The sequence below is a fragment of the Oncorhynchus masou genome, chromosome 15, assembly GCF_036934945.1.
Source record: "Oncorhynchus masou masou isolate Uvic2021 chromosome 15, UVic_Omas_1.1, whole genome shotgun sequence".
Lineage (NCBI taxonomy): Eukaryota > Metazoa > Chordata > Actinopteri > Salmoniformes > Salmonidae > Oncorhynchus > Oncorhynchus masou.
Genome location: NC_088226.1, coordinates 68,219,627 through 68,281,931, shown reverse-complemented (window position 1 = coordinate 68,281,931; position 62,305 = coordinate 68,219,627). Strand labels below are relative to the sequence as shown.

At 43.5% G+C, this 62,305-nt stretch overlaps 3 protein-coding genes across 6 annotated transcripts; all 3 read left to right on the top strand.

Moving 5' to 3' along the window:
- The first annotated feature begins 5,758 nt into the window (after window positions 1-5,758).
- LOC135556721 (sulfide:quinone oxidoreductase, mitochondrial-like) lies at window positions 5,759-15,402 on the top strand. The gene is made up of 10 exons (XM_064990127.1): window positions 5,759-6,102; window positions 8,172-8,429; window positions 8,808-8,978; window positions 11,596-11,649; window positions 12,164-12,364; window positions 12,834-13,043; window positions 13,633-13,816; window positions 14,026-14,093; window positions 14,581-14,759; window positions 14,909-15,402. Exons 2-10 carry the CDS (start codon window positions 8,193-8,195, stop codon window positions 14,964-14,966), a joined length of 1,362 nt encoding a protein of 453 aa, XP_064846199.1. The 5' UTR covers window positions 5,759-6,102; window positions 8,172-8,192; the 3' UTR covers window positions 14,967-15,402.
- Window positions 15,403-18,187: 2,785 nt separating this feature from the next.
- On the top strand, window positions 18,188-39,092 carry LOC135556720 (CTD small phosphatase-like protein 2-A). 3 transcript variants are annotated; one of them, XM_064990124.1, is made up of 13 exons: window positions 18,188-18,701; window positions 19,851-20,088; window positions 30,891-31,023; window positions 31,603-31,749; window positions 32,216-32,431; window positions 32,642-32,735; window positions 33,305-33,416; window positions 33,743-33,829; window positions 35,650-35,712; window positions 36,427-36,506; window positions 36,716-36,842; window positions 36,980-37,075; window positions 37,333-39,092. In XM_064990124.1, exons 2-13 carry the CDS (start codon window positions 19,852-19,854, stop codon window positions 37,396-37,398), a joined length of 1,458 nt encoding a protein of 485 aa, XP_064846196.1. In that variant the 5' UTR covers window positions 18,188-18,701; window position 19,851; the 3' UTR covers window positions 37,399-39,092. The 3 variants fall into 3 exon arrangements, with proteins under 3 accessions (XP_064846196.1, XP_064846195.1, XP_064846198.1); XM_064990123.1 differs by having other exon boundaries at window positions 18,189-18,701; window positions 19,832-20,088; XM_064990126.1 differs by lacking the exon at window positions 19,851-20,088 and having other exon boundaries at window positions 18,190-18,701.
- Window positions 39,093-46,253: 7,161 nt separating this feature from the next.
- LOC135556719 (eukaryotic translation initiation factor 3 subunit J-A-like) lies at window positions 46,254-59,086 on the top strand. Of its 2 annotated transcripts, XM_064990121.1 has the most exons (8): window positions 46,254-46,341; window positions 46,466-46,563; window positions 55,463-55,517; window positions 55,609-55,703; window positions 56,441-56,639; window positions 57,804-57,965; window positions 58,107-58,180; window positions 58,445-59,086. In XM_064990121.1, exons 1-8 carry the CDS (start codon window positions 46,320-46,322, stop codon window positions 58,577-58,579), a joined length of 840 nt encoding a protein of 279 aa, XP_064846193.1. In that variant the 5' UTR covers window positions 46,254-46,319; the 3' UTR covers window positions 58,580-59,086. The 2 variants fall into 2 exon arrangements, with proteins under 2 accessions (XP_064846193.1, XP_064846194.1); XM_064990122.1 differs by lacking the exons at window positions 46,254-46,341; window positions 46,466-46,563 and adding an exon at window positions 55,086-55,225.
- The last annotated feature ends 3,219 nt before the right edge of the window (window positions 59,087-62,305 follow it).

Here is a 62,305-nt window from a genome sequence, read left to right as displayed (position 1 = left end):
GGTTATCAAAACGTCACACCAGGGTAAGCCTATCCGAAACACAGCCCTTATTTTAAGTATTTCTAAAATGCCCTATGGGGGAAATTAATGGTGGAAAAACTATTGGAACCACTTCCTTGTTTGACCGCTTGGTTTTATGGGTATTGTTACTCTTAATGTGGTACTCTATACATTGATCTCAAATATATTAGCATAACTAGGCTACACAGAACCATGGTGGACCCATTGTAAAATGAGGATTTTTTTTCACTGTATTAAAACGTGTCCCAGTGCAACATGCCTTGCTCTTCCCACATGGACGTGGTTTACAGAGCAGCGCATGTATCGTCATATACCAACTGATCGACTTATCTCACCACACCGGCAATTAAGGAAAATGAGAGCCTCAATTAAAAGATGTTACCAAACTGCTGTATTTGAAGCACAACTGCCCAGTTTTCCGGATGTTGCTATGGCATTCAAGCTGGGTTTTTGTTTTTTTTGTTTTACCATCCCTCATCATTAAAGTGAAGTCGACTCATTTGCAGTTCTGGAGAATCTGTGCGTTTCTCTCACTACTGCTAGCGGAACTAACGATAGCTTCACTTTCCTATGATAATGAGGAGCCCTTCAAAATAAAAGCCCACATTTCAAAACATTGCAAGGTGGATAACGCATTCAAAATACAGTATATTACATTTTAATCAATGTCAATTTGTATTGTGCTTATAAGCAAATGCAAGAAGTCTTTATTTTTATTTTTAAATCAGATATGGAAAAATACAATGTTCAGACTGGTATATGTTAACAATATTGGGCTTATAGTTTTTTTCACTATCATTTGTGTTGATGTAAAAGTGCAGTTGGGAGTTGAGTCTGTAGGGTCTGTAGAATCGAGATATGGTGTCATTTCATGGGGCACTGAATAATACAGAGTGTTGCTGGCTTTTCAATTAACTTTCCTATTCACTGTGTTGGTGGTGCTCATAAAATGTCTCAGAACTTCAAAATGAATAAGAGAGCCATCTCTGGAAATGTGTAGTGCTTGTAGAGTATATTGGTCCAGACGTATACGGCTGTAAGAAAATGAAGAAGAGCAAAAACTTCTTGATTTGAGGAATCTTTACTTTTAGTATCCATCCAGACAGCAGAGCTGAAGACAACAGCAGCAATGAAGCAGTGTGACCATGTTCTTAACTCTGGCTCCAGTGGAGAACACTGAACCGAGAGCTGAGTTTGCCCTCTGCTCTGGGTAATGTTTTAACTCTTTGATCTCTGCCCCAACCTGAATAACCAATCTAACCAATAGCATGTGCATGTCTTACTTGTATGTTAATTGCTTTGATAGTTCCTGTCACACCAAATGTGATTCCTCACCATCACTGGGTGTGGTGAGATGTTCTCCAAATGAATTACCTGATGAAGCAAACTGAATATTCCTTACACAGTAAAGGCTTCATGGGCTTAGTTCAACTGTCGATAGCCCATCAAAACCCAACATATAAGCTTGTTTTACTACAAATGTTTGTAAACAAAGTAAATGTAAACAAATACTGTAAAGCTAAAAAAATAAAAAAACATGGTTAAAACTATAATTTTGATATCATGGGATGGTCAGTCCTTGCATCCATAGCTCTGTCTATGAATTTGAAAGTGATACATTTCTCCAAGTCCCAAAACCCAGGTCCTAGAGGCAAATATTGTATTTGTCAGGTCAAGAGGTTGACCTGATTACAATTTTTTGGAATATGTCAAGGCTGGTCTAGGGACGATCTAAATGGGTAAAGACAAGGCACGGCCGGCACATCAGACATCAGGTTCATCTTGGTTGTTATGAGATATGCCAGTCTATCATTGTTTACATTGAAGCAATTTGCTTCTCAACTTAAACACCTACTTGTAGGCCCACTTGGCATCTCCATTAGGGCAAGAGTAATGCATTTACAGTGGAATGCACTGGTGCCAATGGAATGGACAGAGCAAAAGGTCAGCAGTACTTTAATCTAGACAAAGGCCTAAAACAGGTATGCTTGTCTGTTAGCACTTCATGTAATGACAAACCAGCTTTCCATTGTGTTTTTGCGTCTCATGTTGATATTGGTATTTGGGTCAAAACTACATTCTTAGTACTTTCAGATGCAATCAAATCAAATCAAATCAGGGCCCTGCTCAAGTAAACATGAACACATTTTTCACCTAGTCGGTTTAGGGATTCGAATACAGCAACCCTTCGGTTACTATCCCAAAGCTCTTCACCGCTAATCTACCTGCCACCCTGCACAAGAGCACGATGACTCCAGACCCCTCCGAGTGAACATTTCAAACCTTAATTCCCCTCACTTCTCAAGTTTTTATCCAAGATCTTACTGGAACAGTGTTGTGGACTAAAAGATGAAATCACATTTATATGCTTTTGGGCAACGTATTTGTAGATAGGCTGACAGCGTTCCATTCTAAAAATGGCAGCTGTCCATGGTTCTGATATGTGTGCCACTGTTCAAACGTCAACAACATGACCTAGCGTTTTCTCCTAACTCATCTGTTTTGTATTCTAGGGATTTTAGTGAGTAGACTGGCATCGGCACCTAGATGCGTTTTTTTCCCTTATATAAGCCATTATGCAGCTTCTATCTCAAGGCCATCAGACTGTTAAACAGCAACCACTAACATTGAGTGGCTGCTGCCAACACACTGACTCAACTCCAGCCACTTTAATAATGGGAAATTATGTAAAATATATGAGGTATTAAAATATATCACTAGCCACTTTAAACAATGCTACCTAATATAATGTTTACATACCCTACATTATTCATCTCATATGTATACGTATATACTGTACTCTATATCATCCACTGCATCTTTATGTAATACATGTATCACAAGCCACTTTAACTATGCCACTTTGTCTACATACTCATCTCATATGTATATACTGTACTCGATACCATCTACTGTATCTTGCCTATGCTGCTCTGTACCATCACTCATTCATATATCTTTATGTACATATTCTTTATCCCCTTACACTTGTGTATTAGACAGTAGTTTTGGAATTGTTAGTTAGATTACTTGTTGGTTATTACTGCATTGTCAGAACTAGAAGCACAAGCATTTCGCTACACTCGCATTAACATCTGCTAACCATGTGTATGTGACAAATAAAATTTGATTTGATTTATGCAATGCAATGCATATGCAGTATATTGCATTGCAGGAAACAGGGTGAGTGTAGTAAGGAGTCACAAGCACTCTGTATTAAACCCGTTGCCCAGCACAATAGACCAATGTACGTTTTGTAGACTATATATTTGCATTAAAGGTATATTTTCTAAAGAAATGCGGGTACAAATAATACAATAATAAAACATATAAGTATGTTCAATTATCCATACATTCTTTTAAAGGTGGTTGCAAACAGATATACTGCACAAGAGTACAAAAAAAAATCCACATCCCCAAGGTTTAGCATGTCTTTGTAAAGGGTCGTTGTTGTTCCTAGACGTTTCCACTTCACAATAACAGCACTTACAGTTGACCGGGGCAGCTCTAGCAGGGCAGAAATTTGACAAACTGACTTGTTGGAAAGGTGGCATCCTATGACGGTGCCACATTTAAAAGTCACTGAGCTCTTCAGTACGGGCCATTCTACTGCCAATGTTTGTCTATGGATATTGCATGGCTGTGTGCACGATTTTATACACCTGTTAGCGACAGGTGTAGCTGAAATAGCCAAATCAACTCATTTGAAATGGTGTCCACATACTTTTGGCCATGTAGTGTAACGGTAATATATAGTATTTTTGGAATGTATTCAGACCCCTTCACTTTTCCCACATTTTGTTACGTTACAGCCTTATTCTAAAATGTATAAAATAAAATACAATTCCTCAACAATCTACACCCCATAATGACAAAGCGAAAACAAGTTTAGACATTTTTGCTCATTTATTAAAAATGAAAACGGAAGTACCCTATCTACATAAATATTCAGACCCTTTGCTATGAGACTTAAAATAAAGCTCAGGTACATCCTGTTTCCATTTTTTCTTCAACAAGCAGGATACACAGGACATTCCCCGAACGCCCGACAAGGCCAACATCCAAGCTATTTGCAAGAGGAAGTGACACAGGTACTGAGGACACAGAGCGGGGTGCCTCGTAAGGATCCGCAGAAGGAGAGTGGGAAAGCTGCCGTTTATCAGCAACATTACTCGCCAACGTGCAATCATTGGACAATAAATTAGATGAGGTACGATCACGAATATCCTACCAATGGGACATCAAAAACGGTAATATCTTATGTTTCACGGAATCGTGGCTGAATGATGACATGGATATTCAGCTAGCGTGATATATGCTGCACCGGCACAACAAAGCCTATTCCACCTCAGGAAACTAAAAAGATTTGGCATGGGCCCCCAGATCCTCAAAAGCTGCAACATCGAGAGCATCCTGACTGGTTGCATCACTGCCTGGTACAGCAACTGCTCGGCATCTGACCACAAGACACTTCAGAGGGTAGTGCGAACTGCCCAGTACATCACTGGGGCTAAGCTGCCTGCCATCCAGGACCTCTACACCAGGCGGTGTCAGAGGAAGGCCCTAAAAATTGTCAAAGACCCCAGCCACCCTGGTCATAGACTGTTCTCTCTGCTACTGAACGGCAAGCAATACCGAAGTGCCTGGTCACGGTCCAAGAGGCTTCTAAACAGCTTCTTCCCCCCCAAGCCATAAGACTCCTGAACATCTAATCAAATGGCTCCCCAGACTATTTGCATTCCCCCCCACCCACCTCTTTTACATCGCTGCTACTCTCTGTTATTATCTATGGATAGTCACTTTAATTACTCTACCTACATGTACATATTACCTCAATTACCTCAACTAACCGATGCCCCCGCACATTGACTCGGTACCGGTACCCCCTGTTTATAGCCTCGCTATTGTTGTTTTACTGCTGCTCTGTAACTATTTGTAACGTTTATTTCTTATGGTTTCCACCTGTTGTATTCGGCGCACGTGACTAATAACATTTTACTTGATTACACACACACACACACGTACTAACTTCGGTCATCACTAGATGCCACAGCCAGAAAGTCAAAAACCCCGCCTATTTCTACAATTTCTCTTGTGAAATCATACTTTAAGCGGAACCCTAACCTTATCCACACTGCTAATCTTATGCCTAACCTTAAAGCAAATGTTTGTTTTCAGGAATTTTGATGATATAGCCAATTTTGACTTTGTGGCTGTGATAGCTAGGGACAACCTCCATCTTGGCACTTCCCCCCCGTTGTGAAAACTATTTATTAATGTAACTAATGATAACTAACTAATGTAAATGTCACCACTAAAATACAAATCATGCTTAAATACATGTAATTTTGTCCTTGAAACATTTAATTGAAATACTGTAGAATTCCATTCTTCCTGTGGAGGACTGCCAATATGGCCGACAGGTGGAATCACAGCCTTTCAAACCGTCTCTCAATGGCCAATAGATAGCAACTGCAATCCAGTGTTTTTAAAAATATTTTTTTATTAACAACAAATCAATACAGGAAGTACATGTGGGAAAACAAGTATATAAATAATATACAATGGACAATTGGGCTCGAGGGTACAATATCACATTACACAAGGACCTTAAGGGTTTATATACTGTTCATCATTGGCAGTGACCCATTGCCAGGCATTTCTTTTGACAATGGTGCCATCATGTGGACATTTCGAGTAATGCACCCAGCAGCTGATAGACGTTCAACAGGTCGATGAGCTTACGCAGTCGTTTATGTTTACAACTCATGTTTCTGCACAGCTTCCGTTTGAAGAGGTTTGATCTAGCAGTCGTGCATGTCTTTATTGTGGGCGGAATGTTTTTTTCAAGCGTCATGTCGTCTGGGTTTTGTGAAACGAGGCCAATTTGTACTTACTGTATGTAGTGGTTTACTACGAAAACTATACTACGCAATCGGTGACACGCTCTCGAGGTGTGTTTTAAGACTGAAGGTAGATCGACAGTAAGTTTGACCGGAGCAAGGAGTCTTGAGTAGCCAGTCATAGATCGCCAGCCTGCAAGGATCATATCCCGTTTTCTCAACTTTCTTCTTAAATAAGGTAGGTTTCTAACTTCGACGCAACTAATTCTGGGAGTTGTGACATTGGGCCTCGACTCAGTCCCAGCCCAATGTATTTCTAAGCAATTCAAAATATAAAATATACTATAAAAAAAAGTATACAAACATTACAAAGAACAGTCATGGAATACATACAATATATTTAAATAAACACCTTGTAAAAAGTACAAGCATTCAAAGTTTTAATAGCTTTTTATGTTCTGAGAAGAAAATGTTTGTTTTAATTTAATTCTCAAATAATAGAGGTTTTCAACTCTTACATTTACGAATTTGGAAATGAGCTAAAATAACAATGATTTTGATAAGAAGGCTTCGCATAGCCTTTGCTATACTTTGTAAAAAATAAAATAAAATACAAATATATATATATATATAACATTTTCAACTAGAAGGGAAAAATATGCATGTATATAATCTAAAAACATCTACATATCTTTCCACAACTTCCGGGTATAAAATACATGTAAAACAGTCCCGGTTGTTCATTACAGAAGGTACAACAAACATCAATGTCTTTAAAAAACGTTTTAAGTTCATGTTTAGTAGGGTAGCACTTTTGTATTCATTTTTATGAAACGAATGTAATGTTATTAGTTAAAAAAGAAACTTCTGAGAAAGAGAGTAACCATAGAGATGCATCCCTTGTAACCAATGATTCCCAGCTAGCACAGTGGAGGTGGGATGATTCCTCATTGCTAGCTGGGTTACATTTATTTTGAGTTCTCCCTATGATGGGGTTAAAGTTCAGAAAACATTGAGCTTTTGTTTCTTAGTTATTGCTATTCCCAGATAAGTCATTGTATCCTTAACTGGGATGTCAGATATTAAGGGCATTTCAATCAAATGACTTGCTTAGTAAAATAAAGAGAAAATAAAAAATGAACATACAGATGAAGTAATGAGGATCATTTAGTTGCTAATGGCGGCCTGCACCTGCAGTACCTCGGTCTGCCTTCAATTTGAGAAACTCCATAAGGACAGGACTGAGCGAACCTGCAACATCATTTCCGAGAGCAGCTCAAACTACACATGCAATGTTTCCCCCCAAAAAACTCCCATGTCGCAAGATTTCGACACATCCTGATCACACTTCCTGATCATCAAATACGCCACTGAGCATCCTCATATGAAACCCATGGGGTGACGTCATCGATGACATCGTCCATATGTTTCACAGTCTATGGGATCATCAGAGATCCTATCATTCACCATTTAACTGTTGACTAGTGTTTAGAGTGGTCCCAGCCCAATGTCCCGACAGACTCCCAGAATAAGTTGCATTGAAAGGGAAAGGGGGAATAGCTAGTCAGTTGTCCCACTGAATGTATTTAACTGAAATGTGTCTTCTGCATTTAACCCAAGCTAGTAGAGGTATTGGTAGAATGATGTGAATAGGAGTGAATTGGCTGCTCTGCATAGACTTCAAATCACTTTGCTCAATGTTGTTATTATTTTTTTACACTGGGGCTATGAAATATGCATATGTAGTATGGCATTTTAAAAATATATTTTTACCTTTATTTAACCAGGCAAGTCAGTTAAGAATAAATTCTTATTTTCAATGAGGGCCTAGGAACAGTGGGTTAACTGCCTTGTTCAGATGCAGAACGTCAGATTTTTACCTTGTCGGCTCGGGGATTCCATCTTGCAAACTCCCGGTTACTAGTCCAACGCCCTAACCACTAGGCTAACCTGAACTAGCTAGGTTACAGAAGTCCGATTGATAGAACGGTTACCCCTACACATAAGACAAATATAACCAGTAGCCTCAATAACCTGATAATTGTAAGTGCGCGTTTTATGCTTGCACACATGCACCTTCTGCTGTTTTTTTCCTTTGACTATACTGCCTGTCAATAATCTGTCAGTCACTTGACCTCGTTCCTATGGAATCACTTCCTGTCAATCTGTCAGTCACTAGGCCCTATGGAATCACTTCCTGTCAATCTGTCAGTCACTGGGCCCTATGGAATCACTTCCTGTCAATCTGTCAGTCACTGGGCCCTATGTCATCACTGGAACTGAATCCTGACTTTGAATCCATTCTAGAGATCATACAGAAAGGAAAACATGGCTACAGTCAGAGTGGTGCATCGGCAGCGAGCCCTGTGGAGGCAGTGCCATAGGACTGCTGCTATTGGCATCTGTCATCTCCACACCACCACCAGCAGCAGCAGCCATGCCTCCTCCTCCAAAGAGCATTACAAGGTCCTAGTGCTGGGAGGAGGAAGTGGTGGCATCACAATGAGTGCTCGGATGAAGAGGAAGCTAGGGGCGGAGAACGTGGCCATAGTGGAACCCAGTGAGGTATTAAAGACAGTGGGTGGGTCTCAAATGGCCCCCTATTCCTATACAGTCCACTACTTGACCAGGGGCCCGTAGTGCATTACATAAGGAATAGGGGGCCATTTTGGATGTGGAACATGTAGTCTCGTGCACAAGAGTATATATTTAAGCATTAGGCGGTGTGCCTAGATACAGCCCTTAGCCGTGGTATATTGGCCATATCACAAACCTCCAAGGTGCCTTAATGATATTATAAACTGGTTACCAACGTAATTAGAGCAGTAAAAATACATGTTTTGTCATACCTGTGGTATACGGTCTGATATACCACGACTGTCAGCCAATCAGCATTCAGGGCTCGAACCTCCCAGTTTATAATAAGCAACATTATTCCCGTAGATGCACTACTATCAGCCCATCTGGACATTGGTTGGCGCTGGGGCTAAAGGTGTGGCCTCTTCCGGTCGACCTACCGCCAGTGTTGTGCCTTCTGGTGTCAAGTGGGTTAGATCCAAGGTCCAGGAAATCAACCCAGACACAAACACTGTGCGCACAGGAAATGGCATGGAGGTAGGTAGGGCTGTTTACTTTCCATATCGTTTATTTGATTTAATACACATTGATTGAAGTTAAAAAAAATGTAATTATAGGGCTTGGTCTCCTTCTGAAGGCAAAGGTCAGTCAAGTGTTGTCATAATCTGTGTTGCTCATTTTCCCTGAGGATAATAGGCTGAATCTACCACACACAGCAAAACCGATTAGTGAAGGTGCTGGAGGAAAAATGCTAAACTGGAGAAGAAAAAAAAACAGAAAAAGCCATAATACTTAAGAGATAAAAGGCTATAGAGCAGGACTCTCCAATCCTGTTCTCAAACCCTGTTCTCGTAGGTTTACACCAGGGCTCTCCAACCCTGTTCCCAGGGGAGCTACCCTCCTGTAGGTTTACACCAGGGCTCTCCAACCCTGTTCCCAGGGGAGCTAGCCTCCTGTAGGTTTACACCAGGGCTCTCCAACCCTGTTCCCAGGGGAGCTACCCTCCTGTAGGTTTACACCAGAGCTCTCCAACCCTGTTTCCGGAGAGCTGCCCTCCTGTAGGTTTACACCAGGGCTCTCCAACCCTGTTTCTGGAGAGCTGCCCTCCTGTAGGTTTACACCAGGGCTCTCCAACCCTGTTTCCGGAGAGCTGCCCTCCTGTAGGTTTACACCAGGGCTCTCCAACCCTGTTCCCTCTCCAACCCTGTTCCCAGGGGAGCTGCCCTCCTGTAGGTTTACACCAGGGCTCTCCAACCCTGTTCCCAGGGGAGCTACCCTCCTGTAGGTTTACACCAGGGCTCTCCAACCCTGTTCCCAGGGGAGCTACCCTCCTGTAGGTTTACACCAGGGCTCTCCAACCCTGTTCCCAGGGGAGCTACCCTCCTGTAGGTTTACACCAGGGCTCCTCCAACTGACATGTTCAGTTTATCAACCAGGGCCCTCCAATTATTAGAACCCTCCTGTAGGTTTACACCAGGGCTCCAACCCTGTTAGATCCTCTTGGGCAACTGGACAAATGACAGGGTCCTTTACACTGTTCCCAAACATTCCTGTAGGTTTAACAGTGAGTTCTCCACCCCATGTTCCCTCTAAACTGCCCTCCTGGTAGGTTTACCCAGGAGAAACATTGGCCCACCCTGAGAAGCACGAGATTGAACTGACATGATTTATCAACCAGCTAATTATTAGAATCAGGTTCACTAAATTTGGAACAGGGCTGGAGAGGCCTGCAATATAGATCCTCTTGATATGCAACTGGACAAATGACAATGAAATCATTCAGCTTTACATGTCCTTTACACTGAGTATACCAAACATTAGGAATGCCTTCCTAACAGTGAGTTCCATCCCATCCACCCCCTATTGCATTGACACGCACAACACAGACCGGTGCAGCATAACCAATCAGAGCTGCAGTAGGCCTATATGCAAATAGACCATTGCCATATGGATCTATGGAATTTACTTTGAACTGGACCGTGTGTACAGCATGAGCGGTCGTGAGTAGATGCACTTGTTTTGAGATCAAAGGGAGAGCTGCATGTAGCCATGCGTGCACATTTTGTTCATACCCTTTGCCACTTAGTGAGTTATTAGCCCAGTTGTAGATCATTTGTAGTCCGCAATAGTGGAGTGATTGCTTCCTACAAGAGCACAAAACATGTACATTTCTAGATATCTTTGAAAAGCGAGTCAGGTAACAAGCTTTTTTTTGTTTTAAAGGGGCAGCGTTGTATTTTGAGACTAGATTGAGTAAGCTAAGTAGTGAATAGGCAGAGGGTAGCATAATTTGTCTGATTCTCTGTAATAATGGTATTGGAATAATAATGCATTTTAATTTGTAAAGTGGCTTCTTGCATCAAACAACATTTTCAGTCACCTGGTCTGAAGGACAAGTGGATAAACAGGTTGATGTTTTTTCAAAAGTCTCATTGAATGTAGGCCTACATTGAACACCACACGTTGACTTCTACTGTAGGCTGAATGATGGAACAACTTTTTCCATGTTAAAATGTTATGGGATGCATTTTCTACATTGTTTTTGAAGGTAGACCTCTCTGGTAGGTCTATATTATGATCAAATGGCCACAGTAGCCTACTTGGCCACTGTTAAAACTATAACCTAAAGTGGATACAGCCTCAGTGTTCACAGTAAAACTGTAACCTAAAGCGGCTACAGGCTCAGTGTTCACAGTAAACCTGTAACTTAAAGCAGGTACAGCCTCAGTGTTCACAGTAAACCCACCTGCTCTGGAAGTTGCACAGATTTTTCACAACGTTCAAGTTTGTGCTCAGCAGACCTGAAATGTGCTCCGTGTTGACAATGTTTTGAGGGAACATTGTTTTTTTTGTTTTTTTTCTATTCACCCTCTAAATGGCTCACATACACAATCCATGTCTCAATTGTCTCAAGGCTTAAAAAAATCCTTCTTTAACCTGTCTCCTTCCCTTCATCGACACTGATTTGAAATTGATTTAACGAGTAACATCAATAAGGGATCATAGCTTTCACCTGGTCAGTCTAAATCATGGAAAGAGCAAAGTTCTTCATTGTTTTGTATGCTCAGTGTATGTTTGTTAATAACAAGGAAGTAGGCCTACAATAATTTTACCTTACAACTGACTGTAACTTGTATTGTCTTCCCTGTAACAGATCTCCTACCAATATCTGATAGTGGCTTTAGGTTTACAGCTACACTATGAAAAGGTAATAAGCACCATATTGTTTATTTTATGCCTTTCACCACTCCCTCAATATTGTTTTAAAGGTCTAATGCAGATATGTTTATCTCAATATTGAATCATTTCTGGGGAACAATGAAATAACTTTGCTGTGATTTGTTTTCAATTAAAATGGTCAAAAAATAAGCAAAAATAGCTTCTTAGTAGACCGTCTGAGTGGGGAGGTTTGGAACTCTCTTATTGGTCGATTGATGAATTTATTGCCTGGTGATGTCACCAAGCAGGCCAAAACTCCATTCTACCAAAACAGGCAGAAATTTCAGGTGGCCTTTTCAAACAGTTCTGACACTAAAAAGGCATTATCATTTTTTTTCTCTTTTTTTTTCACAGTATTATTCCAAACTTAGTGTGGAAATATATATATATATATATATAAGTAAATCATGTTTTTACCTGCACTGTTAACATAAGTCATTTTATTGTATGAGTCAGTCCCTGCCAATGATTATCTATTTTTGTCTCTCACAATCACTCTATAGATCAAGGGTCTGCCTGAGATTGAAGATTGGGTCAAATTTAAGATTGGTTCAAACTATTCCGTACAAACCGTGGAGAAGACTTGGAGTGCACTGCAGAACTTCAAGGAGGGAAATGCTATATTCTCTTTCCCCAACACTCCGGTGAAGTGTGCAGGAGCACCACAGAAGATCATGTACCTGACCGATGCTTATCTCAGGAAGGTATTTTGATATAAAATACATCAGATAAACTGTTGTAAAAAGGTATTCCGAATCTACATTTTTGTATCTGGGTTGACTTCTGTTCATTAGTGCACATGTAACGGATGTGAAACAGCTGGCTAGTTAGCGGTGGTGAGCGCTAAATAGCATTTCAATCGGTGACGTCACTTGCTCTGAGACCTTGGAGTAGTGGTTCCCCTTGCTCTGCAAGGGCCGTGGCTTTTGTGGAGCGATGGGTAACGATGCTTCGAGGGTGACTGTTGTTGATGTGTGCAGAGGGTCCCTGATTCGCGCCCAGGTATGGGCGAGGGGATGGTCTAAAGTTATACAGTTACACACACACCGTAGCAAAACGTTTTGAAATGGTGTATTTCTTACTGGTACCTAATGAACACAACCCAGCTCTCATCTGTGTCATACCCTTCCTCAATATTATAACAGGTTTATTCTGATCTGATCCCTCTCAAAGACAGGAAAAAGGGCTAAGGCCAACGTTGTGTACAACACATCACTGCCAGTGCTGTTTGGGGTCAAGAAATATGCAGATGCATTGTGGGAGATTGTGAAGAGTCGCGACATCCAGGTGAATCTCAGACAAAATCTCATCGAGGTCCGGGCCGACAAGCAGGAAGCTGTGTTTGAAAACCTCGACAATCCTGGAGAAACCAAAGTGTTTGAGGTAATTTGCTAATCGAAAACACAGAATGTAACTGAGGGGTTTGTTCACAGATTTCTAACATATTATTTAAGTTGACATAGAAAACTGATGCTAAGTAACGTAGTATGCAGATGTAGTCATAGTTATTGTAGCATTCATAGTTATTGTAGCATTCACTATCTCAGTGGTCTTGTGGTTGGTGTTTCTCCCCTAAGATAAGAAGATTGGGAGTCCGATCCCTGGTTGAATCATATCTAAGACTCTAAAAAATGGTACCTGATGTCCCTCTGTTTGGCACTCAGCATTAAGGAGATATAATTGGGGGTAAGGCCCTGTGATAGACTAGCGTACCAGTATACCCCCTGGACAGGACATCAAGCTGACTCGCACTACAGAAACAGGAGATAGACTAGCATCATGTCCAGGGGGTGAACTGGTACATAATTCGGAGATAGGGCAGGAGCCTATGGGTCATTCTGGCTCAGATAAGGCTTACTTGTCTGAACTTACTAACTATCGGAGCATTTGCTGGGCAACAACAAGACAGTAATAGTCTGATTTGTTTGTGCTAATTTTCAGTCAGGGAATCGAGCTTTTCTTTCTTTTTCAGTATGAGATGCTTCATGTCACTCCTCCGATGGGACCCAACCCGGTGGTTAAAGGATCCTTATTGGCTGATGAGGCTGGCTGGCTGGACATCAACAAAGAGACCCTTCAACATAACAAGTATCCCAACGTATTTGGTATCGGAGACTGCACCAACCTGCCGACATCCAAAACAGCTGCTGCCGTGGGTAAAGTCGTTTTGTTTTTTTCTGTTTTGCCACTTGTAAAAAAAAAAAAAATTATAATACCACAACTAAACACTGGGGGAAACGGCTCTTGCAAAAATGTTGCTGTGGTATTTACCTGCCGAGGTTGAAAACCTGTACCTACATGTCCTGCGTTTGTTGTTGAGCATGGGGAAGGGCACCAGTAAGAATATGGTGCGTTTTATTTCCAGCTGCCCAGTCTAGTATTCTGGACAGAACCATTTCAAAAGTGTTGAAGAATGAAAAGCCGGATAGTAAGGTACGTTACCTTACACAACACTAATTACACTTAACCTTGTATTAAAAATTACAGATACTTTGTGTGTTAGTATTTTTAGAATCTTCAAGATAACACAGGATATGTCCCAAATGACACACTTTATAGTGCACTACTTATGACCAGGGCCCTGGTGAAAAGTAGTGCACTATGGTTTGAATAGGGTGCCTTTTGGGTCGTATCCACATGATTATAAACTGGGTGGTTTGAGCCCAGAATGCTGATTGGTTGACAGTCGTGGTATATCTGACCGCAAACCACGGGTATGACAAAACATTTATTTTTACTGCTCTAATTACGTTGGTAACCAGTTTATAATAGCAATAAGGCACCTCGGGGGGGGTTGTGGTATATGGCCAATATACCACGGCTAAGGGCTGTATCCAGGCACTCTGCCTAAGAACATCCCTTACCACACCCCCTCGTGTCTTATTTCTTAAATATAGCGCTAAAATACTTGTGTTTACAGTATGATGGCTACACATCCTGCCCTTTGGTGACGAACTACAACACCGTCATCCTGGCTGAGTTTGACTACAGTGGGCAGCCCTTGGAGACATTCCCTATTGACCAAAGCAAGGAGAGATGGACCATGTACCACATGAAAGCTGACGTGATGCCTCATCTGTACTGGCATGGACTTCTCAAGTAAGTAGCTGTCAAAGAGAATTACTGGGTCGTATTCGTAAGGCACCAAGTGTGTGTGTGTGTGTGTAGACTAAACAGTGAATACATGTTTTACAGAGCTTTTTGTTGCTAATATTAGTCCAAACATACATCTGATATTTTTCCCATAGGGGGTTTTGGGGTGGACCAGGACCATACAGGAAAATCATGCACCTTGGGATGAAATAGAAGCTTATACAACCAATTCAGCTGTTTCACTGTTACAATGTAATCCACTTTTTCTCTGATCTTTGATTCCCAGATAGGGTTGCAAAATTCCTGTGACGTTCCCAAAATTCCAAGGATTTCTGGAAAACCTGGTAATTTTTGGAAAGTTCCTAGAACTTTGCAACACTATTCCCAGACCACTATTTCAATAACCATAATTGCATAATACAATTAAGCAAGGTATTGAATATATATATATATATATTCTCAATACCTTGCTTAATAAAACCTCTAGTAATAAAAGGTCTCCATAAAACCTCTAGTAATACTGTCAGTGCTTAATTTGAGCCAGATCACCTATTTTCCCGGATCTGGTACCTGTTGCGGCATGATTTATTAATTGTTTCACTGTTCGCACTATAAACATTCTAATAAAAGCTATCACAGTCCAATCAAATTGTCTACTTGTTATTTCTCTCGACCCCCGGAAAAAACCATCAGGTAAAAGCGTGAGGATCCTGTGTAATCACCCTATCCTCCCACACTGATTCCAGACCTGCTTTCTTATTCGTACTTAAAGGTTATGGGTAGGGTCGGTGGGGGGTAAGTAACTGATCTTGACACAGGTCTTGGTAGTGGTGGTCAGCTAGGGAAGTGGTCCCTACTGTCTGTAGTCATGTAGCCTAGGCTAGTCATCTCCCTACTGAATTTGAAACGTGGGAAAGACACATTTTAAATGGATAAGAAGCAATGATGTTTAAGTAAAAAAATCCAGAGAAAATCAATCCCGAAATGAGCCAGAGAACTGTCAGTGCCGAAAGAGAGGAGTGGGGGGAAACTGACCCTGATGGTGATGCCTTAGCTAGCAGCGCTGCTAACCCTGCCACCTCCACTACCAAGTAGGCCTTCAAATCTCAGACAACTTTAGTATTTTAGCTACTTTTCAACTACTTAGCACGTTAGCTAACCCTTCCTCTTACCTTAAAACCTAACTCCTAAACTTAACCCTAGCTTACGTTAGCCACCAAGCTATAATTCGTAACATATTGTACGTTTTGCAACTTCGTACCATATAATACGAATTGTAAATCATAACATACGAAATGGGTGATGGACATTCAAATTAATACATACCATACAAAATATCATACTTAAAGGAACATCACAGATTTACGTACAGAATAATACGAAATGCTCTGAGACCAGGTTGATCCACTGAAGGGAGGCTCAGTTCAAGAACAAGCTACGGTATAACCCCTGGCTTGTCATGTGAAATTAAAAGCTGGGCTGTACAACATGCAGAAATGTAGTGAGTTTTGGTCGAGAGACAACTGGGTGGATAAAACTAGCAAAAAATTGGGTGGAATGTACAATAATGTCCTTTGCCTCCGATGGAAAAACAAAACAAAGCCCTCTGAAAGGTTTTTTTACCATGACTGAACCAAGGAGCATTTATTGGAAGCAAGCATTGTAGACGAGGCTAAAGAGGACACCCAAGTTACCGTTAACATTCAAAATGAGAAAAAAAATAGGCACTACTGCCAGATTCTTCTGAACAGCCTTTACAAGGAGGCTAAACATCAGATACAGGCCCGCTCATGGCTTTGAGCAAGACATTTACTGACATGGAAAGTCATTGTGGTAGGTTTTGAAAACTAAGGTAGGAAAGTGTTTTCCTTCATCTGAATATGTGCGTCATGTTATAGGCAGGGGGCCTATATATTCTCATGTGCTCTGCTGCAACCAACATAAGATTTCTTATTTTAAGTTATATTGTGATGTGCGTTCTATTGTTAGTCTTGATAATGATATGAAATATGGTTATTGTAAACTGAGTATGTGTGCGTGCATATGGCAGGAGATCTGCAGTGACTTAAAAAAAAAAAAAAAATCTGTACATTTGTCTTGAAAATTAGGCTACAAGAAATTGACTTGTGTAAATACCACAGCTACATTTGAGTAGGTGGGCATATAATCTATGCCACCTCTCGCACTGAGTGTTCCGGGACCTCCCGACTTAACAAATGCACAGCATACTGAGGTGGCAGAGTAGCCTAGTGGTTAGAGCGTTGGACTACTAACCGGAAGGTTGCAAGTTCAAACCCCCGAGCTGACAAGGTACATATCTGTCGTTCTGCCCCTGAACAGGCAGTTAACCCACTGTTCCTAGGCTGTCATTGTAAATAAGAATTTGTTCTTAACTGACTTGCCTGGTTAAATAAAGGTAAAAAAAACAACACATTGTTTAAAGTGCCATAAGGAAGGGTTTCTCACATATAGGCTATATTTTTTTATTTAACTAAGCAAGTCAGTTAAGAAAAAAATCTTATTTACAATGACGGCCTACCAAAAGGCCTCCTGCAGGACAGGTGCTGGGATTAAAAACAAATCAAATATAAATATAGGACAAAACACACATCACGATAAGAGACAACATAACATAAAGAAACCTAAGATGACAACACAGCATGGTAGCAACACATGACAACACAGCACAGTAGCAACACAACATAACAACAACATGGTAGCAACAGAACATGGTAGCAACACAAACATATTTATCTGTATATGATAATGGCTTGTATATAATTAACTGTCTTATAAATGGGAGTAACAGGGATTATTAGGAGAGAATTGACCAGCTTAATACTAACATGTATTTAAATATGAATTTCCAAAGCAAACATTAGATATGTTTTAAGGATTTTATTACATATGATTGTCCTGCTTTCGTTCCTATAGGAAATTATAAATATAAAAGTTGAGTAATTTTAATAAATAACACATGTATTTATTTTTGTTCTATTTTGCTGATAAGCTCCACTGAAGGGCTACTCCTAAACTTCTATAGTATGACGTCCTTCTCTGTTTACAATGACCACACCATACGAGGCATCCACACATACCGGTACTCACTATGCTTACTATGCTTAGTAGGCTTTGGAAGTATATGAGATCAGACTTTGCTTTCCAAACCTATTTTTGAAAATAAATTGTGAACCAGTAATGCTGAGGCATCTCAGTGGTAGAAGAGTCACTACAGACCTTGGTTCGATTCCAGGCTGTATCACAACTGGTCGTGATTGGTAGTCCCATAGGGTAGCGCACAATTGGCCCATCGTCCGGGTTAGGTATTGGCCGGGGTAGGCGTCATTGTAAATAAGAATTTGTTCTTAACTGATTTGCCTAGTTAAATACATTAAAGTGTGTGTGTATATATAATATATATGTGTGATATGTGTGTGTATATATAGTGTGTGTGTGAGTGAGAATCAATCATCCGGGATTTCTGACGAGTTCGCTCGGATTCGCATTACAGTGGGTACACTCGGTTTACTCCGGTGCAGCAGCCACATAAATGCTCCGTATTGAAACACGTGATCCGTCAAACCATGTCATGAAAATAATATCTCTCACAAACCGTTTTACCGCATACTTTTATGACGTTATTCAGTGGTTACTTTTAGCTGCTTTTGCGATGATGGTGGTACACTGTAAATTGCATGTAATATAATCCACATTCCTTGACATCAAAGTAGCGCTGGAGTCCCGAGTAAGCTTTATCGAGTGCACCCTCTCGGGAATTTGTGATGAGGCGGGAAATGGCGTCCGAAGAGCCCGTCGATGGTCTGTGGTTCTGAACACAGCTGGCAGCGATAACGACGGACAGACCTCTCTCTCGGTGGCCGCACCATTGCGGCTACCAGTGTGGACAGGCAAGCGGCAAGTTTGGTTACGAATTTATTTGCTCCATCGGTAAGTAACGTTAATTGTTTATGGCTGTGTCAACGTTTTTTTTTTTTGATTCAAACGATTGCCATATCACCAGTGAGCACCTAGCTAGCCAGCTTGATGTAGCTTTTAAAAATGCTACCAGCTAACGTGACTAGCTAGCTATATCTAGCGACGATACTAGTCATTTGATTTATTAAAACTAATATTAAAACTGCTGACCGATGTTGTGCATGTTGTTTGGTTGGCAAACGTGAAATCAAAATGGCTAGCTAGCCTGCTAATCTTCAGTGATGTATACCGTTAGCTAGTCGCCAGACAACTATTCCGTTACTTTAAAAAAAAATGTTAAACAGTTAGTCCCAATTTTGTTGGCTAGCTTTGCCATTTTGCTACCTGTAATACCTGTATCTCGTTTTAGAATGGCTGGAATAAAATAATTGGGGTCGCTAACTGTTTTGGTTAGCTAGCCAAACACTGGTTACATAACAGTTAACTAGCTAATGTAATGTTCATGCTTGTCACTCGCTGTTCACTGGCTTGCTAACAACTGCTAGCTATATACTAGCTAACACATTACTAATGTTTGGAGATATATATATATATATATATATGGTGGCATTTGGTCAAGTCTCACATTTATTTGGTCTAACGTCCTATGTGACTTGTCTTGTGAAAGGGAATTGTCGTCTTGACTAGTTACCTAGGTCTCATACTAGCACCTAGTTAAAAGTTTGCCAACAACTTCAGCTAGAAGGGGGAAAAAAAGCTTTGCAGAACGAACACCGCCCACTTTCCTGGTAGTGTAGCATAGATCCAACTGTGGATATGTTATTGTGAATTTAAATCTGTATTCTGAAATATTTATACATTATAATTGCAATGACATAATTATTAGCTTAATAATATAGTTAATTAGAATTCTCAATGCTCTTTATTGTTTTAGTTGTTTTTGGGGAATACAAATGTCAAGAATATGCCAAACATTCTAACAAAGTAAAAATAAACACATTGTTAGGGCTATAATAAATAAATGTGTTGTGGCTGTGTAAAAGCGTTGACTTGGCAACATGTCACCTCACTGGTTTCCTGTGTTCTCTTTGTTGTACTTGTAATATATATTGCCCTGTCTGCTTGCTGTGCTGCCACACCAGTCTTCCATGTAACGTGTAGGATGATGAGGTTGAGAGTGCGGAAAGCTTCTCAGCAGACCAGCGCCAAACCAAAACCTGGTCCCAAATCCAGCCCCGGCCGTCCAGCCCCAGCCTCGGCCCCCTGCCCAGCCCAGGCCAAGAGGAAACACTGTGACGTGGAGCCCACTGCTGCGACCAGGAGAGGCCTCAGAATGCAGAAGAATGAGACGGGCCTGTTTTCCACCATTAAGAAGTTCATCAGGGGAAATGCTGTCAAGGTGTGTTTGTGTGAACTGTTTGTAAATGCTCACATTTTGGGTGGCAGGTAGCCTAGAGTGGTTAGCGCGTTGGGCCAGTAACGGAAAAGTTGCTAGATCGAATCCCTGAGCTGACGAGGTAAATATCTGTCGTTCTGCCCCTGAACAAAGTAGTTAACCCACTGTTCCTAGGCCGTCATTGTACACTGCTCAAAAAAATAAAGGGAACACTTAAACAACACAATGGAACTCCAAGTCAATCACACTTCTGTGAAATCAAACTGTCCACTTCGGAAGCAACACTGATTGACAATAAATTTCACATGCTGTTGTGCAAATGGAATAGACAAAAGATGGAAATTATAGGCAATTAGCAAGACACCCCCAATAAAGGAGTGGTTCTGCAGGTGGGGACCACAGACCACTTCTCAGTTCCTATGCTTCCTGGCTAATGTTTTTGTCACTTGAATGCTGGCGGTGCTTTCACTCTAGTGTTAGCATGAGACGGAGTCTACAACCCACACAAGTGGCTCAGGTAGTGCAGCTCATCCAGGATGGCAGATCAATGCGAGGTGTGGCAAGAAGGTTTGCTGTGTCTGTCAGCGTAGTGTCCAGAGCATGGAGGCGCTACCAGGAGCCAGGCCAGTACATCAGGAGACGTGGAGGAGGGCAATAACCCAGAAGCAGGACAGCTACCTCCGCCTTTGTGCAAGGAGGAGCATTGCCAGAGCCCTGCAAAATGACCTCCAGCAGGCCACAAATGGGATACTTCCGGCGCCGACAGAGATGGCCGCCTCGCTTGGCGTTCCTAGGAAACTATGCAGTTTTTTGCTTCTTTTTTTTTACGTGTTATTTCTTACATTAGTACCCCAGGTCATCTTAGGTTTCATTACATACAGTCGAGAAGAACTACTGAATATAAGAGCAGCGTCAACTCACCATCAGTACGACCAAGAATATGACTTTCGCGAAGCGGATCCTGTGTTCTGCCTTTCACCCAGGACAACGGAATGGATCCCAGCCGGCGACCCAAACTAACGACTTCGTAAAAGAGGGAAACGAGGCGTTCTTCTGGTCAGACTCCGGAGACGGGCACATCGTGCACCACTCCCTAGCATTCTTCTCGCCAATGTCCAGTCTCTTGACAACAAGGTTGATGAAATCCGAGCAAGGGTAGCATTCCAGAGGGACATCAGAGTCTAATGTTCTTTGCCTCACGAAAACATGGCTCACTGGAGAGACTCTATCGGAGTCGGTGCAGCGAGCTGGTTTCTCCACGCTTCGCGCCGACAGAAACAAACATCTTTCTGGTAAGAAGAGGGGCGGGGGCGTATGCCTTATGGCTAACGAGATGTGGTGTGATCACAAAAACATACAGGTACTCAAGTCCTTCTGTTTACCTGATTTTAGAATTCCTCACAATCAAATGTCGACCGCATTATCGACCAAGAGAATTCTCTTCGATTATAATCACAGCCGCATATATTCCCCCTCAAGCAGACACATCGATGGCTCTGAACGAACTTTATTTGACTCTTTGCAAACTGGAATCTATACATCCTGAGGCTGCATTCATTGTAGCTGGGGATTTTAACAAGGCTAATCTGAAAACAAGACTCCCTAAATTGTATCAGCATTTCGATTGCACAACCAGGCTGGAAAAACCTTGGATCATTGCTATTCTAACATCTGCGACGCATATAAGGCTCTGCCCCGCCCTCCTTTCGGAAAAGCTGACCACGACTCCATTTTGTTGATCCCTGCCTACAGACAGACACTAAAACAAGAAGCTCCCACGCTGAGGTCTGTTCAACGCTGGTCCGACCAAGCTGATTCCACACTCCCAAGACTTCCATCACGTAGACTGGGATATGTTTCGTATTGTGTCAGACAACATTGACGATTACGCTGATTCGGTGTGCGAGTTCATTAGAATGTGCGTTGAAGATGTCGTTCCCATAGCAACGATTAAAACATTCCCAAACCAGAAACCGTGGATTGATGGCAGCATTCGCGTGAAACTGAAAGCGCGAACCACTGCTTTTAATCAGGGCAAGGTGACCGGAAACATGACCGAATACAAACAGTGTAGCTATTCCCTCCGCAAGGCAATCAAACTAGCTAAGCGTCAGTATAGAGACAAAGTAGAATCTCAATTCAACTGCTCAGACACAAAGTATGTGGCAGGGTCTACAGTCAATCACGGATTACAAAAATAAATCCAGCCCAGTCACGGACCAGGATGTCTTGCTCCTCCTATCCCAGTCTGCTGTTCCCACATGCTTCAAGAGGGCCACCATTGTTCCTGTTCCCAAGAAAGCTAAGATAACTGAGCTAAACGACTACCGCCCCGTAGCACTCACTTCCGTCATCATGAAGTGCTTTGAGAGACTAGTCAAGGACCATATCACCTCCACCCTGCCTGACACCCAAGACCCACTCCAAGTTGCTTACCGCCCAAATAGGTCCACAGACGATGCAATCTCAACCACACTGCACACTGCCCTAACCCATCTGGACAAGAGGAATACCTATGTGAGAATGCTGTTCATCGACTACAGCTCGGCATGTAACACCATAGTGCCCTCCAAGCTCGTCATCAAGCTCAAGACCCTGGGTAACTTGGTACTGGACTTCCTGACGGGCCGCCCCCAGGTGGTGAGGGTAGGCAACAACATCTCCACCCCGAAGATCCTCAACACTGGGGCCTCACAAGGGTGCGTTCTGAGCCCTCTCCTGTACTCCCTGTTCACCCACAACTGTGTGGCCACGCACGCCTCCAACTCAATCATCAAGTTTGTGGACGACACAACAGTGGTAGGCTTGATTACCAACAATAACGAGACGGCCTTACAGGGAGGAGGTGAGGGCCCTCGGAGTGTGGTGTCAGGAAAATATCCTTACACTCAAAGTCAACAACTAAGGAGATGATTGTGGACTTCAGGAAACAGCAGAGGGAACACCCCCCTATCCATATCGATGGAACAGTAGTGGAGAGGGTAGTAAGTTTTAAAGTTCCTCGGCGTACACATCACAGACAAACTGAATTGGTCCACCCACACAGACAGCATCGTGAAGAAGGCGCAGCAGCGCCTCTTCAACCTCAGGAGGCTGAAGAAATTCGGCTTGTCACCAAAAGCACTCACAAACCTCTACAGATGCACAATCGAGAGCATCCTGGCGGGCTGTATCACCCACCGCCTGGTATGGCAACTGCTCCGCCCACAACCATAAGGCTCTCCAGAGGGTAGTGAGGTCTGCACAACGCATCACCAGGGGCAAACTGCCTGCCCTTCAGGACACCTACACCACCCGATGTCACAGGAAGGCCATAAAGATCATCAAGGACAACAACCACCCGAGCCACTGCCTGTTCACCCCGCTATCATCCAGAAGGCGAGGTCAGTACAGGTGCATCAAAGCTGGGACCGAGAGACAGAAGCTGTTTTTCAATCTCAAGGCCATCAGACTGTTAAACAGCAACCACTAACATTGAGTGGCTGCTGCCAACACACTGACTCAACCCCAGCCACTTTAATAATGGGAATTGATGGGAAATGATGTAAAATATATCACTAGCCACTTTAAACAATGCTAGCTAATATAATGTTTACATACCCTACATTATTCATCTCATATGTATACGTATATACTGTACTCTATATCATCTACTGCATCTTTATGTAATACATGTACCACTAGCCACTTTAACTATGCCACTTTGTTTACATACTCATCTCGTCTGTATATACTGTACTCGATACCATCTACTGTATCTTGCCTATGCTGCTCTGTACCATCACTCATTCATATATCCTTATGTACATCTTTATCCCCTTACACTCGTGTATTAGACAGTAGTTTTGGAATTGTTAGTTAGATTACTTGTTGGTTATTACTGCATTGTCGGAACTAGAAGCACAAGCATTTCGCTACACTCGCATTAACATCTGCTAACCATGTGTATGTGATAAATAAAATTTGATTTGAAATGTGCGTGTCTGCTCAAACAGTCAGAAACAGACTCCATGAGGGTGGTATGAGGGCCCAACGTCCACAGGTGGGGGTTGTGCTTACAGCCCAACACCGTGCAGGACGTTTTTAATTTGCCAGAGAACACCAAGATTGGCAAATTCGCCACTGGCGCCCTGTGCTCTTCAGATGAAAGCAGGTTCACACTGAGCACATGTGACGGACGTGACAGTCTGGAGACGCCGTGGAGAACGTTCTGCTGCCTGCAACATCCTCCACCATGACCGGTTTGGCGGTGGATCAGTCATGGTGTTGGGTGGCATTTCTTTGGGGGGCACAGCCCTCCATGTGCTCGCCAGTGGTAGCCTGACTGCCATTAGGTACCGAGATGAGATCCTCAGACCCCTTGTGAGACCATATGCTGGTGCGGTTGGCCCTGGGTTCCTCCTAATGCAAGACAATGCTAGACCTCATGTGGCTGGAGTGTGTCAGCAGTTCCTGCAAGAGGAAGGCATTGATGCTATGGACTGGCCCGCCCGTTCCCCAGGCCTGAATCCAATTGAGCACATCTGGGACATCATGTCTCGCTCCATCCACCAACGCCACGTTGCACCACAGACTGGCCAGGAGTTGGTGGATGCTTTAGACCAGGTCTGGGAGGAGATCCCTCAGGAGACCATGCCCAGGCGTTGTAGGGAGGTCATACAGGCACGTGGAGGCCACACACACTACTGAACCTCATTTTGACTTGTTTGAAGGACATTACATCAAAGTTGGATCAGCCTGTATTGTGGTTTTCCACTTTTTAATTTTGAGTGTGACTCCAAAACCAGACCTCCATGGTTTGATACATTTGATTTCCATTGATAATTTTTCTGCAATTTTTTTTTTTTGTCAGCACATTCAACTATGTAAAGAAAAAAGTATTTAATAAGAATATTTCATTCATTCAGATCTAGGATGTTATTTTAGTGTTCCCTTTTATTTTTTTTGAGCAGTGTAAATAATTTGTTAATTGACTTGCCTAGTTAAAGGTTAAATAAAATAAATTGCGGCACATCCCATTCATGTCACGGGATGGATATTTAGCGGTTTTACACGCTTCGTGTTCAAATAATTCAAATGACTTTGTTGAGCTTCACAATCAATTTGAGATACTTTCAAAGGATTTGGACATGATGCGGGGAAAAATACTAATATCGGTCTCATGACTTGAATGGGATTTGTACCTCAAATGCTAAAACATTGGCATTTTGGAACAGTACCAGGGGAAACTTAAAGCAAAGCATGGATTCTTGTCATCAAATGTTATTTGTCTCATGCACCTAATACAACAGGACTTTACCGTGAAATGCTTACTTACAAGCCCTTAACCAACAATGCAGATCAAGGAATAGAGTTGGGAAAATATTTACCAAATAAACGAAAGTACTTTTTTTTTTTTTCAAATAAAAAGTAACAACATTAATGACAAGGCTATATACAGGGGGTACCGGTACTGAATTAATGTGTGGGGGTACAGGTTAGTTGAGGTAATTTGTACAGGTAGGTGGGTGTAAAGTGACTGCATTTTTTTAATTTTAATTTTACTAGGCAAGTCAGTTAAGAACAAATTCTTATTTTCAATGACGGCCAAGGAACAGTGGGTTAACTGCCTGTTCAGGGGCAGAACGACAGAGTTGTACCTTGTCAGCTCGGGGATTCGAACTTGCAACCTTTCGGTTACTAAACCAACGCTCTAACCACTAGGCTACCCTGCCGCCCCAGGGTGGGATCAATGTTAATAGTCTGGGTGGCCATTTGATGAATGGTTCAGCAATATTATAGCTTGGCTATAGAAGTAGTTGGGTGCCTTTTGGACCAAGACTTGACACTCCGGTACTGCTTGCCGTGCGGTAGCAGAGAGAACAGTATGTCACTAGAGTCTTGACAGTTTCTTTGGGCTTTCCTCTGACACTGCGTTGTGTATATACAGTACCAGTCAAAACACCTACTCATTCAAGGGTTTTTATTTTGTTTTTACTTTTTTCAACATAGTTAAGACATCAAAACTATGAAATGACACACATGGAATCATGTAGTAACCAAAAAAGGTGTTAAACAAATTAAAATATATTTTATATTCTTCAAAGCAGCCACCTTTTTCTTGATGACAGCTTTGTACACTTGCCATTTTCTCAACCAGCTTCACCTGGAATGCTTTTCCAACAGTCTTGAAGGAGTTCCCACATATACTTAGCACTCGTTGGCTGCTTTTCCTTCACTTTGCCAACCAACTTATCGCAAAACATCTCAATTGGGTTGAGGTCAGGTGATTGTGAGGCCAGGTCATCTGATGCAGCCCCATCACTCTCCTTGGTCATTGTCCTGTTGAAAAACAAATGATAGTCCCACTAAGTGCAAACCAGTTGGGGTGGCTTTTCGCTGCAGAATGGTGTGGTAGCCATGCTGGTTACATGTGCCTTGAATTCTAAATAAATCACTGACTGTGTCACCAGCAAAACACCATCACACCTACTCCATGCTTCACGGTGGGAACTACACACACGGAGATCATCCGTTCACCAACTCTGTGTCTCACAAAGACGTGGCCTTCACCTGCAACAGTTTTCAGTGGCTCATCATTTGTAAAAAAAACAAAAAAAACGTAATCCTAATAATATATATTCATTCATTCCCACCAGGCTAGGTTATAGCCTGGAGATTATATGTTGAACACAGTGATCTAGGTGTGTGTTATATCTAACACACACACACACACACACACACACACAGGTTACCCACTTCATTACTTTGATACACTTGATAACCCAATTGTAAAACAATTTATGTAAACTGTCATTATTTGTTGCTTATTTTCTACTTCTTAGATGCATATAATCTCCTGGCTATAAACTAGCCTGGTGGGAACCAGCCTGATCACTGTGTTCACCATGCTATTTCACTTCACATTTTCTGGTATCTGAAGAGAAATAGAAAGGCGAATCCATTGATCAGGTTGGTTCCAACAGGATAATCATAACCAGTATTGATTGTGTCTGATCAGTGCTCTGTGTGTGTGTGTGTGACCGTCCAGTATCTTTGAGGAAGGGCTAGGAGCTGATCTACGCTGCTGTGACCATTTAATGAAATGCTGGTGAAGACATCCTAACTGCCATTGATAATAGAACAGTGACTGTGTTCACAGAAACATGTATGGAGCCAGCACATGGAGACTTGCAAGATGATGTGATGAAGTCCAGACTGACAGACAGGCTTGATACTGATGTCTATGAATGGAGAGAGACCTGGCACTCTGTACTGATGTGTCTGAATGGAGAGTCAAATCAAATTTTAATTGTCACATACACATGGTTAGCAGATGTTAATGTCAGTGTAGCGAAATGTTTGTGCTTCTAGTTCCGACGATGCAGTAATAACCAACAAGTAATCTAGCTAACAATTCCAAAACTACTACCTTATAGACAAGTGTAAGGGGATAAAGAATATGTACGTAAAGATATATGAATGAGTGATGGTACAGAGCAGCATAGGCAATATACAGTAGATTGTATTGAGTACAGTATATACAGATGAGTATGTAAACAAAGTGACATAGTTAAAGTGGCTTGTGATACATGTATTACAAAGATGCTGTAGATGATATAGAGTACAGTATATACCCTACATTATTAATGTCATATGTATACGTATGTAAACATTATATTAGGTAGCATTGTTTAAAGTGGCTAGTGACATTTTACATAATTTCCCATCAATTCCCATTTATTAAAGTGGCTGGAGTTGAGTCAGCGTGTTGGCAGCAGCCACTCAATGTTAGTGGTTGCTGTTTAACAGTCTGATGGCCTTGAGATAGAAGCTGTTTTTCAGTCTCTCGGTCCCAGCTTTGATGCACCTGTACTGACCTCGCCTTCTGGATGATAGCGGGGTGAACAGGCAGTGGCTCGGGTGGTTGTTGTCCTTGATGATCTTTATGGCCTTTCTGTGACATCGGGTGGTGTAGTTGTCCTGGAGGGCAGGTAGTTTGCCCCCGGTGATGCATTGTGAAGACCTCACTACCCACTGGAGAGCGTTACGGTTGTGGGCGGAGCAGTTGCCATACCAGGCGGTGGGTGATACAGCCCGCCAGGATGCTCTCGATTGTGCATCTGTAGAAGTTTGTGAGTGCTTTTGGTGACAAGCCGAATTTCTTCAGCCTCCTGAGGTTGAAGAGGCGCTGCTGCGCCTTCTTCACGATGCTGTCTGTGTGGGTGGACCAATTCAGTTTGTCTGTGATGTGTACGCCGAGGAACTTAACTTACTACCCTCTCCACTACTGTTCCATCGATGTGGATAGGGGGGTGTTCCCTCTGCTGTTTCCTGAAGTCCACAATCATCTCCTTAATTTTGTTGACGTTGAGTGTGAGGTTATTTTCCTGACACCACACTCCGAGGGCCCTCACCTCCTCCCTGTAGACCGTCTCGTCGTTGTTGGTAATCAAGCCTACCACTGTTGTGTCGTCCGCAAACTTGATGATTGAGTTGGAGGCGTGCGTGGCCACACAGTCGTGGGTGAACAGGGAGTACAGGAGAGGGCTCAGAACGCACCCTTGTGGGGCCCCAGTGTTGAGGATCTTCGGGGTGGAGATGTTGTTGCCTACCCTCACCACCTGGGGGCGGCCCGTCAGGAAGTCCAGTACCCAGTTGCACAGGGCGGGGTCTCGACCCAGGGTCTTGAGCTTGATGACGAGCTTGGAGGGCACTATGGTGTTAAATGCCGAGCTGTAGTCGATGAACAGCATTCTCACATAGGTATTCCTCTTGTCCAGATGGGTTAGGGCAGTGTGCAGTGTGGTTGAGATTGCATCGTCTGTGGACCAATTTGGAGTGGGTCTTGGGTGTCAGGCAGGGTGGAGGTGATATGGTCCTTGACTAGTCTCTCAAAGCACTTCATGATGACGGAAGTGAGTGCTACGGGGCGATAGTCGTTTAGCTCAGTTACCTAGCTTTCTTGGGAACAGGAACAATGGTGGCCCTCTTGAAGCATGTGGGAACAACAGACTGGGATAGGGATTGATTGATTATGTCTGTAAACACACCAGCCAGCTGGTCTGCGCATGCTCTGAGGGTGCGGCTGGGGATGCCGTCTGGGCCTGCAGCCTTGCGAGGGTTAACTCGTTTAAATGTTTTCCTCACGTCGGCTGCAGTGAAGGAGAGTCCGCATGTTTTGGTTGCGGGCCGTGTCAGTGGCACTGTATTGTCCTCAAAGCGGGAAAAAAGTTATTTAGTCTGCCTGGGAGCAAGACTTCCTGGTCCGTGACTGGGCTGGTTTTCTTTTTGTAATCCGTTATTGACTGTAGACCCTGCCACATACCTCTTGTGTCTGAGCCGTTGAATTGAGATTCTACTTTGTCTCTATACTGACGCTTAGCTAGTTTGATTGCCTTGCGGAGGGAATAGCTACACTGTTTGTATTCGGTCATGTTTCCGGTCACCTTGCCCTGATTAAAAGCTGTGGTTCTCGCTTTCAGTTTCACGCGAATGCTGCCATCAATCCACGGTTTCTGGTTTGGGAATGTTTTAATCGTTGCTATGGGAACGACATCTTCAACGCACGTCCTGTGTGGCTCAGTCGGTAGAGCATGGCGCTTGCAACGCCAAGCGTCGTGGGTTCGATTCCCGGTAGGGCCACCCATATGTAAAAGTAGTGGCCCCAGCCGACTTGTAAGTCGCTTTGGACAAAAGCGTCTGCTAAATGGGATATATTATTATTATTATATATTATCTAATGAACTCGCTCACCGAATCAGCGTATTCGTCAATGTTGTTATCTGACGCAATACGAAACATATCCCAGTCCACGTGATGGAAGCAGTCTTGGAGTGTGGAATCAGATTGGTCGGACCAGTTGAACAGACCTCAGCATGGGAGCTTCTTGTTTTAGTTTCTGTCTGTACGCAGGGATCAACTAAATGGAGTCGTGGTCAGCTTTTCCGAAAGGAGAGCGGGGCAGGGCCTTATATGCGTCGCGGAAGTTAGAAAAGCAATGATCCAAGGTTTTTCCAGCCCTGGTTGCGCAATCGATATGCTGATACAATGTAGGGAGTCTTGTTTTCAGATTATCCTTGTTAAAAGCCCCAGCTACAATGAATGCAGCCTCAGGATATATGGAGTCTTGGCACTCTGTGCTGATGTCTCTGAATGGAGAGAGACCTGACACTCGGCATTAAACATTTTACTAGACAACTTTTACTTTCATTGTCTTTTATTATTATTGAATTCAATGGTATCAGTCAATATGGGGAGGGGGGAAAACCCTTTGTATTCTGCTCTAGGATCAGGGAACTCCTGGTGTGTGTGTGTGTGTGTGTGTGTGTGTGTGTGTATGGGACACCAAACATCTACATAAAATCAGAAATTGCATTCTTCTCATATGACTGGAGGCTATTGATCTATTCAAAGCTTCCTCCGGCATCTCACCATACATCTGCTTGTAGTTGTACAACACAACCTGCAGGAGGTTTGTTTGTTGTGATTTCTTTTTTTTTTGTGGGGCGGGGGGGGATTCTGACAGATGGGTGTGTCCTGGTGGTGGCAAGGACACACCCACATCACCCCCCCCCCCCCCCTAGCCAAGTTACATTTGGCTTCTGTTTCTTGAGGAGCAAGCCCCCGCCCAAAATAAGAGGCCAAAATCTGCAGGTGCAATTCACCTTTTTTAAAGTTAAAATGGCATTTTGATCTTAAAACGGTTGAAGAGGATTAGCATCCTAAATTAAAGCTACAAGTCAGACGGGTTCCATATTGAATGTTGCTTTCAGCAAGTTGTGACACTAACTACTAGTCCCTCTACTCCGCTTCCTTTCTGTCAGATGGAGCATGACATCCCAGCTAAGAGGAGTCGTGTTGATTGTAAAGTGGACAGCAGCAACCTGATCACGTCTTCTCCTCATCCTCCTAACAAAGCTATCCCCAGGGGCTGCAGGAGAAGCGCTAACAAACCTGGTGAGTCAAGACATTCCTCTGGCATAAGTAAGCAATGAGACGAGGTGGTGTGGTATATGGCCAATATACCACGGCTAAGGGCTGTTGGCCTTATATCACAAACCCCTGAGGTACCTTATTGCAGTTATAAACTGGTTACCAACGTAATTAGAACAGTAAAAATGTTTTGTCATACCCGTGGTATACGGTCTGATATACCACGGCTGTCAGCCAATCAGAATTCAGGGCTGGAACCAACCGGTTTTATAATCTGTAATAATAATGGAGTTGTTCATAGCGCGAAATGACAAACTGTTGTCACGACGCCATGTTTGTGAACATCTGCTTTTGGAAATGTTGCATCCATCATTAATGTTCATGAGATCGAAATGTCCTGTTTTGCTGTAACAGTGTGGATGTTGTCTTGTCCATTGTACGAGTTCTCGCTGTACGACCACGTGGATAACACTTCCCCTCCGCTGTAATGAGGCGGTGATCATTAATGCTCAGGAAATCGGAAATATCCTGCGTTGCCAAAACAGCAGGTGGATTTTGCAGGTTTCGTTGGAAATAGTGAAGTTCCCTTGTTTTTCCCCTCAGATCCAATGACGTTGAACAGTAAGCCCCTGAAGCCCAACGGTAAACTGGAGGTCCCCGTGGAGGTGGCCATCAGCCCTCCTCGCACTACTCTCCTGGGGACCATCTTCTCTCCCGTCTTCAACTTCTTCTCACCTGCAACCAAGACGGGTAACACAATCTGCCTCAAGTCTCATCATTGTGTCTTGTGTTTTTTGTTGTTTTTGTTTGTTTTTTCAACCAGGAAGACCAGTCTAAGAGTGTGACTGGTTACAGATTAAGGCTGTTTATTGGACTGAAACACATTTACTCAATGGATTTCCTCCAACGTGCTTTACTGATCCATGACTTGGTGTAATCTTTCTGGGATACCAGCCCCATGGTTTTTTTTTTTTTACCGGTCCTAAAGGAAATTCTCTTCTCCACGTCGCTCCTGTGTATTCCCCTCGTCCAGCCAGAGGTTTTAAATGTAAAACACATCTGTGGGTTACAAACTTTTTTTTTTTTTTCATCCATGTTCACCTTTCTCTCGTCATTGCCTTATTCCTCTCTGTGTACGGCGTTAACGAGAGAAGATTCAAAGAAAATACTTTGTGAGATGAACCCCCTGTGTCTCTCCCGTATCTCCCCGATCCAGCCACTCTTGGGTCTGACTCACCTGGGCAGGTGCTGGAGGCTGAGGAGATTGTGAAGGAGGTGGAGGAAATGTCGACCAGTACCCCCACATCTACAGAAGGCGTTGTCCTGTCTCCTGTTGCTCCAGTACCACCACCACCGGCTCCTCTGGCTACACCAGAACCACCTGTGAAGGAAGGGGAGATGGTTACAGAAACAGATACGCCCCTTCTAACAGGTAACCGTGGCGATACGCCCCTTTCTAACAGGCCACGGTGGCGATACGCCCCTTTCTAACAGGTTACAACCCAGTGATTAGTAATCTGGAATATTCAGTGGAATTTTTTTTACTTGCTGTGTTTGCGATGTTGAAATACCCGGGGGGTAAAGTAAATGCGAATAAATAAAACCTGTGGATTTGTGTGCCATTTTTAAACATGTCATTCAGCTCCGGTATGCACCCCAGTCAGCTGTTACCCCCACGCCCCTCCCACGGCCCCTGCAGACGGCACCTACGAGGAGGACTGGGAAGTCTTTGATCCGTGAGTACCTCACTGAGCTCCAGCTGTTTTGCAAGGAGGATTGGGGGAAAAAATGTCAGTCTCTCGATGTGCAAAACTGATAGAGACATACCCCAAGCGACTTACAGCTGTAATCGCAGCAAAAGGTGGCGCTACAAAGTATTAACTTAATAAGGGGGCTGAATAATTTTGCACGCCCAATTTTTCAGTTTTTTGATTCGTTAAAAAAGTTTGAAATATCCAATAAATGTCGTTCCACTTCATGATTGTGTCCCACTTGTTGTTGATTCTTCACAAAAAAATACAGTTTTATATCTTTATGTTTGAAGCCTGAAATGTGGCAAAGTTCAAGGGGGCCGAATACTTTCGCAAGGCACTGTACCTCTTAGTTTATTTGCCAAACAAACAACGTTTTAAGTGGCCCTCTTTAAATGTCTGTAGAATAATAAGTAGTAGAAGTAGGTTGCCCATCTGCGTGTCGTCAACACCATCAAACCAACTGAAGAAAAGTATTTTGTGTGTGTGTGCAAAGGTTTTTTTTTTTCTTTACTTGAACCAACTAAAATCTTCTGTGCCTGCTCTGTTTTCAGGTACTTCTTCATCAAACATGTGCCTCCGTTGACAGAGGAGCAGATAGCCAGGAAACCAGCACTGCCTCTCAAAACACGCAGCACACCAGAGTTCTCCTTGGTCCTAGATTTGGTGAGTAACACATTTTTTTTATATTTGAGTCATTAGCAGAAGCTCTTGTCTAGCCTGGGTGCCGGTGAGTTTCTGCTCTCTTTTAATATTGCCTGGGTGCCAGTCTACGACAGTTGCTTTCCCATTGGAGCGCTACAATTGGTTTCTCAAAATTGTGGGGCTAAGCAAAGGTTAAATTTGGCTTGACAATTGTGGTAGGCAGAAGAAGCACAAACCGATCTGCGACGAGGCTCGCTCTCATCTACAGCGTCTTACAGTCGGTGCATTCAACTAAAGAAGGTTGAACAGCCGCTAACCAGAAGGTGTACTGTTTGTGTCTTCATCAGGACGAGACGTTGGTGCACTGTAGTCTGAATGAGTTGGATGACGCAGCTCTGACCTTCCCTGTCCTGTTCCAAGACGTCATCTACCAGGTACAGGCTGTGATACTATAGAAATCCACAGGTGTTAAGTGATTGTCAAGGGCTTTTTCTCAATTCCTCTTTCCTTGTGTCCTCTCTCTCTCTCTCTCCTTGCTTTATTCTCAAACCACATTGTAAGAGAATATCCAAGGGCTTTTTCTCAATTCCTCTTTCCTTGTGTCCTCTCTCTCTCTCCTTGCTTTATTCTCAAACCACATTGTAAGAGAATATCCCAGGGCTTTTTCTCAATTCCTCTTTCCTTGTGTCCTTGCTTTATTCTCAAACCACATTGTAAGAGAATATCCAAGGGCTTTTTCTCAATTCTTCTTTCCTTGTGGCCTCTCTCTCTCTCCTTGCTTTATTCTCAAACCACATTGTAAGAGAATATCCAAGGGCTTTTTCTCAATTCTTCTTTCCTTGTGTCCTCTCTCCTCGCTTTATTCTCAAACCACATTGTAAGAGAATATCCAAGGGCTTTTTCCCATGGATGACGTCTATGTGTTTTGAGAAGGAGGAGAGGGGGGGGGGGGCAATGAGGAATCAAGGTAAGACAAATCGAGAAAAAGCATTAGGTTTTATATGATTTGTCATGAGTTAAAATGGCCGGCTTCAATCATCTGATTCTAGTCAGGCAGCTTAGTATCCCATTCAGGGGACCCCCACTTTTGTTAGTGTCTTATTGGTCAAGGTCAGCCAGTTACTTATCAGCACATCTCGTTCGGCCTAGATTCCCTGGACTTCAGTTAGTGTTGGACCCTGGGAACACCGTATGGTCAGAAACGTCCCCATCCTGATGAGCACTACCAGCGTTTTCCCTCCGTGGGACTAAGTGTACATGTTGGGTCCCTCTTTCTTCGCTTGGGTGGTCCCCCCATGCAGGGGTACTTGTCGGTGTCTTCAACATCAAATTACATAAGTGACCTGAGAACCGGAACCTCCGCTGTGCCACTGGGGGGGAGTGATTCCCAAACACCTCTGCTATGCCACTGGGGGGGGGGTGATTCCCGAACACCTCTGCTGTGCCACTGGGGGGGAGTGATTCCCAAACACCTCCGCTGTGCCACTGGGGGGAGTGATTCCCGAACACCTCCGCTGTGCCACTGGGGGGGGGGGGAGTGATTCCCGAACTGGGGGGGGACCTCCGCTGTGCCACTGGGGGGAGTGATTCCCATTCCCTGTGCCACTGGGGGGGTGACACCTCCCGCTGTGCCACTGGGGGGGTGTGATTCCCAAACACCTCCGCTGTGCTAAACACTGGGGGGGGAGTGATTCCCAAACACTGGTGCCACTGGGGGGGATTCCACTGGGGGGAATTCCCGACACCTCCGCTGTGCCACTGGGGGGGATGATTCCCAACACCTCCGCTGTGCCGGGGGTGGGGGGATTCCCAAACACCTCCGCTGTGCCCACTGGGGGGATTCCCAAACACCTCCGCTGTGCCACTGGGGGGGGATTCCCAAACACCTCCGCTGTGCCACTGGGGGGGGATTCCCAAACACCTCCGCTGTTCCAGCCAAGCGCAACAATTTGAACCATCGTTAATGTCAGTTCTCACCGGACACGATTCTCGGTTATCTGAGCCATGAGTGGTCAGATGTATGTGGCTGTCTTCCGTTAAACTCCCCTTAACCTGGGCATCCGTCTCATCCTTGTTCTGACCGGACGTTCTGTAGTGGTTGCTACCGGCAACTAAGGTTTCTTATTACATTGATGGTCCGTTGATTTTTCTACAACCGACCCCTATTTTTCATCACGCAAAACACATATCTTTCACTGAACAGGGAACGCTCTTGACATGATATGGTTTCCATATGATTCTTTCTTCTCTGCAGGTGTATGTGCGTTTGCGGCCGTTCTTCAGAGAGTTCCTGGAGCGCATGTCTCAAATTTACGAGGTGAGGTCCTATGTGTTTAATACATAGACATCAGACCACTGTAGACTAGAGGGGAAAATTAATTCCTGTCTTGTTCTGTCCAAAATTCCCCCACCTGTACTATCCTGATCCTACAACCGTTTTATAACCCCAGAACCCTTCTCAAAAAAAAATCACTGACGCCTCGTGCTCAAAAGTACGTAGGCTATTCAATCAAATTTGTGTTTAATGCCCTTTTTTACATCAGCAGATGTCACAAAGTGCTATACAGTAACCCAGCCTAAAACACCAAACAGCAAGCAATGCCTGTGGCTGCGAGAATGTCAAGAGTGTGCAAAGCTGGCATCAAGGGTGGCTACTTTGAAGAATCTCAAATATAAAATATATTTTGATTTGTTTAACACATTCTTGGTTACTACATGATTCCATGTGTGTTATTTCAGTTTTCATAAAATTTATTCTACAATTTAGAAAATAGTAAATAATAAATAATAATTAATGTCTGTCCTGTCTGTCTGTGACACGACTCTGTATTTCCACCCCTATTACTGCACTGCCCTTTCCTGTGGACTGTTGATCCTGTCCCGAACTTGACTCCCATTCCCTGACAGATTCCCGCGGGGTCCCGTTCTCGTGTAAACCTCTACTGTAGACTTCACTGGGACAGACAATCAAACAGAACGGAGATATATATATATTTTTTAATTATTGTTATGGGTTTCTTGTCGTTCACAGATCATTCTGTTCACTGCCTCTAAGAAGGTGTATGCAGACAAGCTGCTCAACATCCTGGACCCTAAGAAACAGTTGGTCAGGTCAGTTAAATAAGGTTATTGCTTTTGAATGATTACAAATAACCCGTGTTGAGTTGCACCGTGACCTGTATCCCAAATGGCACAATATTCCCCAAAAGTAGTGCACCTATGTAGGGATTAGGGTGAGTGTATAAAGCTTGTGCTAATGTCCTAACACCCACTTCTACACTTGGCTAATCATTTGGGTTATTCCTCTACCTCTCCTACAGGCATCGTTTGTTTCGTGAGCACTGTGTATGTGTTCAAGGAAACTACATCAAGGACCTAAACATTCTTGGAAGAGATCTTTCAAAAACAATAATAATCGACAATTCACCTCAAGCCTTCGCCTATCAGGTAAGCCTTTACGGCACAGCTACTCATTCTATCCCGCAGGAATCGCGTACTGAAATGATATGCCCTCAATATACAATAAGAATTTTGGATAAAAGTGGCATATATATGATTCAAAACGTCATGGTTCTTCATCACAGCTTTCCAATGGGATTCCCATCGAGAGCTGGTTCATGGACAGGAACGATAACGAGCTTCTCAAGCTGGTTCCTTTCCTGGAGAAGCTGGTGGAGATGGTATGTACTCATTCTGGAGAAGGGGAAAATTAAAAAAAAATATATATATTTTTGGATGTGCATCCAACTCAAACGACTTCCTTATGTACTCACTCAAACATTTATTTGCCCTTGTACCTGTTAGATTGTCTGTATCCGGGTTGCATAAACAGACCGGTTACTGTTCTTTCTCTTCCTCCACGAAAGTCACCTCGGTCATTTGTGTTGCTGTACTATTTTAAGCAACCTCTGCTGTCTGTTCTTACACTCCTCCACAGAATGACGACGTAAGGCCTTACGTCAGAGAACGGTTTCGTCTTCACGATCTCCTTCCTCCAGACTGATTTGTGATTGGTTGACCCAGCAGGCTAACCAATAGAAATATAGAATGTATATTTATATTAGAATGTTCATTCTAATTCTATGGATTAGCCCTGCAGTACTTGGAGAGGGATGCCTTCCCTTCAACACAGCGGAGATGAGGAGAATCAAGTTTAACTGACTCTAATGAGGATGTTGTTTTAAATGGATCTCTGACTACAACTACAACGTTTTCATTACTGATGAAAATACCAACAAAACACCATTACAGAGGGTTTTCTTGTTACAGAAAACAAAACACAAATCTTTATAATTCCTGAAGCTATGTACAGTTTGAGTATTTGTATATGTTTTGTATTCTCGAACGAAACTGTTATACTCAAACTAAACTGTACCCCCAGGGTAGAGCAGTCCCCTTGTATTATAAAAGGCTTCTGCCTAGACGGATGGACCTCTCTGTTTATTCTTGAAAGCAGGGCCGTGTTCGTTAAGGCACAAACGTTTTGCAACTAAGGAAAATAAAGCGTTTCTGATTGGATAAGTCCAGGCAGAATCTCTCCAATTCGGACCGTTTTCTTCGTTTTTGGTGCCTAATGAACAAAGACCGTGGCAACTTTCTGGGAGATTGTTTCTCATCTGCAGCTACACTTTTGGACTGAATGTCATGCAGTATTTGAGTGTGGGGACCTGACTGCTCCAGACTCATTTTAACAGGAATGGGCAGTCAAACCTGTATAATATACACACTCGATTACATGTGTACATATGACGTATATATTTTTCAACTTTTCACTGTGCTTCTGATTTTAGTACGTGTTCCTCTTTTAACTGACTGCTTCTTTTACATTTTTTGTTTTTTACGACTTTGGGAGAAAAAAAAATAGGTGAGTTTTCTGTTTGTCTGCCTGCAATTTTTACATCCCAAATGGAAACCTATTCCCTATATCGTGCACTGTTTGACCACAGTCCTATGGGACCTATTCCCTATATAGTGCACTATACAAAAGAATAGGGTGTCATTTGGTATGCATGCTTACTTCCTAGTCTGCTTTTTAGTCCCATTTTAAGTGCAGTTATGTGGTCTCTAACAAGGTGCGGGTTTTTAAGAGGAAGTGTTTATGAAATCATCATGATGATGTGTATAGGTCGTAATGTTAATGTAGTATACGGTTTCACTTGGAAGACCATTCAACAAGCCATAATGATGGCCCAGATATTCATTTAGAAAATGTATATTTGAGATTTCACCCCTTTTTTTTCTTTTTTTTTTAAAAGATGTTTAAAAAATACCCTTAAGATGCTCTGTTTTTAGGGTGTGATGAAAAGTTTGAGGAAGGAAGGAAGGAAAGCTTCAGAGCTCCTGCACTTTTTGTATAAAAAAAAATACTTTTAAATGCAGCCCTATGTAAAAATCATTTTTTGTACACAAGTTATCACCTCAATTGTTATGTCCGGACTATTTTGAAATCGTAGCACCAGCAAAACGGCTAACATTTTGTTTTATCTTTTAAATCATGTTTTTCATTGCTGTTCTTAGTTGTGGGTGGGTGTGTGTGTGTGTGTGTGTGTGTGTGGAATCTCTTATGTATGAGTCTAAAAGTTTGGCCGATAAGACTCCATGTTGTCATTGACCATCTTGGACGGTCACTCCTGTTGTACTCGGTGTTACTCAATGGTGTCCTTGATCATAAATACATTTTTATACAATTAATGAAAATGAATGATTTACGTTTTGATTATGAACTGCATCAGTATGAGCGGAGACGCATACATTATTTAGCAAGATACTCTTAGTCACTTAGTCACATTTTTTTTTGTGTGTGTATGTGGACACCCCTACAAATTAGTGGGATTTGACTATTTCAGCCACACCTGTTGCTGACAGGTGTATACAATTGAGCACGGCCATGCAATCTCCATAGACAAACATTGGCAGTAGAATGTCCTGTACTGAAAAGCTCAGTGACTTTCAACGTGGCACCGTCATAGGATTCCACCTTTACCTTTTTAATGGATTAAAATACTTTTATCCCCTCATCAGTCTACACACAAGACCCCATAATGACAAAGAAAAAACTGGTATCTAGACATTTTTGCAAATGTATTCAAAATAAAACAAATTAAATACCTTACGTAAGTATTCAGACCCTTTGCTATGAGACTCGAAATTGAACCAAGCCATTTGGATGAAGAATTGTCCGTAGAGCTCAAACAGGATTGTGTCGAGGCACAGCTCTGGGGACGGGTACCAAAACATTTCTGCAGCATTGAAGGTCCCCAGGAACACAGTGGACTCCATCATTCTTCAATGGAAGAAGTTTGGGACCACCAAGACTCTTTCAAGAGCTGGCCGCCCAGCCAAACTGCGTTCGGAGAAGGGCCTTGGTCAGGAAGGTGACAAATGCAGTGGTCACTGTGACAGAGCTCCTCTGTGGAGATGGGAGAACCCTCCAGAAGAACAACCATCTCTGCAGCACTGCACAGATCAGGCCTGTATGGTAGAGTGGCCAGACAGAAGCTGTGCCTTTTAATGAAGAATGGCTTCCATGACAGCTCTCTTGGAGTTTGCCAAAAGGCACCTAAAGAACTCTCGGACCATGAGAAACAAGATTCTCTGGTCTGATGAAGCCAATTTGAACACTTTGGCCTGAATGCCATGTGTCACGTCTGGAGGAAACCTGGCACCATCCCTACGGTGAAGCATGGTGGTAGCAGCATCATGCTGTGGGGATGTTTTTCAGCAGCATGGACTGGGAGACTAGTCAGGATCGGGAGAAAGATGAACGGAGCAAATTACAGTAAGATCCTTTTTGAAAACCTTCTTCAGAGCACTCAGATCCTCAGACTGGGGTGAAGGTTCACCTTCCAACAGGACAACAACCCTAAGCACACAGCCAAGACAATGCAGGAGTGGCTTCGGGAAAAGTCTCAATATCCTTGAGTGGCCCAGTCAGAGCCCAGACTGGAACCTGATAGAACATCTCTGGAAATAGCTGTGCAGCGACGCTCCCCATCCAACCTGACAGAGCTTGAGGGTTTACAGAGAAACTCGAGGCTGTAATGGCTGCCAAAGGTGCTTCAACAAAGTACTGAGTAAAGGGGCTGAACTTATGTAAATGTCATTTCAGTTTATACATTTTTGCAGACTTGTTTTTTTGCCTTTGTCATTATGGGGTATTGTGTGTAGATTGAGGGGGGAAAAGCTAATCTAATTTTGAATAGGGCTGTAACCTATCAAAATTGAAGGCGTCTGAATTCATTGAAACAGTACTTTTTCCGTTACTCTCCTCTCCCCAATTTGGGACTTGAACCAGGGACCCAGTGCACACATCGACAACAGTCACCCTCAAAGCATCTGTCGTGGAAATTCTACACAGGGACACTCAAAGTCAATCTTAATTGTTAAATTAATCGTTGTTTATTAACTGGAGAGGTTCCAACAACTTGATACACGTCTGTCAGGAGCTCTATCGGGGCAGTCCCGTTAGATATGGAGCTCTATCGGGGCAGTCCCGTTAGATATGGAGCTCTATCGGGGCAGTCCCGTTAGATATGGAGCTCTATCGGGGCAGTCCCGTTAGATATCTACTACTTACGGTCTCATTACATAGGCATGATTTAGCTTATTCATCATTCATAATTAATTCATTAACGTTTGATTCATGCATAAGACTGACTAATACCTCACGAGGCTTCTTCTCTCCAAGCTGAAACCTTGAAACTGAGATCCTTTCATTCTTAAAACAAAAGGTTCTGTGCGTTCTGCCAAATTGCAGATACTGAGAGTGAGGATTTGTTCAAATCAGTCACTTAAATGAACACAGAAATTGGTTATTAGAAAAGCACAAACACAGCCTCCCGAGAAGCGTAGTGGTCAAAAAAATCAATTTTTACTGAAACGTATATAACTTGTTGGCTTATCTCTCTGTACTGGTACAGATCTACTACTCACACCACTCCTCTCAGGATCCCTCACCCTTGACCCATCTCCCTCTATTTTCTCAGCAAACGACAACGTCTGCACTACTCTAATCCTGATAACGTCAACCTGCCTCTCTCTCACCGGACATGCCTGGCACCCCAGCCCCATGGGCACCCCTACAATTAACTCATACCACTTCTATCCCCAATGGTACACATTCCTTTGTCTCATGCCCTTCTGCACACCTAGAAACCTCCCTCCTACACACTGCTGCCACATGCCCGTAAGCTTGACACATGTAACAATGTAATGTATTCGGTTACAAAAGATAACTGATATCCTAACATCACTTTGTCGGGCAAAGACTCAACAACAAAACTTTTTTTCCCATCACTTACGCCTCCCTGTCTGCATCGCACCAAACGACAAGCATCACAAACACCGTGAATCTCACCATAAGACTCACAAACTTCTACAGATGCACAATCGTGAGCATCCTGTCAGGCTTTATCACCGCCTGGTACGGCAACTGCGCCGACCGCAACCGCAGGGCTATCCAGTGAGTGGTGCGGTCTGCCCAACGCATCACCTGGGGCACACTGCCTGCCCCTCAGGACACCACAGCACCCGATGTCACAGGAAGGCCAAAAAGATCAAGGACATCAACCACCGAGCCACGGCCTGTTCACCCCACTATCATTCAGAAGGCGAGGTCAGTACACGTGCATCAAAGCTGGGACCGGGAGACTGAAAAACAGCTATCGCAGGCCATCAGACTGTTAAATAGCCAAACACTAGCTGGCTACCACCCTGTTACTCAGCCCTGCACCTTAGAGCAGCAGTCTCTATGTACATAGACATGGAATCATTGGTCCCTGTAATAATGGAACACTGATCACTTTAATAATGTTTACATACTGCTTTACTCATTTCATATGTATATACTGTATTATATTCTACTGTATTTTAGTCAATGCCACACCGACATTGCTCGTTCTAATATTTATATATTTCTTAATTCCATTATTTTACTTTTAGATTTGTGTGTATAGTTGCGTATTATTAGATACTACTTCACTGCTGGAGCTAGAAACACAAGCATTTAGTTAGATATTACTGCACTGTTGGAGCTAGGAACACAAGCATTTAGTTAGATACTACTGCACTGCTGGAGCTAGGAACACAAGCATTTAGTTAGATACTACTGCACTGTTGGAGCTAGGAACACAAGCATTTAGTTAGATACTACTGCACTGCTGGAGCTAGGAACACAAGCATTTAGTTAGATACTGCTGCACTGTTGGAGCTAGGAACACAAGCATTTAGTTAGATACTACTGCACTGCTGGAGCTAGGAACACAGGCATTTAGTTAGATACTACTGCACTGCTGGAGCTAGGAACACAGGCATTTAGTTAGATACTCCTGCCCTGTTGGAGCTAGGAACACAAGCATTTTGCTACACCCGCAATAACATCTGATAAATATGTGTATGTGACCAATAAAATTTTATTCGATTTTTTTTTGTTGGTCCACTTTCACCACTACTCCAGTAATCATCTCTGTCAATGGCGCCATTTTCTTGAGAGTCAAAAATAATTCACATCTCTTGCCCCCATTCGTTTAACATGGAACACCTACTCCCTCTGACCAACAGAAACACAAACATTATCACAAGACGACTTTGGGTTACCTTCACCGATTCCACAGCACCTAAAGTTTGTTTTCACCCATCTTTGAAACCATAAATGGATCAGCCAAAATGCAAGGGTCCACTTTTTCCAAAAATGTCACTCCTACCATCGCAGACTCATATTTTATCCTTATCCTTGGTGCAAAAGCTTCAGGCTCCGAGAACTGCACCACACCTAACACCTCTGATACTTCAATTCACTTCCATTTCTCCTCCTGTCTTCAGCTCCCTCTGCTTACACTTTCTACCAGTCTTCTTTAACAAACCATCTCCCTTTTTCCTGCCATTTTGAACCAATTCAAGCTCAACCTCTTCCTCTTCTCTCTTCAACCTCCTCTGCCTCTCTGTTTCCCCCATTCCTCCTCCGTAATCCAAGTATACATCTCCTTATGATAATACTGCACTTCTCCTTACATACATTTTGTTCTTGCCCTCTTAAGGGATGCCATTCCTCGCTCGCTCCAGCCCTCCACCTCCACAAGTGTGCATTGCACACACTTCAAACCAAAGTCCAGCTAGCTAAGTCACACATCGAGGAGGATTTCTCACTGTAATAAAGCCTTTTGTGGGGGAAAAACTCATTCTTATTGGCTAGGCTTGGCTCCCAGTGGGTGGCCTATGCCCTCCCAGGCCCACCCATGGCTGTGCCCGGGCCATGTGAAATCCATAGATTAGGGCCTAATGAATTGACTGATTTCCTTTTATATGAACTGAAACAGTCAAATCATTGAAATTGTTGCATGTTGTATTTTTATTCGGTGTCAGAGCAAGGTGTCAGAGAGAGTGGCGTCACCGATTGAAACACCACAAACCAGCTCTTCACAGTCCTCAAGTCCAGAACAGACTATGGGAGGCACACAGTACTACATAGAGCCATGACTACATGGAACTCTATTCCACATCAAGTAACTGACGCAAGCTGTAAAATAAAAAAAATAAAAATATTTAAAAACACCTGATGGAACAGTGGGGACTGTGAAGCAAGACAAACATTGGCACAGACACATGTATACACACACATGATAACATACGCACTATACACATGGATTTAGTACTGTAGATATGTGGTACTGGTGGAGTAGGGGCCTGAGGCCACACAATGTGTTGTGAAATCTGTGAATGTATTGTAATGTTTTTAAAATTGTATAAATTCCCTTAATTTTGATGGACCCCAGGAAGAGTAGCTGCTGCTTCGGCATCAGCTAATGGGTATCCATAATAAATACAAACTAGCTAGCCATTTCACACCGGTTACTTATACACACCATCAGTGGTGGAAAAAGTATCCAATTGTCATACCTGAGTAAAAGTAAAGATAGCTTAATAGATAATGACTCAAGTAAAAGTAAAAGTCTCCCAGTGAAATACTACTTGAGTAATTGTCAGATATTTTTTACTCTTTTAAATATATATATATTTTTTTACGGATAGCCAACACTTAGATATAATTTACAAATGAAGCATTTGTGTTTAGTGAGTCTGCCAGATCAGAGGCAGTAGAGATTACCAGGGATGTTCTCTTGATAAATGTGTGAATTGAACCATTTTCCTGTCCTGCTAAGCAGTCAAAATATATCAAGTACTTTTGGGTGTCAGGGAAAATGTATGGAGTAAGAAGTACATTATTTTCTTTAGAAATGTAGTGAAGTAAAAGTTGTCAAATATAAAAATAGTAAAGTACAGATACAAAAAAAACAATGAATTAAGTGGTACTTTAAAGTATTTTTACATCACTACACACCATACAATTTAAATGAACTTGGCCATGCCAACCGGTAATGTGTAGCCTACTACAATATCCTGCTATTCAAAACACTGAACTGAACAAACTACAAGCATCCTCACTTGCAGTGGCAGAAAAAAAGCACTCAAATCTCATACTTGAGTAAATGTAAAGATACCTTTAATAGAAAATGACTCAACTAAAAGTGAAAGTCACCCAGTAAAATACTACTTGAGTAAAAGTCGAAATGTATTTAGTTTTAAATATACTTAAATATCAAAAGTAAATGTAGATGCTAAAATATACTTAAGTCTCAAAAGGAAACGTGTGAATAAAAAATCAAATCAAATCAAATTTTATTTGTCACATACACATGGTTAGCAGATGTTAATGCGAGTGTAGCGAAATGCTTGCGCTTCTAGTTCCGACAATGCAGTAATAACCAACAAGTAATCTAACTAACAATTCCTAAACTACTGTCTTATACACAGTGTAAGGGGATAACGAATATGTACATAAGGATATATGAATGAGTGATGGTACAGAGCAGCATAGGCAAGATACAGTAGATGGTATCGAGTACAGTATATACATATGAGATGAGTATGTAAACAAAGTGGCATAGTTAAAGTGGCTAGTGATACATGTATTACATAAGGATGCAGTCGATGATATAGAGTACAGTATATACGTATGCATATGAGATGAATAATGTAGGGTAAGTAACATTATATAAGGTAGCATTGTTTAAAGTGGCTAGTGATATATTTACATCATTTCCCATCAATTCCCATTATTAAAGTGGCTGGAGTTGAGTCAGTGTCAGTGTGTTGGCAGCAGCCACTCAATGTTAGTGGTGGCTGTTTAACAGTCTGATGGCCTTGAGATAGAAGCTGTTTTTCAGTCTCTCGGTCCCAGCTTTGATGCACCTGTACTGACCTCGCCTTCTGGATGATAGCGGGGTGAACAGGCTTATATTAAGCAAATCAGAAGGCAAAATTATCTTGTATTTTTATTTATTTATGGATAGCCAGGGTCACACTCCAACACTCAGACATAATTTAAAAACAAAGCACGTGTTTAGTGAGTCCGTCAGATCAGAGGCAGAAGGGATGACCAGGGATGTTCTCTTGATAAGTGTGTAAATTGGACCATTTTCCTGTCAAAATGTAACCAGAATGTTTGTGTCAGAGAAAATGTATGGAGTAAAAGTTACACCATTTTCTTTAGGAATGTGGTGAAGTAAAAAATACAAGTTGTCAAAAAATATAAATAGTAAAGTGCAGATACCCCAAAACACTACTTATGTAGTACTTTAAAGTATTTTTAATTAAGTACTTTACACCACTGCTAAAATTGGTGATATCTATATTCAATGGTCTAAAAATGACTATTTTCATGGCTATTCTGAAATGATATAACTGACATGTTTTGGCTTGAACGAATGATGCTATGTTGCCACTAAATATGGGAAAGCAATGACTGAAGAATAATAATGGGAGCATGACAGCGCACATCGGTGTGTGCATCATTCTCTCTCGGAACCAAAGAGCCAGTTACCGATTGTACACCCACGGAATTCGTTCTGATCAGATACACAGGCAAATATGGCGGAGGGAGATTCATGGGGTAAGAATCCAATCCACTTGTGTGGGAATGGAGCATTCTTCAAGTTTACCGAAACATTGCCAATTAAAAATACAAGAGATGCTAGTTGACATTTGTAACATGTGTATTTTTGTTGTTGTCTTAGATGCTGACACTTTCGATCCGGACGAGCCCGCAATCGGGGCCAAGAAGGCTGTTGTGGCAGACAAATGGGAAGGCGAGGATGAGGATGAGGATATCAAGGTAACGATAGCAGGCTAACGTTAGCTAGCAACCACATACACCGTAGTTGATTTCAAGAGCATCTAATCTAATAATCTAAGCATCCTCTTCCCATCCTAAACTAGATCAGTACATATGATGATAGCAGTGTTAACTACATAACAGTGGCTATCTAACCAAAGTTAGCCTAAAGTGACAAGTCAGGAGTAGGACAGACTCGGAAAAAGTGTCCAGAACATTCGGCCTGTCATGCCAAATAGTGTTCCCCCTCTGCGTCACAATGACATTCGAGAAGCTATTCGCTTCCGTTGCTATATCAACGGCGTGATGAGCGAATCCAGGCCTGGGCAACTCCAGTCCTCTAGGGTGTGGCCTGATTGGTGTCACACTTTTGCGCCAGCCCCAGCTAACACACCTAACTCCCAATAATTAACTAATCATGATCTTTAGTTTTAAAAAATGCAATTAGTTTAAATCAGGTTGTGTTTGCTAGGGGGGGTGACTCCAATCAGGCCGGAGGACTTGAATTGCCCAGGCCTGAGCTAATGTGTCTAAGTTTGGAGAGCATTCCAGCCAAAATGACTTTATTTTCATCCCTACTATTTAAACAAAGCTTATTTAATGAAAACATTACTTTGAACTACTTTTGGGTACCTTAACATTTCAACGACATAAAAAGTAAACGGTACTTTCGAAATAGCAAAGAACAACAATTCAATACCATTATACAGCTATATACTGAAATAAACAAGTATAGGCTAACATCAACACAAACAATACAATACCATTTAGTTGAAAAAACAGAAGTATGAATGACATGTACATAATATGATTGGGGGGATGGTCTTGGCAGAAGGAGGGCATGGGTTTTATCTCAGTTCTGGTGTGTGGGATGGAGGAGAGGTGGATGCTACAGGTTGTTCTGCTGGTCACTTTCCCTCGACAGGCAGCCAATCTCAGGAGGTGGACTTGAAGAGGGAGATTGTAGTCCAGGCACAGCTGTTCTCTTCCCTCTTGGAGTGTTTACAGTGCTAGTGTATGTAGAGCATCTCACTGTGTCCAGGATGATATGTCAAGCACAGGTCCCTTAGCAGATTACATTATACAACATGACATTAACAGTAGCTGTAGGTAATTGTAATGAAAAGTGGGATCTTGGAGGGTGGTTGATCATGGAGGACATCATGGGGATCCAGGTCTGGGGAAGGGATACGGTAGGTGTCTCAGAGCATGGCAGAACCCCTAGAGGACATCATGGGGATCCAGGTCTGCGGAAGGGATACGGTAGGTGTCTCAGAGCATGGCAGAACCCCTAGAGGACATCATGGGGATCCAGGTCTGGGGAAGGGATACGGTAGGTGTCTCAGAGCATGGCAGAACCCCTAGAGGACATCATGGGGATCCAGGTCTGGGGAAGGGATACGGTAGGTGTCTCAGAGCATGGCAGAACCCCTAGAGGACATCATGGGGATCCAGGTCTGCGGAAGGGATACGGTAGGTGTCTCAGAGCATGGCAGAACCCCTAGAGGACATCATGGGGATCCAGGTCTGGGGAAGGGATACGGTAGGTGTCTCAGAGCATGGCAGAACCCCTAGAGGACATCATGGGGATCCAGGTCTGGGGAAGGGATACGGTAGGTGTCTCAGAGCATGGCAGAACCCCTAGAGGACATCATGGGGATCCAGGTCTGGGGAAGGGATACGGTAGGTGTCTCAGAGCATGGCAGAACCCCTAGAGGACATCATGGGGATCCAGGTCTGGGGAAGGGATACGGTAGGTGTCTCAGAGCATGGCAGAACCCCTAGAGGACATCATGGGGATCCAGGTCTGGGGAAGGGATACGGTAGGTGTCTCAGAGCATGGCAGAACCCCTAGAGGACATCATGGGGATCCAGGTCTGGGGAAGGGATACGGTAGGTGTCTCAGAGCATGGCAGAACCCCTAGAGGACATCATGGGGATCCAGGTCTAGGGAAGGGATACGGTAGGTGTCTCAGAGCATGGCAGAACCCCTAGAGGACATCATGGGGATCCAGGTCTGGGGAAGGGATACGGTAGGTGTCTCAGAGCATGGCAGAACCCCTAGAGGACATCATGGGGATCCAGGTCTGGGGAAGGGATACGGTAGGTGTCTCAGAGCATGGCAGAACCCCTAGAGGACATCATGGGGATCCAGGTCTGGGGAAGGGATACGGTAGGTGTCTCAGAGCATGGCAGAACCCCTAGAGGACATCATGGGGATCCAGGTCTGCGGAAGGGATACGGTAGGTGTCTCAGAGCATGGCAGAACCCCTAGAGGACATCATGGGGATCCAGGTCTGGGGAAGGGATACGGTAGGTGTCTCAGAGCATGGCAGAACCCCTAGAGGACATCATGGGGATCCAGGTCTGGGGAAGGGATACGGTAGGTGTCTCAGAGCATGGCAGAACCCCTAGAGGACATCATGGGGATCCAGGTCTGGGGAAGGGATACGGTAGGTGTCTCAGAGCATGGCAGAACCCCTAGAGGACATCATGGGGATCCAGGTCTGCGGAAGGGATACGGTAGGTGTCTCAGACTGGGTTGACCCGTCGTCCATAATAAATGACCGGTGTGACCTCGACCCGTCGTCCATAATAAATGACCGGTGTGACCTCGACCCGTTGTCCATAATAAATGACCTCGACCTGTTGTCCATAATAAATGACCGGTGTGACCTCGACCCATCGTCCATAATAAATGACCGGTGTGACCTCGACCCGTCGTCCATAATAAATGACCGGTGTGACCTCGACCCGTCGTCCATAATAAATGACCGGTGTGACCTCGACCCGTCGTCCATAATAAATGACCGGTGTGACCTCGACCCGTCGTCCATAATAAATGACCGGTGTGACCTCGACCCGTCGTCCATAATAAATGACCGGTGTGACCTCGACCCGTCGTCCATAATAAATGACCGGTGTGACCTCGACCCGTCGTCCATAATAAATGACCGGTGTGACCTCGACCCGTCGTCCATAATAAATGACCGGTGTGACCTCGACCCGTCGTCCATAATAAATGACCGGTGTGACCTCGACCCGTCGGGGTCCATAATAAATGACCGGTGTGACCTCGACCCGTCGGGGTCCATAATAAATGACCGGTGTGACCTCGACCCGTCGGGGTCCATAATAAATGACCGGTGTGACCTCAACCCGTCGGGGTCCATAATAAATGACCGGTGTGACCTCGACCCGTCGGGGTCCATAATAAATGACCGGTGTGACCTCGACCCGTCGGGGTCCATAATAAATGACCGGTGTGACCTCGACCCGTCGGGGTCCATAATAAATGACCGGTGTGACCTCGACCTGTTGTCCATAATAATTGACCGGTGTGACCTCGACCCGTCGTCCATAATAAATGACCGGTGTGACCTCGACCCGTCGTCCATAATAAATGACCGGTGTGACCTCGACTCGTGGGGGTCCATAATAAATGACCGGTGTGACCTCGACCCGTCGTCCATAATAAATGACCGGTGTGACCTCGACCCGTTGGGGTCCATAATAAATGACCGGTGTGACCTCGACCCGTCGTCCATAATAAATGACCGGTGTGACCTCGACCCGTTGGGGTCCATAATAAATGACCGGTGTGACTTCGACCCGTCGTCCATAATAAATGACCGGTGTGACCTCGACCCGTCGTCCATAATAAATGACCGGTGTGACCTCGACCCGTCGTCCATAATAAATGACCGGTGTGACCTCGACCCGTCGTCCATAATAAATGACCCGTGTGACCTCGACCCGTCGTCCATAATAAATGACCGGTGTGACCTCGACCCGTTGGGGTCCATAATAAATGACCGGTGTGACCTCGACCCGTCGTCCATAATAAATGACCGGTGTGACCTCGACCCGTCGGGGTCCATAATAAATGACCGGTGTGACCTCGACCCGTCGGGGTCCATAATAAATGACCGGTGTGACCTCGACCCGTCGGGGTCCATAATAAATGACCGGTGTGACCTCGACCCGTCGGGGTCCATAATAAATGACCGGTGTGACCTCGACCTGTTGTCCATAATAATTGACCGGTGTGACTCGACCCGTCGTCCATAATAAATGACCGGTGTGACCTCGACCCGTCGTCCATAATAAATGACCCGTGTGACCTCGACCCGTCGGGGTCCATAATAAATGACCCGTGTGACCTCGACCCGTCGGGGTCCATAATAAATGACCCGTGTGACCTCGACCCGTCGGGGTCCATAATAAATGACCGGTGTGACCTCGACCTGTTGTCCATAATAATTGACCGGTGTGACCTCGACCCGTCGTCCATAATAAATGACCGGTGTGACCTCGACCTGTCGTCCATAATAAATGACCGGTGTGACCTCGACCCGTTGGGGTCCATAATAAATGACCGGTGTGACCTCGACCCGTCGTCCATAATAAATGACCGGTGTGACCTCGACCCGTTGGGGTCCATAATAAATGACCGGTGTGACCTCGACCCGTCGTCCATAATAAATGACCGGTGTGACCTCGACCCGTTGGGGTCCATAATAAATGACCGGTGTGACCTCGACCCGTCGTCCATAATAAATGACCGGTGTGACCTCGACCCGTTGGGGTCCATAATAAATGACCGGTGTGACCTCGACCCGTCGTCCATAATAAATGACCGGTGTGACCTCGACCCGTCGTCCATAATAAATGACCGGTGTGACCTCGACCCGTCGTCCATAATAAATGACCGGTGTGACCTCGACCCGTCGTCCATAATAAATGACCGGTGTGACCTCGACCCGTCGTCCATAATAAATGACCGGTGTGACCTCGACCCGTCGTCCATAATAAATGACCCGTGTGACCTCGACCCGTCGGGGTCCATAATAAATGACCGGTGTGACCTCGACCCGTCGTCCATAATAAATGACCGGTGTGACCTCGACCCGTCGGGGTCCATAATAAATGACCGGTGTGACCTCGACCCGTCGGGGTCCATAATAAATGACCGGTGTGACCTCGACCCGTCGTCCATAATAAATGACCGGTGTGACCTCGACCTGTTGTCCATAATAATTGACCGGTGTGACCTCGACCCGTCGTCCATAATAAATGACCGGTGTGACCTCGACCCGTCGTCCATAATAAATGACCGGTGTGACCTCGACTCGTTGGGGTCCATAATAAATGACCGGTGTGACCTCGACCCGTCGTCCATAATAAATGACCGGTGTGACCTCGACCCGTTGGGGTCCATAATAAATGACCGGTGTGACCTCGACCCGTCGTCCATAATAAATGACCGGTGTGACCTCGACCCGTTGGGGTCCATAATAAATGACCGGTGTGACCTCGACCCGTCGTCCATAATAAATGACCGGTGTGACCTCGACCCGTTGGGGTCCATAATAAATGACCGGTGTGACCTCATCCATAATAAATGACCGGTGTGACTTCGACCCGTCGTCCATAATAAATGACCGGTGTGACCCCGTCGTCCATAATAAATGACCGGTGTGACCTCGACCCGTCGTCCATAATAAATGACCGGTGTGACCTCGACCAGTCGTCCATAATAAATGACCGGTGTGACCTCGACCCGTTGGGGTCCATAATAAATGACCGGTGTGACCTCGACCCGTCGTCCATAATAAATGACCGGTGTGACCTCGACCCGTCGGGGTCCATAATAAATGACCGGTGTGACCTCGACCCGTCGGGGTCCATAATAAATGACCGGTGTGACCTCGACCCGTCGGGGTCCATAATAAATGACCGGTGTGACCTCGACCCGTCGGGGTCCATAATAAATGACCGGTGTGACCTCGACCCGTTGTCCATAATAATTGACCGGTGTGACCTCGACCCGTCGTCCATAATAAATGACCGGTGTGACCTCGACCCGTCGTCCATAATAAATGACCGGTGTGACCTCGACCCGTCGGGGTCCATAATAAATGACCGGTGTGACCTCGACCCGTCGGGGTCCATAATAAATGACCGGTGTGACCTCGACCCGTCGTCCATAATAAATGACCGGTGTGACCTCGACCTGTTGTCCATAATAATTGACCGGTGTGACCTCGACCCGTCGTCCATAATAAATGACCGGTGTGACCTCGACCTGTCGTCCATAATAAATGACCGGTGTGACCTCGACCCGTTGGGGTCCATAATAAATGACCGGTGTGACCTCGACCCGTCGTCCATAATAAATGACCGGTGTGACCTCGACCCGTTGGGGTCCATAATAAATGACCGGTGTGACCTCGACCCGTCGTCCATAATAAATGACCGGTGTGACCTCGACCCGTTGGGGTCCATAATAAATGACCGGTGTGACCTCGACCCGTCGTCCATAATAAATGACCGGTGTGACCTCGACCCGTTGGGGTCCATAATAAATGACCGGTGTGACCTCGACCCGTCGTCCATAATAAATGACCGGTGTGACCTCGACCCGTCGTCCATAATAAATGACCGGTGTGACCTCGACCCGTCGGGGTCCATAATAAATGACCGGTGTGACTCGACCCGTCGGGGTCCATAATAAATGACCGGTGTGACCTCGACCCGTCGTCCATAATAAATGACCGGTGTGACCTCGACCTGTTGTCCATAATAATTGACCGGTGTGACCTCGACCCGTCGTCCATAATAAATGACCGGTGTGACCTCGACCTGTCGTCCATAATAAATGACCGGTGTGACCTCGACCCGTTGGGGTCCATAATAAATGACCGGTGTGACCTCGACCCGTCGTCCATAATAAATGACCGGTGTGACCTCGACCCGTTGGGGTCCATAATAAATGACCGGTGTGACCTCGAACCCATAATAAATGACCGGTGTGACCTCGACCCGTCGTCCATAATAAATGACCGGTGTGACTCGACCCGTTGGGGTCCATAATAAATGACCGGTGTGACCTCGACCCGTCGTCCATAATAAATGACCGACCTCGACCCGTCGTCCATAATAAATGACCGGTGTGACCTCGACCCGTCGTCCATAATAAATGACCGGTGTGACCTCGACCCGTCGTCCATAATAAATGACCGGTGTGACCTCGACCCGTCGTCCATAATAAATGACCGGTGTGACCTCGACCCGTTGGGGTCCATAATAAATGACCGGTGTGACCTCGACCCGTCGTCCATAATAAATGACCGGTGTGACCTCGACCCGTCGGGGTCCATAATAAATGACCGGTGTGACCTCGACCCGTCGTCCATAATAAATGACCGGTGTGACCTCGACCTGTTGTCCATAATAATTGACCGGTGTGACCTCGACCCGTCGTCCATAATAAATGACCGGTTCGACCCATCGTCCATAATAAATGACCGGTGTGACCTCGACCCGTTGGGGTCCATAATAAATGACCGGTGTGACCTTCGTCCATAATAAATGACCGGTGTGACCTCGACCCGTTGGGGTCCATAATAAATGACCGGTGTGACCTCGACCCGTCGTCCATAATAAATGACCGGTGTGACCTCGACCCGTCATCCACTAATATATGAATACCACAGACTGGCAACCCATGTTAATAACTGTGTCTGTGTCTCATTGTTCTATCTGTGCCAATAGGGGGGGGACTCTATTTGGCATGACAGGCCCGCTGACTTTGCTCTACTTGTGACAGCGTTAGCTAGCAAGCCACCCTAGGATGACAGCTGTTAGCTTGCAAGGTAGATTAGATGGTCTTGATGAGTCCGTGGGTTAACTGCCTGTTCAGGGGCAGAATGACAGATTTGTACCTTGTCAGCTCGGGGGTTTGAACTTGCAAACCTCTGTTTACTAGTCCAACGCTCTAACCACTAGGCCATAGGAGCGAATAAATACATTTTAGCTAATTAACACTGGAGTGATAAATGAGCAGATGATGATGTGCAAGTAGTGTGCAAGTAGTGATACTTGTGTGCAAAAGAGCAGAAAAGTAAATAGAAACAAAATGGGGATGATGTAGGTAGATTAGTGTACTGGTAAGAAAAAAGAGCAGGAACCCGTATGTGCGAGTGCCTTTTTGAATTTTGATTTACTGTACTGGTTAACTTCAGTAGATAGCCTAAATGGTGCTCGCATATCAGTCTGATTTAATCAATAACAAAATGAGTTGGTATATACGTCCTAAAAAGGAATGACTGCAAAATTGTGTAAATGTTAGTTACAAGCCAGAAGGTTGTCGCTGGTTACAAGCACCACAGGAGTCGCTGGTGCTCGATGAGACAAGGATATCCCTACCGGCCAAACCCTCCCTAACCCGGACGACGCTAGGCCAATTGTGCGTCGCCCCACGGACCTCCCGGTTGCGGCCGGTTGCGACAGAGCTTGGGCGCGAACCCAGAGTCTCTGGTGGCACAGCTGGTGCTGCAGTACAGCGCCCTTGACCACTGCAGTATTTGTTCACCCAACTTTTTTGAGCTTCAGTACTGATCAGTACTCATTTTCTATCAACTGTCACAATGCTCAAACCCATGTAAACACCGACTGACTTCAGTTTCAGTATGCGTGCGTCTCGTACACACGTGTGTTTGCGCATGACCGAAGGCACGAGACTGACGTCAAGCAGGTGTTTGCGCCAGATCATTTAACTTTCAGTTTGAATTTCAGCACTCTTAAAAATGTCGTTTAACAATACTTTCCTATGGATATTCTGTCTAAAATTTACCATCCGGAAGGACAAACCGAAAGAGTAAGTTCAAATGTAATTTTATTCAACATTCCTTGCTTGTAAGGAACATTTTTTTTACATGATTTTGAAGTCATTCGGTTTTTTTAGACTGCGTTTCAGACTGCATTTACCAATGGTGAACAATGAATAAGCTAAATAGTGATGGCTTTGGTTGTAACTAAAAGCTAGATCCATGACTGGACGCAACATTCTGAAGCATACATCTATTTTTCCCATAACCGTGTGTTCTCTTTGTAGGATAACTGGGATGATGAAGAGGAGGAATTGAAGAACGCAGAAGAGAAAAAAGCAGGTATTTAAACCGCATGACTTGAACCAGTGAGTTCCTATTATATTAATACAAGTTCAAATGAAGTCATATTCTTTTCCATTTTATTTTGTAGCAGAGACAAAACGTTCAGAAAAGAAGAAATTAGCGGAAAAAATCAAAGAAAAAGAAAGTTTACAACGAAAAAAACAAGAAGAGTTGAGAAAGAGGGTAAGTGCCTTGCATACTGGGATTTCTGCATGTCGTTGCTATGGAGTACATGATAGTAGCCATGGTAACCAATCCAGCTACTGCGACTGCTGGTTTGCTTCTCAAAATTCAGCAGAAACTGGACCTTTTGCTTCCATAAATATTAACAAATTTGGGATGCCTTAATGATTTTAATTGTCTTTATCATTTGGATTGGGTACAAATTATTACACTGTACCTCCGGTATTCCCAGAGACAAAACTGAAATAGTGTTTTCCTCAAATCCTCCCAAAGGGCTTCACAATGTGTGTGTGTATATATACACTGAGTATACAAAACATTAAGGACACCTCTCTTTCCATGACAGACTGACTAGGTGAATCCAGGTGAAAGCTATGATCCCTTATTGATGTCACAGGTTAAAGAAGGATTTTTATGCCTTGACCATTGAGCCATGGATTGTGTGCCATTCAGAGGGTGAATGGGCAAGACAAAATATTGAAGTGCCTTTGAACATGGCATGGTAGTAGGTACCAGGAGCACCGTTTTGTGTCAAGAACTGCAACGCTGCTGGTTGTTTCATGCTCGACCCGTGTGTATCAAGAATCGTCCACCACCCAAGGGACGTGCGCCACTTAGTGTTAGGAAGGTGTCCTTAATGTTTTGTACACTCAGTGTATAGCCTAAAGTGTCCATGACTGACAAGTCATTGTCTGCTGGATATGAAAGTATACTATTTCTAATTTATTGCTTGGTAGTTAGAGGAATCTAATGAGACAGAACTCACACCAGAGGAGGAGCTAGCAGAGAAACTACAGGAAGAGAAAAAGGAACTCACACCAGAGGAGGAGCTAGCAGAGAAACTACAGGAAGAGAAAAAGGAACTCACACCAGAGGAAGAGCTAGCAGAGAAACTACAGGAAGAGACTGGTCTTCTACTGGCTCAGGATGCTTTCGGTAAGAGATCAGGGCCCGGTTTCCCAAAAGCATCTTAAGGCTAAGTTCGTGATTTGAACCATAGATCCTATAGTTCCAATGATGAATTTAGCCTTAAGATGACTTTGGGAAACTGGTCCCAGTATTACAGGAAAAGGAAAAGTTTGGCCTTGTCTCTTTTATATAAAAACCTGTTTGTCTGTTTATGTCATATCCCTGAGCTGACAAGGTAGAAATCTGTCGTTCTGCCCCTGAACAAGGCAGTTAACCCACTGTTCCCCAGTACAAAATAAGAATTTGTTCTTAACTGACTTGCCTAGTTAAATAAAGGTAAGATAAAATAAAAAATCAAATTTCCGTTACACGTCCCAAATATTTTTTGCACAATTGCTTTTGTCGAATTGACCTGGAACAATGGAAACCTGCCGGGTGTCTGGTGGAAAGCAGATTGAACCTTGTTTTCCTCTAGGATTTTGTCTGTGCTGAGCTCCATTTTTTTATTTTTTTTTACCATTGTATTGTATTGGATTTGCCCCAAACATAAGACTGTGTTCGGGACAAAAAGTTCATTGCTTAGACATTTTTTTTGCATTATTACTTTAGGGCCTTGTTGCAAACAGGATACATGTTTAGGAATATTTTTATTCTGTACAGGCTTCCTTCTTTTCACTCTGTCAATTAGGTTAGTATTGTGGAGTAACTACAATGTTTTTGATCCATCCTCAGTTTTCTCCTATCACAGCCATTAAACTCTGTAACTGTTTTAAAGTCACCATTTGCCTCATGGTGAAATCCCTGAGCAGTTTCCTTCCTCTCTGGCAACTGAGTTAGGAAGGATACCTGTATATTTGTAGTGACACACCATCCAAAGTGTAATAAATATTTGTAAACATTTTGAAAAACATAATTTCACTTTAATTTCACACAACAAAATATGGGAAAAGTCAAGGGGTGTGAATATTTTCTGAAGACACTGTATGTATTACAAACATTTTAAAGTTGACAGGTTACACATTCCAGAGCCATAAAAATCTTTACAGAGAATCTGTGATTAAAACCAGCCATTTTGCTAGAAGTATAAAGTTTTTTTTCTTTTTCTTTTTTTTTTACATTGTCAAGACAAGTTGTCAGTGGAAACTTTTAATATCACAGTGCTGAAATATTATTTTTTTCTTCCCAAATCAGGTGTCGTCAACAATGTAAAAGGAATTGACGCTGTAAGCCCCTCTTCTAAAGATGACTTTACAGATTTTGAAAAGTTGCTAAAAGACAAGATAACACCTTTTGAGAGTTCCATACACTATTCCGGTTTCCTAGAGTCCTTGTTTCGAGACCTCTGTCTCTCATGTGAGTATTCATGTAATAATCCATTGTAATAATATACATTTAGAAATTAACCAATGTTATTAGTCAATCGTATCAACTGTCAGTGGTACTGTATTATATGAAATATTATTTGTTTTGAACTGTGCACCTCTTATGTTACAGTGGAGGTAGAAGACCTAAAAAAGGTCAGCAACTCCCTTACAGTATTACTAAGTGAGAAACAGAAACAGGAAAAGGTAGGTGGTCTTTTCAAATGACAGAAAAGTAAACTTTTTTTGGCTTGTAATCAGTCTTATCCGGGTCCTGTTCATTAGGCATCAAACAGAAGAAAACGGACTGGAACAGTGAAAGAGCTACTACTAATTTTTCTTCATTTTTTTTCCCATTGCAAAATGTTTTGTAACGTTTTCTATTGCTTGCTCTAATGAACACGACCCTCATTAAATTTGTATTCCTGTGATATAAGTCAATGCTAATCATCCCCTCTTTATTTCCAACAGCAGATGAATAAAGGAAAGAAGAAAAAGAAAGGCGTGGTTGCTGCCGGAGGGATGAAGGCCAAGATGAAGGATGACCTAGCGGACTACGGAGAGTTCGATGGAGGTTACGCACAAGACTACGAGGACTTCATGTGACACCAACCGACTGCTGAGTCTCAAACGGCGACCTGTTCAAGTAGTGCCCTTATATTGGGGACATCCACTGTCCTTCCCATTCCCTCTCAGCTCTGCTCGATTCATTCACCTCGGAGCATGACCTATGACCTATTCTACTGCCCAAGGCCATCCAATGAAAACCACCCTTGTGTTGCCCGCTGCGCACACAGAAGATTCTGAAAGAAGTGTTTAATGGTTTGACGAAGAGCACGAACATCTGATCTCGATATGTTTTTTTTTGCCTTCGTTAGGATTCCTTCGACGATTCCTCGAAACTGATCAATAAGACAAGAAACTGATCCTTGAGTTCCCTTCACTGTAAGAATGTTCTGAGTTCCAAAATGTTTTACCAGCATACTTCATTTTTTCCAAATCTACAATGAATTCAATTTTATCTTTAAAATAAATGTGTCAACAAAATTAATTGTTACTGAGTTTGATGACTGAAAGTAGAAGGAAAATAAATGTGGTATTCTATGCAAATGAGATTGACTATATTTGTCTCCAGTATCATTCAATATTATATGTATTTTAATGGCTACTGGTGTTCCATAATATGAGCTACATTTTTTTTTATTGTGAAGAATGTAGGTCTCCAAATGTCAGTTTGCTTATCCCATATTCCAATCAAATCAAATCAAATTTTATTTGTCACATACACATGGTTAGCAGATGTTAATGCGAGTGTAGCGAAATGCTTGTGCTTCTACTTCCGACAATGCAGTAATAACCAACAAGTAATCTAACTAACAATTCCTAAACTACTGTCTTATACACAGTGTAAGGGGATAAAGAATATGTACATAAAAATATATGAATGAGTGATGGTACAGAGCAGCATAGGCAAGATACAGTAGATGGTATCGAGTACAGTATATACATATGAGATGAATATGTAAACAAAGTGGCATAGTTAAAGTGGCTAGTGATACATGTATTACATAAGGATGCAGTCGATGATATAGAGTACAGTATATACGTATGCATATGAGATGAATAATGTAGGGTAAGTAACATTATATAAGGTAGCATTGTTTATTCCACTATATTTATCCTTGAGTAGAGATCACATCGACTGCGTTTACACCGTCAGCCCAATTCTGATTTGTTTTAACTAATTGGTCTTTTGAGCAATCGGAACAGATTTGATGTGAAAATATCTGATGTGATTGGTCAAAAGACCAATTTGGTGAGAAAACATCAGAATTGGGCTGCCTGTGTAAATGCAACAATTGTATTTGCAGGAGAAAATGTCCAAATAAGACCTGGAGCATAAAATCACTTGAGAAAAGCCACATTGCTATGAACATTTTGGGTACACACTCTGGAATATGTTTGCGTACTTACAGTGCATTCGGAAAGTATTCAGACCCCTTGACTTTCTCCACATTTTTCACATCAACACCATTATCCCAGAAACCTTAGACCCACTCCAATTTGTATACCGTCCAAACAGATCCACAGATGATACAATTTCTATTGCACTCCACACTGCCCTATCCCACCTGGACAAAAGGAACACTTATGTGAGAATGCTATTCATTGGCTACAGCTCAGTGTTCAACACCATAGTGCCCTCAAAGCTCACTACTAAACAAAGGACCCTGGGACTAAACACCTCCCTCTGCAACTGGATCCTGGACTTTCTGACGGGCCGCCCCCAGGTGGTGAGGGTAGGTAGCAACACATCTGCCACGCTGATCCTCAACACTGGCGCTCCCCAGGGGTGCGTGCTCAGTCCCCTCTTGTACTCCCTGTTCACCCAAGACTGCATGGCTAGGCACGACTCCAACACCATCATTATGTTTGCAGACAACACAACAGTGGTAGGCCTGATCACCGACAACGACGAGACAGCCTATAGGGAGGAGGTCAGAGACCTGGCTGTGTGGTGCAGGACAACAACCTATCCCTCAACGTAACCAAGACTAAGAAGATGATTGTGGACTACAGGAAAAGGAGGACCGAGCACGCCCCCATTCTCATCGACGAGGCTGTAGTGGAGCAGGTTGAGAGCTTCAAGTTCCTTGGTGTCCACATCAACAACAAACTAGAATGGTCCAAACACACCAAGACAGTCGTGAAGAGGGCACGACAAAGCCTATTCTCCCCCAGGAAACTAAAAAGATTTGGCATGGGTCCTGAGATCCTCAAAAGGTTTGACAGCTGCACCACCGAGAGCATCCTGACTGGTTGCATCACTGCCTGGTACGGCAATTGCTCTGCCTCTGACCGCAAGGCACTACAGAGGGTAGTGCGTACGGCCCAGTACATCACTGGGGCAAAGCTGCCTGCCATCCAGGACCTCTAAACCAGGCAGTGTCAGAGGAAGGCCCTAAACATTGTCAAAGACCTCAGCCACCCCAGTCATAGACTGTTCTCTGTACTACTGCATGGCAAGTGGTACCGGAGTGCCAAGTCTAGGACAAAAAGGCTTCTCAACAGTTTTTACCCCCAAGCAATAAGACTCCTGAACAGGTAATCAAATGGGTACCCGGTTTATTTGCATTGTGTGCCCCCCCAACCCCTCTTTTACGCTGCTGCTACTCTCTGTTTATCTTATATCCATGTACATACTATCTCAATTGGCCCGACCAACCAGTGCTCCCGCACATTGGCTAACCTGGCTATCTGCATTGTGTCCCACCACCCGCCAACCCCTCTTTTACACTACTGCTACTCTCTGTTCATCATATATGCATAGTCACTTTAACCATATCTACATGTACATACTACCTCAATCAGCCCGACTAACCGGTGTCTGTATGTGGCCTCGCTACTTTTATAGCCTCGTCTTTTAGCTGTTGTTTTATTTCTTTACCTACCTATTGTTCTCCTTTTTTGCACTATTGGTTAGAGGCTGTAAGTAAGCATTTCACTGTAAGGTCTAATACACCTGTTGTATTCAGCATTTCACTGTAAGGTCTAATACACCTGTTGTATTCAGCATTTCACTGTAAGGTCTAATACACCTGTTGTATTCAGCATGTCACTGTGAGGTCTAATACACCTGTTGTATTCGGCATGTCACTGTGAGGTCTAATACACCTGTTGTATTCGGCATGTCACTGTGAGGTCTAATACACCTGTTGTATTCGGCATGTCACTGTGAGGTCTACTACACCTGTTGTAGTCAGCATTTCACTGTAAGGTCTACTACTCCTGTTGTATTCAGCATTTCACTGTAAGGTCTACTACTCCTGTTGTATTCAGCATGTCACTGTGAGGTCTACTACACCTGTTGTAGTCAGCATTTCACTGTAAGGTCTACTACTCCTGTTGTATTCAGCATTTCACTGTAAGGTCTACTACACCTGTTGTATTCAGCATGTCACTGTAAGGTCTACTACACCTGTTGTATTCAGCATTTCACTGTAAGGTCTAATACACCTGTTGTATTCAGCATTTCACTGTAAGGTCTACTACTCCTGTTGTATTCAGCATTTCACTGTAAGGTCTAATACACCTGTTGTATTCGGCATTTCACTGTAAGGTCTACTACTCCTGTTGTATTCAGCATTTCACTGTAAGGTCTACTACACCTGTTGTATTCGGCATTTCACTGTAAGGTCTACTACACCTGTTGTATTCAGCATTTCACTGTAAGGTCTAATACACCTGTTGTATTCAGCATTTCACTGTAAGGTCTAATACACCTGTTGTAGTCAGCATTTCACTGTAAGGTCTACTACACCTGTTGTATTC

Bases quoted from the DNA above. Each gene is read 5' to 3' on its own strand.
- LOC135556720 (XM_064990124.1), top strand. From the start codon at position 19,852: ATGATGAGGTTGAGAGTGCGGAAAGCTTCTCAGCAGACCAGCGCCAAA. The intron at 32,736-33,304 runs GTGAGTACCTCA...CTCTGTTTTCAG, and splicing joins GACTGGGAAGTCTTTGATCC to GTACTTCTTCATCAAACATG. The intron at 36,507-36,715 runs GTCAGTTAAATA...CCTCTCCTACAG, and splicing joins CCTAAGAAACAGTTGGTCAG to GCATCGTTTGTTTCGTGAGC.
- LOC135556719 (XM_064990121.1), top strand. From the start codon at position 46,320: ATGGCGGAGGGAGATTCATGGG. The intron at 46,564-55,462 runs GTAACGATAGCA...TTCTCTTTGTAG, and splicing joins ATGAGGATGAGGATATCAAG to GATAACTGGGATGATGAAGA. The intron at 58,181-58,444 runs GTAGGTGGTCTT...TATTTCCAACAG, and splicing joins AGAAACAGAAACAGGAAAAG to CAGATGAATAAAGGAAAGAA.
- LOC135556721 (XM_064990127.1), top strand. From the start codon at position 8,193: ATGGCTACAGTCAGAGTGGTGCATCGGCAGCGAGCCCTGTGGAGGCAG. The intron at 11,650-12,163 runs GTAATAAGCACC...ATCACTCTATAG, and splicing joins TACAGCTACACTATGAAAAG to ATCAAGGGTCTGCCTGAGAT. The intron at 12,365-12,833 runs GTATTTTGATAT...TCCCTCTCAAAG, and splicing joins CCGATGCTTATCTCAGGAAG to ACAGGAAAAAGGGCTAAGGC.